The following is a 72,089-nucleotide window of genomic DNA, read 5'->3' as shown; positions in this document are numbered from 1 at the left end:
GGTGGCATCAAAAAAAAAATCACAGACAGATGACAGTTTCGTGTTGGAATATTAATTCATCACCATGACGACAGGAGTAGTTCTGTGTCCATAAATTCATGGTTCTGCAGTTCTGTCAGGTGTGATCATGAACCTCATTATTCCAGATTAACCCTCGTGGAGATAAACAGACCTGGAACAAGTCAAGAACCAGAACCTCCTTCAGAGCCTCAGAGACCAGGATTTATTTTATTCTGTCAAAAAGCTCTAAATTAATTTCTCCTCTCTGCTGCAGCTCAGCGCTGAACCCGTTCACCAATCACCATCGTTTAAGAATGGGCGGGGCATTTTCCAAGAGCTCTGATTGGTCAGGAGGCGGAGCTTTACACTCACTGTGATCTTACCCAGAACATATCCTGCTCTGGAGCAGGTCAGACATTCAGAGTCAGTTACCACGGTGATTTATCCTGGTGAGAAGTGAGCGAGCTTTGTAGTACGGAAAACCAGAGTTATTCATGAAGTTACCTGGATAAGAGAAAACCAGAGTTCATTCTGAAGTTACCTGGATAAGAGAAAATCCTGAAGTTACCTGGATACGAGAAAACCAGAGTTAATCCTGAAGTTACCTAGATAAGAGAAAACCAGAGTTAATCCTGAAGTTACTTAGATAAGAGAAAATCCTGAAGTTACCTGGATAAGAGAAAACCAGAGTTAATCCTGAAGTTACCTAGATAGGAGAAAATCCTGAAGTTACCTGGATACGAGAAAGCCAGAGTTAATCCTGAAGTTACCTAGATAGAGAAAACCAGAGTTCATCCTGAAGTTACCTGGATTAAAACAAAGTCTCCCCAAAGCTCAGACATGAAATGACTCAGATTGGTTTAATTACATGTCAGTCACTCTGGTGTTCATCAGTCATTGGTCAGATCACTGCTAAGCCCCGCCTCCTCGGGGCAGCTTTCTGCAGCGCCCCTGTGTTGGCCAGCCGCCACTGCTACATCCATCCATCCATCCATCCATCTATCTTCTCCCGCTTATCCGTTTCTGGGTGACGATTGAGAGTCTCATGCTCTACCAGCTGAGCTTGCCGGGGTATATATACAAGCATACAAACCAATAGATAAATAAATACACGCAGACAAAATCATACTTTTCCACCCAAACTCTTTCATGTTTTTAACAGCCAAAGTAAAAACTTGTAGTCTTCGTTCATTGACAAACTTCTTAAAGGAGGAATCGAACTCCCAACTCTCAGCAGCAAATCAAAACACTGGAGGAGATTTACAAACGGTTGAGACCAAAGAAACAGCAAAAAATGTAACTGAGGGATTAATAACATGAAATCACTTGATTAATGCAAATCAATGTCATGTTAAAGCTTAATAAGAACTGCAGTGATTCACCAGGTACTGTCACCCTTGAAAATTCAACAATTTTACCCCATATGTTTTGGTTTTTTTTGCTTTTAATCCTCTGATATGCTTCAGGACGAGTTAGCAACAGTCAGAAAACCACTGGAACCATCAAAGGAAGGGCTGCGTTAGACAAGTTAAGGTCAAATAAATGTTAAATGTTCATGAAATATAATAAAAGATTTACAAAAGGACTTAGCATTGATAAGAAATTACCTCTTGTCCTTGCTGAGCGGCTGAAAATGCAGATATAGATGTCTTAAAATGTAGTTAAGTTAAAAGTAGAAGGTTGTAATACACCCCAGTGAACACACGATGGCAGCAGATATCTGTAGCAGACTTTTACTTCAGTTTACACCTTTTACTGTAATCTCACTTATTTTAAGTGGTGGCTTCTTTAAAAAATGATGGAGTTCGACTCTTTGATTTATACATCCACCAATATTTATTTTAAGTTTTCATCATTATCATCATTAACATTATTGTGTGTTTTAATTTTTTATTCTCGTAATCTGATCATTAGAAATTGTTGTTTCTTTTTTTTTTTTTTTTTTTTTTTTTTTTTTTTCCCTTGTCCTGTTCGGCAGCTTGGGCCAACAATATGATGTGATTGAGAGCCTTCGGAGTCAGAACAGATTTTGGTCTTGCAACAGGGAGAGACCTGGAGTCTCCTCCTGTTGCCTTCTCCGTCAGAAGTTGGCATGGCTGCCGTACACAACCGGGGGGGAACGCTCAAAGAGAGAGAGAAGAGAAAAGAGAGAAAAAGGTTGAGGGAGGAGGGGGGAGGGGGGAGGGGGGAGGGGGATAACATACAATATCCTTGTTGTGCTACATATATTATTTGCAGTTATCACACTGATCCAAATATTTTCCAACTGTTTTTGGATTAAACCAGCCTGAGCTGCTCTATCTAGACAGTAAAATGATTTCTTAGATTAACCAGCCTGAGCAGCTCTATCTAGACAGTAACGTGAATCAGGAACATGAATTAACAAAGAGGTGACAACAAAAGAGGAACATGATTTTTAAAGTTTGAGCAAATGATGATAGAGAACAAGCAACTTCAGAAGCACCTTTCGTGAGGAGTGGAAGTGTGTGTGCGTGTGTGTGTGTGTGTGTGTGTGTGTGTGTGTGTGTGTGTGTGTGTGTGTGTGTGTGTGTGTGTGTGTGTGTGTGTGTGTGTGTGTGTATGTGGTTTGTCCACTGGGTGTGACCGGAACTGCTGTGGGGGGACCCGTGGCGACACCCCGGGGTCCGAGGCCATCGGGCCCGGCCACGGCCACCCCGGCAGACGGAAGCCCCCCAGGCCCGGGGAGACCCCAGCGAACCACCCCAGAGAGCCACGTCCCCGCCCAAAAAGCACCCGACGGAGAATGCAGAGAGGAATCCCCCCCAGGCAACAGGGGCCCACAAGAGAAGGATAATTGAAATAGAAAATAGAAATAGAAATTGTTGTTTCGATGCAAAACAAGCACCCAAAACACATTAAACTGTGTAGAATTGTTTGTCTGTGACAAGCAAAGGACTGGAGTTACATTATATACTGAAGCTAAATGCTATTTAAACACGCTAATGCTAGTTCCAGCTACTGTGGCGACAGGATAAAATTATTTTTTTATTTTTGTTGTGTTGCCCGTCGTTATCGGAGTCATCTCCTGGAAATCCTGTTTCCTTGTTAAAACTTGCTTCATGACGTTGGACCTCAGTGGAAACTGAAAATCTGGACTTTGAAAGTGGCTCAGTGTTTTTGTTTGAGCTTTTTGGTCAAACCAGAATCGTCCACCAGGGGGCGCACTGCGGGCCAGGAGGTTTTGATTGTCTTCAAAGCAGAAGGCTAATATCATAAATCCAGCTGCTAGCATTAGCAGCTAACGGGACTAGTATAACCTTTGACCCCCGTGTGATTTACAAACGAGCCTTTATGTCATCTTAAATCTGCGGGTGCTTTGCTCTGCGGCTGGATGTTTGTAGAAGCTCCACCATCATTTTTATTTTTACTTTTCATGTGAGCGAAGGACTGATATGCTATCGCTACGCTGTCGCTACGCTGTCGCTACGCTGTCGCTATGGTTGACAGTTCTTGCGGCCAATCAGCGAGGCTAACATCCGTACCAGTTGCAGGATGAAACAGGGTCAGACTGAACTCCATCTTTGATTTGATTTAAGGGAGGCTGGAGATGGATTCACACCTCCATGAAGCTGCGTCCCACTCCACGCTAAACTCCTTGAAAATAGTCATTTGTGTTGCGTTGGAGCTGGAAACACTGCTGTTGGTGCTGCGTTGCTAAAGAATTTCTCCAGGGATTAACAAAGTGATTCTGAGGTTCTAAAGATGGAACTAGTTTATTATGAGATGATGACATCACGTAGACCCACACATTGACCTAATTGAACAAAAATAGTTTCTACTTCTTCCTTTTCTGACCTGATACTAACCTCAAGTTGCATTTTGAGAGAATACATGCATACGTGTGTACATTTCATACTTGCTTGTAGAGAGAAGTTTATTACAGCCTCATAAAATCAACAATAATGATGATAATATTAAAGCAAACAGAGCTCTGGTATCGGGATCGAATCAGAAGTGAAAAATCATGCTTACATACATGTAAGCATGTCACTGATGAGGTGATTTTACTGTGTATTCTTAGTTTGTTGACACCAAACGAGCTCCGGGTCGGCCTTGGAGCCTTTGTGTTCAACATGTTCTCCCTGTGTGTAAGAGTTTCCTCTCATTCTGCAAACATGCAGGTTGGATCCAATAACATTTGGATTCAATAATTGATTACTTTCAAGTGCCTGGAGATGTGAATGGGAGTGTGTGCCACTCTTCAATAGTCGGCATGTATTTGTCACTCAAATTCTGGTACCGTTGAGACATGTGGAGTGAGCACAGATGAAAACTATAAAATTCAACAATCTCACAAGCACGACATCTTACTGATGCTGAGAGTCACCAAACATCACTGGGAACATATCTGTGGCGTGTCACTGAGTTCAGAAGACTATGAAGTCTGTACATATTGTCATTGTTCCAGGCAGGAGGCGTCGCCAAGCTCATTTAATCAGGTTAACTGGACATGGTCATTGGTTCTGGAAGATGTTTTCCCTTTTATTCAGGTGGCTTCATCAGTTCATACTGTTCTCTTGTCCAGACTGTTTCTCATTTGTCATTCAACAAGTCTCTTTGGACGCACACAAAAGCTTTCTGAAATGTATGTGCGCTCTTGCTGTTTTCTTTTGAAACCGTAGAAATGATATAATTCATAACATGCGATGCTCAGAAAGGCGCCTCTTGGTTGGAAAATGATCTGTTTTTGTTGTGTGACTATGAAACAAAAGTAAAACTGTTCTACAATGTGTAGAGGGTCATATACTTTGCATTTTCCACCTGCATTGAATTGTAACAAAACATTTGTTTGAATTGATTTGCAGTTAAACTTTTATTGTTTTTAAATAAGTATGAACACATCTCATTAGTATCTAATCACAGGTTTGAATAAGTTCAAATTGTAGAGTGACTGGAATGTCAAACTATCAATTACATCCTTGATGAAGTTCTTTGTTAAGCTTTGAGCTTCCCAGCTCTTTAAATTCTAACTTTCAATGAAACTTACTGATCTTAAATTGGTGCCACAACTAGATAAAACACATTTTATTTTATTGTGTGTTGGACCTTCGGCCCTTTAGCCTCCCAGAGATTCTTCATCTTCCTGGTCAGTTCAGGGAGCCCAGAGGGTTACATGGCGTTTCTCTGATGCTCTGCAGTGACCTTCCCATAAGGCCTTCCTGTAAATACCTCAAACCAGATGTTCAGTTGTGTTTTTAGAAAGAGGATGTGTATTCACACACAGTAATACAGTTGTTTTATCACCAACATGAGAGAGTGATGGGTGAATATCTGACAGCAGATGATATTGTGTTTTGCTTGTCATTTAAGGGTCCAATGGTTCAATAGAGGCTGTGATCCATCCTGAGCTGTTATTTCCATCACAACCTTTTCTTTCGCAACACCGAGGTCCATTGGCACCATGTTGTACAAAGAAATAGGACATGGATTTTGTTTCATGCTATGGTCAACATGCACACTCAATCCAACTATCTGGAGAAGTTTGGGGTATAATGTCTTGCTCAAGGGCACATTGACATATAAAGAGGGGGAGATGGGAGTGAACCTGCAACCTTGCAATTGTAAGACAAATTGTTCTTCTACCTTGTCAGTCCTCCATAAATACTCATGGTACATACTATATGATCTGTACTTGGTCTGTTAAAGAGGAATGTGTGATGTTCTGTGTTTCCTGTGTGGTGCACCTCTCCTCTCTCTCTCCCCTTCTCTTAGTGCTGCACACACACCTGAGGCTGATCATGATCAGCGTGGTACTTACGCCGGCAGCTGATCGAAGGGCGCTGCCGGATTATTGTTGATCGTCCTGAGTGGTCCTGGTGTCGCCTCCCGTCTCGTCTCCGACGCTTGCTGCTTGCGCTCCTGTTTTTGGTTTTTCAGCCGTTCTCTGGCTCGCTTTGTGTTTTGCGGAGAGAATAAAACTGTTCCCTTTTACCCCCGATTACCCACCTCTGCTTTTAGCTGCTTCGCCATCACAGAATAATCCGGCCAAAGAAAGGAATGGATCCTGCGGAGGTTGAGCAGATGCGATCTGCGCTACAGATCCAGGGCGCACGGGTTGGGCAACACGAGCAAGCACTACAGGGCGTCGCCGATGTGGTTCGTGAGTTGGCGTCCTCAGTCGACCGGCTCACGACGCGGGTGGAACAAGTCTGTCCCCACCGCCTGGACACCTACGCCATTGGCTCTGATGATGTCACCGCCGCACCTGCCACTGCACCTCTTGCTGCTGCTGAGAGCGCCGCTGGAGCGGCGCCACCTGCTGCGCAGTCCCGTCAGTCCCGCGAGCCATTCATCCCTACTCCTGCCAGGTACTCAGGTGATCTAGGGGCATGCAGCCAGTTTATTCACCAGTGTTACTTAGTTTTTCAGCAGCAGCCGCTCACTTATTGTTCTGATGGATCCAGGTTCGCCTTTTTGATGAGCTTATTGGAGGGGAAAGCTTCGGCTTGGGCAGCAGCCCTGGTTAACTCCGGTTCCACTGTCTGTAATACACTGGACTCTTTTGTAGCTGAGATGAGGAGAGTTTTTGATCATCCCGTTCATGGTACAGAGGCTGGTAAGCGACTCCTCTCTCTGCAGCAGGGCGCCTCCTCAGTCGCTGAATTTGCTATAGAGTTTCGCATTCTTGCAGCAGAGTGCAGTTGGGGTTCTCAAGCCCTGCAAACAGTTTTTATGCAGGGGCTAAATGAGGACCTTAAGGATGAGCTAGCAGCCCGTGATGAAACAGCTAGTCTGGAGGAGTTAATTTCCCTCACCATCAGGTTAGACAATAGGCTTAGGGAGAGACGCAGGGAGAGGTTAGCCAGGAGAGCTCCCCCTCACGCAGCACCTTGGTCCCGACCTTCTCCTCCGCCTCCAGTCCCGTCTCAGCAGACGTTTCCCTCGGTGGGTTCTACTGACCCTCCACGTGGAACTGTTTCTTCTCTTCCTCCTGAGGAACCCATTCAACTGGGAAGAGCAGGGCTTGACCCAGCTGAACGTCGTCGCCGAATGGACCAACGTCTGTGTGTGTATTGTGGCCAGGCTGGCCACTTCATTGCCAAGTGTTCTGAGGTGCCAAAAGAGCGGGCTCATCAGCCCACAGGGGGGCGCTGATGAGCCAGACATCCGTATCGGACCCCCCCTGTGAGCGTCTCACCCTAAGAGGTACTGTGAACCACTCCGGAGCCTGTCACCCTGTCCTGGCGTTAGTAGACTCTGGTGCTGATGAAAGTTTTATTGACTTTGATTTTGTGAACCGTAACAAGATTCCCGTTGAGCCTCTTCCTGTTCCCAAGAGGATTTCTGCTCTGGATGGCAGATTACTAGCCCAGGTAACCCATCGCACTACCCCCATGTCCTTAATACTTTCGGGCAACCATTGGGAACTCCTTTCTCTCTACGTTATCCCCTCCCCCTCGTTGCCGTTAGTTTTGGGCCTCCCTTGGTTAAAATTACATAATCCTCAAATTGACTGGTCCACCTTTTCCATCACGAACTGGAGTCTTTTCTGTCACACTCACTGTCTTCACTCTGCGAACCCCTGTGCCACTTCGAGTCCTCCTACCCCTGAGCCTGTTGATCTCTCCGCCGTCCCTCCTGAGTATCATGGGTTGGCGGAGGTCTTTAGTAAGGACCGAGCCCTTTCCCTCCCGCCTCACAGACCTTATGACTGTGCCATTGATTTGCTTCCCGAGGCAAAGTTACCCACCAGCAAGCTGTACAAGTTATCCAAGCCTGAGAGGGAGGCCATGGAATCCTACCTCTCCGAGTCCCTGGCAGCAGGTATTATTCGCCCGTCATCCTCCCCGGTGGGAGCTGGGTTTTTCTTCGTGGACAAGAAGGACAAGTCCCTGCGGCCGTGCATAGACTATCGGGGTCTGAATGAGATAACTGTTCGTAATAGTTACCCCCTGCCTCTCATTGACTCTGCTTTGGGCCCTCTCCACAAGGCAACCATCTTCTCCAAGCTGGACCTACGCAATGCATATCACCTGGTGTGTTTCAAGGAGAACGATGAGTGGAAGACTGCGTTCAACACCCCCACAGGACACTTCGAGTATTTGGTGATGCCGTTCGGACTCATGAATGCCCCAGCGGTTTTTCAAGCACTAATGAACGATGTACTCAGAGACATGTTAAATCAATTTGTTTTTGTTTATCTGGACGATATTTTAATTGTTTCTCAGACTCTCCAGGAACATGTGCAGCATGTGAAGCTTGTTCTCCAGAGGCTATTAGAGAACCGGTTATTCGTGAAAGCAGAGAAGTGCCAGTTCCATACCACCTCAGTGTCGTTCCTGGGCTTTGTGATTGAGAGGGGGCAACTGCGTGCTGACCCGGCCAAGATTCAGGCTGTGGCGGAGTGGCCTGTCCCCTCTACTAGAAGGCAGTTACAACAGTTTTTGGGGTTTGCAAACTTTTACAGGAGGTTTATTAGGGACTACAGCAAGGTAGCCAGCCCTTTACTAATGCTGACATCCGTGAAAGTACCCTTTTCCTGGACTGTGGATGCACAAGGTGCCTTTGACCGGTTAAAGACTCTCTTTTGCACTTCCCCGGTACTGTCGCATCCTGACCCAGACCGTCCGTTCGTCCTGGAGGTGGACGCTTCAGACACTGGGGTGGGGGCGGTTCTCTCCCAACGCACTGCTCCAGATGAAAAACTCCACCCATGTGCCTTCTTCTCCCGGCGACTATCACCGGCAGAGAGGAACTATGATGTGGGCAACCGAGAGCTGTTGGCGGTGGTTTTGGCACTCCAGGAGTGGAGGCACTGGTTGGAGGGCTCCACACACCCATTTGTAGTATGGACAGACCATAAGAACCTTGCTTCCCTTCACTCTGCCCACAGACTCGACTCCCGTCAGGCCCGCTGGGCGCTCTTCCTGGGAAGATTTCGGTTCACCATCACCTATCGCCCTGGCTCCAGGAATATTAAGGCGGATGCACTATCTCGACAGTTTGCCCCTTCGGAGGAGTCGTCCGCCCCCCAGGCCATTCTTCCCCCCTCCTGTGTTGTGGCCGTTGCCCAGTTGGAGATTGAGAAGCTGGTCCAGGAGGCTCAACCCATCACAGGTACCCCTGAAGGTTGTCCTGTGGAATGCCAATTTGTTTCCCCGGCTCTTAGGACACAAGTTCTACAGTGGGGGCATGATTCCAAGCTGGCCTGCCACCCTGGGTTCCACCGGACCCTGGCCCTCCTGCGTCAGTGATTCTGGTGGCCCTCCATCTCCCCTGATACCAGAGCCTACGTCGCTGCCTGCTCGGTTTGCGCCCGAAGTAAGGCCAGCCACAAAGCTCCTACCAGTCCCGCATCGCCCCTGGTCCCACATCGCAGTGGATTTTGTGACCGGCCTCCCTCCATCAGACGGTAACACAGTGATCCTCACGATTGTGGACAGATTCTCCAAGTCTGCACACTTTGTCCCCTTGCCTAAGCTACCCTCGGCTCTGGAAACTGCTTCTCTCCTGACTCACCATGTTTTTCGCCTCCATGGAATCCCACAGGATATACGTAGTTTCGGATCGTGGTCCCCAATTTTCCTCCCGTGTCTGGAAGGCGTTTTGTCTGACTCTGGGTGTCTCTGCTAGTTTGTCCTCAGGTTACCATCCACAAACTAATGGCCAGACGGAGCGAACAAATTAGGACTTGGAATCGCCCCTCCACTGTGTCACCGCTCAGCATCCTGCCTCCTGGTCCTCAAATCTGCCCTGGGTTGAATATGCCCACAACTCTTTAGTTTGCTCAGCCACAGGTATGTCCCCTTTCATGGTGGATCATGGTTTCCAACCTCCCCTCTTCCCCGAACAAGACGTACACAGTGCTGTCCCCTCTGTCCAAGACCACCTGGGTTGTGCTCGTTGAGTGTGGCGTGAAGCTCGCGCAGCACTTCTTCGCTCCTCAGCCCGAAATCAGAGGTTGGCAGACAGACACAGATCCGACGCACCAAATTACCAACCGGGTCAAAGGGTGTGGCTCTCCACCAAGGACCTTCCCCTTCAGGTCGAGTCACGAAAACTCGCCCCAAGGTTCATAGGGCCCTATGTAATTGAGAGGACTATCAACCCCTGTGCTATAAGATTGAAGATCCCTGCCTTTCTCAAAGTACACCCTTCCTTTTTAATGTGTCTCTACTCAAGCCTGTCTCTACGAGCCCTCTGAGCCCTCATTCCGACCCCCCTCCTCCCCCCCGTGTTGTGGGTGGCCACCCCGCATTCACAGTCAGTCGCCTCCTGGATGTTCGCCGTTGTGGACGTGGTTTCCAGTTCTTGGTGGACTGGGAGGGATATGGACCTGAGGACCAGTCCTGGATCTCACGATCCCTGATCTTGGATGACACATTGCTCACAGACTTTTACACAAAGTACCCAGACAAGCCTGGTAGAACGCCAGGTGGCGTTCATTGAGGGGGGTGGGGGTACTGTGATGTTCTGTGTTTCCTGTGTGGTGCACCTCTCCTCTCTCTCTCCCCTTCTCTTAGTGCTGCACACACACCTGAGGCTGATCATGATCAGCGTGGTACTTAAGCCGGCAGCTGATCGAAGGGCGCTGCCGGATTATTGTTGATCGTCCTGAGTGGTCCTGGTGTCGCTTCCCGTCTCGTCTCCGACGCTTGCTGCTTGCGCTCCTGTTTTTGGTTTTTCAGCCGTTCTCCGGCTCGCTTTGTGTTTTGCGGAGAGAATAAAACTGTTCCCTTTTACCTCCGATTACCCGTCTCTGCTTTTGGGTGCTTCGCCATCACAATTTACCCAGTGCTGAGCTGGTTGTTGGTTAGAGTCTTGATGCTGTGGTGCCCAGTAGTGGGTGCCCCAGTCCGGAGCAGGTTGGGGTGCCCATTAGTGGGTGCCCCAGTCCGGAGCAGGGTGGGGTGCCCAGTAGTGGGTGCCCCAGTCCGGAGTAGGGTGGGGTGCTCAGTAGTAGTGTGGGACACATACTTGAGGACCCCAATACTCATTCCCCCAGTGGTGAAGCTGCTGGACAAAGTCCTGCGAGTTCAAGCCTGACTGTGGGTAGTAGAAAGTCATGGTGGTTTTACTTGGGTTCAATGCACTAAACAGAACGAAGAAAAACACCAGGAGTGACTAATGTGAGAAAAGGCTGAGGACATACAATTTTCCATCAAAGTCAAAGTTCTCTTTGTGATGTCATCAGCCTTTCAACTAAGGATTTCAGCCTTTGGTATGTCATATAAAATTGGGCACCTTTGTGATGCCGTATGCAAATTACACCACGCCCCCAATTCAACTTTATTTATATGGCACCAAATACAACACAGTCATTTCTAGGTGCTTTTAACAGAAAAAAGAGAAAAACCCAACAAATCCACATGAGCAAGCAGATTTATTTGCGACTGGAAAGGGAAAACTCCCTCGAACAGGAAAAAACCTTAGCAAGAACATCATATTATTGTCGCCTCCTTTTCAGGCTCTTTACAGACATTTTACACAGAATTGTTTGAATGCTGAAATAAATCGCATAATTACTTTCCAGTTTTCTGTGTGTGTCTTTGGCTCACTTCTCCTCATAGTTTTAAACAGCGAGCCGTCCAGCCGTCATTTGGACGGTCGTTTTTCGGAAAAGACAACTGAAAATATAGTGGACGGGTTGCTCAAAGCCGTCTAAAACATGTCTATAATGTCCATCACTACTATCGCCAAATTATAGCGAATTATCAGCTCGAATAGACAACTTGCAAATGAGTTCCGGTTTGTGTTACACTCAGTAACGAGCAACCTGAATGGTCGACGGCATGCATTTACTTGAATGAGCAGTGGCCCCGACAGCTGGTGACCCCAGTCTGAGAGTTAAAGTGCCGTCATGTTAATTAGACAGTGGCTGCTTATGGGGTCTTGCATAATCTCCCTTCAGAAAGGGAAAAAAAGAAAGTGCCAGCTTCTCTCAAAAGCATCTTCATGTATGTGCATTAACACACCAAGAGTAACTGTTAGACATACCCCAAAACCACAAACTCAACCAATTTATCATTCAGCCTGACTGTCGACACAAGAGAGCATGTCCTTTTTTTTTTCCATCAATAGCAATTTACTGCAGTCCTCACTTCTGGTTCAAACAGAGCAAGGTGAAAGACAGTGGAGGTTTATGGAGAAGAGGCTAAAACAGAGCCGCAGCACCATCTACCTGCTGGAAAAGGCTTTTCTCAGTTCAGCATATCAGTGGTAAGAAACTAGACCTTCACAGAAAATCTCACAACAGTGTCAGAGAGAGGCCAAGCATTGCACATGATTTGGAACTTAAAGAATGTATCCTGACTTCTATTAAAAACTAAATCAAGAAATGTCTGAACTGTGGCCCCAAGTTCATCTTAAAACGGCCCGACTGAAGTTTTAAAAATATCATGAAATGTATGAAAACTTGCTGTTGACTCAACTATAGCACTGAGTTTTAACAAGTTTCAGCAAGGTCGCTCTGTTGTCATCAATCTTTAAATAAAGGGAGAAAAAAAAAAGTGCCAGCTTCCCGACTTGTTTTGTGACTTGTAATAACAAAAAGGTGCATGTGTCTCTGTGCCTGTAGATGAGATTATAAAGTGAGGAAGGACGCTGTAACAGATCTAAGGTCAACCCCTCTCAAACAACAGTGCTTTCCTTTGCTGCCGTTACCTTTTACGCCGTGCTCTCAGTTCACAACTCACAGAAAATATTCCACCCGCATAAGAAATCACCGTGTTTGTACCATCGTTTCATAGAATCAGTGTTACTTTTCTTACATTCAGGCAGTGAAAAAACAGAAATCCAGCCATAGGGGGGGATCATTTGCCAGTATTAGCACAAGTTATTCACATGGATGCACAAGCACAAGTCCATCAAAAGAAGCCCCTTCCCCAGAGCTGGCAGGCCAGGCACCTTCCACAGAGATAACTGCCCTGATCGACCCCGCGCCCCCACACAGTGGGGCCTTTCTACTTTTTTCTACTGTAAAAATTTTTTTCCATAAGACGGGTGCAGCCCTCCTTTATAGCAACATGTGTTGTTTGCTTGTTGTGATTCTGTGTTGAACTGTCAGAGGTATTTTTAAGAGTTAATGTGGAGAAGAAAAAGGGGCAGATTGTTCTGTCTGTAAGCAGCATGTTAAATCAGTCATTTCACAATAGCAGTAAATAACTGTAATTTAACTGCATGAAAGAGTATTTTCTCTCAACCACCCACTGAGCAGAAAGAGGTCCAAAGCACATCTGGAAGACATCGTCTCTATACATCCAGAAGACGTCTTCAGAGGGGTCTGAATGAAAGTTTTTTAGACGTCTTTCTTGGACGTTGTCTGGACGTCTTGTCTGGACGTCTTGTCTGGACGTCATTGAAAATACATTTCAAAAGAAAAAGGACAGGTCATCAGTCTCACACAGGACAAACACAGACAGCCATTTGTTTTGGACTGTGGGAGGAAACCAGAGAACCCATGTAACACAAGGAGCAATGCACGTAAGATCAGCTGGAAGTTTATGTTGCTCTTTCTATCTTTGTTCCATGTGTTGGTTTATTAAAAACCTGTAATTTATTGCCACAAGAAAACTTGCTAAAGTAAATGCGGGTTGAAAAGCTGTTTGTTGAAATTAAAAGAAATGACAAAAGGACCTTCTCACTCCTTCAACCGCATCACTCAGGCCTCCAGCATGGAGCCAGACTCTGCTCAGCCTTGTTGGCTTTTAGTTTGAAGTAACAACATGTAACACCTGAACCATCACTCCTCCACCTACATATCCTCTGATAAAGAGATCACACCTAATCCATCTGATTCCTCAGCCTCTGCCTCCTGAAATGATGTTAGAGTATTACTTTGTCTCCAGCCATTGGTTCATTGTGTGTGTGTGTGTGTGTGTGTGTGTGTGTGTGTGTGTGTGTGTGTGTGTGTGTGTGTGTGTGTGTGTGTGTGTGTGTGTGTGTGTGTGTGTGTGATTCAGATAAAATTGTTCTTCTCTCCTTTTCATCCATTCATATTAAGGTTTTTCTTGTCTGTTTCTTTATCTATAAGACATAAAGAAAAATACATATTTTTTTAAATTACGTGAACACGTCTTTTGTTTTGCAGGATTTTATATCTACATGTTGACATTCTGGAATGGGTGGAGAATGGGTGGAGAATGGGTGGAGGTCACAGTTTGCAGAGGCTTCATGTCCATTGTGCTGGAAAATCCACCAATGTTCCCAAAGCATCATTCAGCTGTGGATCAACCCCCAAACAGAGTACAGGTACTACAGTAGTTGGTTCAGTACTTCAATAGATGCAGGAGGTACGGCAGAATGAGAGAAACACCTGGTGACATATTGAGCTGCTCTCCTTTATGTTGACTAGAACAGTTTGATGATCACCTTGTGAAAACAACATGTCAGCTGATTCCTGTTGTTAAATGACAGGAACAAATAAACTCCAGTAGTTTTGACTTTAATCAAAGTGTAAATGTCACAGTTGGAGCTGCTTTTTATCTCATTTTATCTCATTTTAATCTGCAGGATGATTGAGGTGTAGAAGGGTGGAGATCCTGACTGGATTCTCCAGAGAGCAGATCAAGGTGAGTGAAACTAACTGTGCTGTTAGTGGTTCTATTCTCTAGAGCTGCTCTATGTTCTCTCTTTGCTCTTTGTCTTCAGATCTTCCATGATGATGTCATGGAGTCGAGGGTCTGTTCAGACAGAATGAACCTCTGGAAGATGTCGTCAGCATCACTTTCCCTGAAGCAGCAGCTCAAACTGAGGAGGTTTCCTTTCAGTGAGCAGCAGGTAAGAAAACTTCTCATCAGTCAAGTTTGAGAGTTTTTACATAACATAAGTTTGATTTGTTTACTTCTCTTCCTCTGTATTGCAGCAGATGTTGGAGATGCTGAAGGAGATGGAGGAAGTCCCAGGAATCCAGAAGGAGGACCAGAGACTCGTCCGTTACGTTTTGATGTTTTGCTCCCAGAAGTAAGATGATAAATGGAATGGAGGACATCACAGAAGTAGAGTACTCAATACTGTGAGTCCTTGTAAACCTCTCTACCTGCACCTTGTCAAGGTTTTTCAGATCCTCATCATCATCCTGATGAAGGTCCTACAAGGCCTGAGGCAGAGGTCATCATAGCCAGAAGGAGGCCTCCGGGGATGTAATAGTAATCCTATATCTTCCTACTACATCCGGTGATGTAGTAGTAATCCTATATCTTCCTGTGTTCACCTGATAGTAGAGTGAAGCTGCACTGCTGTCGCTCATTACCATCTTATCTATTGGAATCTGTACATTTATATTTACATAATGTCTCTAAAATCCAGAATGTATTGATAGAGTGACACTGAGAAGTTAATCCATGTATTTACTTCCAGAGTAACTATTGTACCTCCCTATTATCAGGGGGTCCAAGTCACTGCTTAAAAAGTCTTCAACTAAATCTAAAGATCTTAAAGACCTGCTGGTCCCAGATCTCCCCAGAAGAACTCTTGGTTCTCAGAGTGCTGGCTTACTGGAGGTTCCTAGCTTTTCTAAAAGTAGAATGGAGGCAGAGCTTTCAGCTTTCAGGTTCCTCTGATGTGGAACCAGATCCAGTTTCAGTTAAAGAGTCTGACACAGCCTCTCATGTTCAGGTTAGGATGAAGACTTTTCTATTAAAGTTTCCAGTGAGAGCTGCTTCAGGACACCTGAGACCATTTTCTAGTGAAGCTGCCAGAGGTTCAGACTGCTGGAGGACCGGAACTGAGCTTCTTTCATTTTTATTCACCTCTATTACATCTCACTATTACATGTCACTATTACATGTCACTATTACATGTCATTATTACACGTCACTATTACATGTCACTATTACATGTCACTATTACATGTCACTATTACATGTCATTATTACATGTCATTATTACATGTCACTATTACATGTCACTATTACATGTCACTATTACACGTCACTATTACATGTCACTATTACATGTCACTATTACACGTCACTATTACATGTCACTATTACATGTTACTATTACATGTCACTATTACATGTCATTATTACATGTCACTATTACATGTCACTATTACATGTCACTATTACATGTCACTATTACATGTCACTATTACATGTCATTATTACATGTCACTATTACATGTCACTAACATTTACCTTTCTCTCCTGTAGTCTGTCTCTCAACCTCCCTGCCGGATGTCTGACAGGAGCTGAAGGTGGATTGAAGCCTCCTGTCCTGATCAGTCTTCATAGAGTGGATCTCTCTCTTATCTGTCTGTCTGTCCTCTCCTCTGTCCTCTCCTCTGTCCTCTCTTCTGTCATCTGTCCTCTCCTCTGTCCTCTCTTCTGTCCTCTGTCCTCTCCTCTGTCCTCTCTTCTGTCATCTGTCCTCTCCTCTGTCCTCTCTTCTGTCCTCTGTCCTCTCCTCTGTCCTCTGTCCTCTCCTCTGTCCTCTCCTCTGTCCTCTCCCCCCACCCGGCCAGCAGGAAGCCTCCACCTCTGAGTCTGCTTTCTGCAGGTCTCTTCCTGTTAGAGGGACTTCTTCCTTTCCACCGTCGCTCATGTGGATTAGTTGGGTTTTCTCTATTAAAGTACCCTGTGCTTGTTTATATAATAAAGAACTATGACATGATTTATGATGGTTTGATTCTTTTAAAGTTGTCATAGGTAGGTCATGTTGAAGGTTTGTCGTGGACATTTCCTCCTTCCTGCTGAAGAAACTACAGTTATTCTCCATCCTGGTCCTTTGTTTTGCTTCATGCAGCCACATTGTCACTGGATGAATGAAGGAGGCAGATCAGTTTGGTAGCTGAACTCTGACCTCTGACCTCTGACCCTGAGCGTCACTGTGGTTACAGCTGACCTCTGACCCTGAGCTTCACTGTGGTTACAGCTGACCTCTGACCTCTGACCCTGAGCTTCACTGAGGTTCCAGCTGCAGCAGAGTTAGACAACTTAGTCAATCATGTACACAGGAAGTATAAAACAGAATAAACTTCTGTTAGTGGCTCACCAACATTTTGGGATATAAAATGACACAGGGTCAGTGAAGTGAAATGTAAATGTAAAGCAGAATTTAGAATCGAGCAGAGTGGAGTTAGATGAGACACTTTTCTTATTTTGTCCTGAAGGTAATGAAATATGACAAATAGACATCCTGAAATAATTCTACCTTATTTCTTTATCAATAATTCATTTCTATTAAAACATTATTGCCTCAAATAGCAACGTTTTCATTTCTTTTCAGAAGGTTTGTAGTGATTCTATCTGAGCCTGGAGATCAGTCAGAGGCTGTTTTTATGATGATTCTTCAATTTTAAATCCTCACAAACATTTCTAAAGGTTTCATCATTTACTGTAATAAATGATTTAAAGTAATTCAGTATTTTGTTTAGAATAAGAAGAATCATACAGTATCTTAAGAAATTCAAGCTCTCCTTCACTGTACTTTTTGGTTCTAAGTATTCTTCCCTCTTCATCATGAGAGTGAATCTTTTCTTTCTAGGATGTTTTTATAAACTGAATGTGGAATATGATGCTTGTTTCTCCTTCCTCACTCCACTTGGCTCTGGACCTTAGAAATACTCTCTGAGCTTTATTCAGATACAATCTACCTGGATGTACCTTCCAGTGTACTTGTGTTTCCCAGAACTGAAAATGACCCATGAAGCCATGACGTAACTTTAGCCACTGACGTCATTCTGCCTTTTAAATATGGTGGCGACCACTTACAAGTATGGCGGTGACCGTAAACAAACATGTCGGCAACCACAAACAAGTATGACGGCGCCCTTACGCCGCCATTATTTGATACCGCACTGGCGGGGTTTCAATTTTGAGAGTAGTATGGCGCTGACCGTGAGCAATTATGGCGGCGACCGCTAACAAGTATGTCAGCGCCTGTAAGCCACCATCTTGATACCGCACTGGCGGGGTTTCAATTCTGGAGAAGCAAGGTCGCACTGTGGATCATGTACTCTTGCCTCCCACCGACAGTGGCGCTGTGGTGGTGATTCGGAACAAAAATGGCGGAACAATGTGGCGGCGATCAGTGGGAGGCAGTAGTACATGAAATACTGGTTCTCAGTGCTGCCCCCTGGTGGTTGATAGCTTTTCTACAGCACCACTGGTTCTCGGTGCTGCCCCGTGGAGGCTCCGAGGTTTTCTGCAGCACAACTGTTTCTCAGTACTGCCCCCTGGAGGTCGATGGGTTTTCTACAGCACCACTGGTTCTCAGTGCTGCCCCCTGGAGGTCGATAGCTTTTGTACAGCACTTCTGGTTTTCTGTGCTGCCCCCTGGTGGTTGGTAGGTTTTCTACAGCACAACTGGTTCTCAGTGCTGCCCCCTGGAGGTCGATAGCTTTTCTACAGCACAACTGTAATTACTACAGTATAAATGGCTTATTAGACAGTAATTGAGTGTGTATTAACTAGGGAGCCAGCCACTGACCACTCCTGCAAATCACTTCTCAACTGTTAAAATATTCTATAATTGATCTCCAAGCCCATAAAATATTTCGAGAATTCTTTACTATATAACTTGCTCATAAACAAGTGCAAAGTTACCCGTCTCTTGGACTGAAGATTATTTTAAATACTGTAGTATTGTGTAGTTAGCCTGAAGCTTCCATGTTAGTTTCATTATGTCTTGGCAAAATATTGGTTATCTTCAGCTTAGAGCAACTTTGACCTTTACAAGGATAATAAATTGGTGTCATTTCAGGAACTTAGCACACTCCCAAAAAGCACTTTTTCAGACACTTTCGCTGCACCATCATCAGCCCAGAATTAAAATCTGGGGTCTGCCCTGCCTGGCTGGAAGTCATCATTACCAAAAAGTGGTGTCTGTCCAAGCATAGGAGAGCGTTTTCACAGCTTGATGCGATTCACCCAACCAGTCAGTTCAACCAACTTCTCTCTGGTCTAATAAGTGATATCAGTGCCTGATAAAGTGAGGTGGTATTTGTGATTGATCAGTGGAGAAGAGGTTTGAAAGGCACTTTTCCCTTCTCTTGATCCCAAAAGAAAGAATCATAAGAATTGTGGCTTTTTTTGTCTTCAATCTTTAATCCAAAGATGAAATGATGGATTTCAAACTAAAGAAGAAGAAAATTCAGCAGAACCAACTTTCTAAATGGAAGCGTGAGCAGGACAACATGGTTACTGCTGGAGAGGATGCAGTCCAACTGAGACACGTCTGCCGGGAGTCTCTCTCACTAATTGTCCTCCGACTCCTCCTCGGCCTTCTGGGTTCGTCACAGGGAGGAAGTAGACCTGTGCTTTTCCCCCCCCATGCCCTGCAGCCATTCCTGTATGTGGTGTTATCCTGAGGGTGCAGCTGGATCTCCTTCTCTTTGCTCTCGCTGCACTCCAGGATCAAAGAGGAGACCTGGAACACACCACCACACAATGAGAAATGGACTTTTAAAGGTCAAATGTTGTTGGTCCTGAATTTCAGCCATGAGAACATCTTGGACTTCTGTTGTTGAAAAATGGTACAAGGCTGGGTTTGGGGAAATACACCTTGAATACCATGTTTCTGGGTCTACTTCCGGCCAATGCCGGGGAGAAGATCAGTGTTGCCAGATTGGGCGGCTTTCTGCCCAATTGACCTTTCCATGTATTGAAGCTGCAGCTCAGGAGGAGATCTTACCTGAGTCACCGGCTTCCCCCCCCCCCCCCCCCCCCTGCAGCCATTGGACCAGGTGATGTGAGCCGGCAGACGCAGCTGGAGCTCCTCATCTCCTGGCGTCTGTGTTAAAGCAGCAGGAAGAAAAGTTTAGTGTCCTCACCAGCAGCTGGATGGAAACTCTGAGAGGTGAAGCTCAGCCCTGACTGGAGTGAGTCTCACCTTCAAGAGCTTTAGAATCCTGCTAATGTCAATGGCATCCCTGTTCTTTGTCTCAGGCACAGTGTCTTCTGGCTGATAGTCCAGCTCTCTCTGGTTGCGAGGATCTAGGAGGGACACACTTGGTCCCATGTTATACAAAGTGTATTTCCCAAAATCCAGCCTTGGTCCTGAATTTCAGTCAGTCTAAAAGTCTCTGGTTTAAAATACTGTGCGTCTGAATGTGTTACTTAGCAGGAGCTGGAGCTACTTTGGTTGAATGTCTTGTTCCAGTTCCTTTGTGGTGGATGTTCATCCAGTCCGACAACCTGCCTGCTTCTCCGCCTCCGCATAGAGAGTTTGATCTCCTTGGACCACCTTGGTCGAGAACACCAGCAGCAGGATGAGGACAGGACAGCCCACCCCACTCCTGTCCTTGAACTTTCCCGTCTGTCTCCGGACCGGGTTGGTCCGAACCAGCCTGGGGTGACCGACGACACCTTGTCACATGGATCCATTCTGCTTTTCCTTTCACCTGCAGGGCTGTTCTCGTCCCCACCAGCATCTGGTCTGGACCTTTCTGTCTGGGAAACAAAGACTCAGACAGACACTTGATTAATACATAATCATAATCATCCCGGCTTCGGCAGTCTCCTGGACACCTGTAGATGAAACTCACATATGTAGTCACATAGTCCCCAGTCTGTTGTAGAGTCGTCTGTATTTTCTTGATTTACCATTTCTTAAAACTGCCACATGGTTGACTTTGGACTGCTGTGTGAGTTCAGAGCTTTCAGTCACGTCCACAGAGACTCTAACCTTCCTTCATATGTTAGTTGCCATTCTTACATCAGTTTTTATATTTTGATAAGTGCAGTTGGGGTTGGTGGTGTGTGCGCGTTGGTGTTGGAGTGTTTATATTTTATTTCACTGTATTTTTATTGTATGCGAAGCACTTTATATAGCACCTTTTCATACAAAAAAATTGCAGCGCAAATAAAGTTTGATTTGATTTGTGTTTATCTGGGTATTGGGTCATTTCCTTCTTTGTCTGAATTATTTTGTGGTGAGAAGCCCAGACAATCAGGATTGTGATAACCAACAGGGTGATCAGGCCTGTTCAGTTACCCCAACCCCGACGCTGAAATGCTTTCTTATAGCATCTACGTTGTTGACTCTACATAAACAAACACACAAACTAATAATATTTAGCATTGACAAGTAATTATCTCAAATTGTCAATCCCTGGACGATTTGGATATTAATTGGCATTGTTCATGTTCTGTCCTCCATGTGTGGCTCAAGGACGGACACATGGAGGAAAAGATCATTTTCCAAACAGGACGACCACCAGGCCACCGGCCAGCCCTGGAGTCTGGTGCACACCCCTTTATGTGTCAACACTGACCTCTCTCAATCATCATGAAGAGAGAAAATGTCATTTCTTTCCGCACTCCCTGTATCTCAGTAGCAGCAGTATTCAATATGTGCAAGAGTGCATGTGGCACGTAAACTACACAATCGTGTGCAAGTACAATTGGTGAGGATTTATCAATCATAGTGGAAACAGCAGCCACTGATCTTAAACATGGAGGCATGCCGAGGACCACTGGGGAGAGACGAAGAGTAATAAGTGACAGGATGGCATGTGCTCCATGTTTCTGCACCACTATCCCTGTTGCTACACCCTCCTTTTCATGCAGGTGTAGATGGAACAGCTGATGATGCTTTCAGCTCCAGCTTGGGTTGCCGGACTGACGCTTGGTTAAGTTTCTGAAAGGCTTCCTGCATTTCAGCCGTCCACTCTGGATGCAGCTCTGAGGACAGAAGCCCTCCAGCTGCAGATTCCTCAGGAACACGTTAGCGCCATCACTGGTACTGAGACGTCTTTAGATTATGTTAACTCTCAGATTACTTGTTATTAAACAAAGTGGTAATATAGTAACACGTTACTATTTCTAAACCAGTAATCAGATTAAAGTTACTTGTCCAAGTCACTGTGCGTTACTATGGTAGCGTCCAGCAGGACTCCACTCTCAGCCAATCACACTTCAAGTCACTCCAACGAGTCATTAAGGTTTATTGATGACGATGGTTGGTTCCAATTCTTTTGTTACCTGAACATTGCAATAAGCCCCCACCCTTTTCTAAATCAATCAAAGACTTTATTTGCCCCCAGAAGGGGGGCAATTAAAAGGTTGCATAGAGCAGGCAGTGCAAATAAATAGACAAAAATAGCCTCGTTTCCACCGCACAAAAGTGCAGGGAAGGAACGGAGCGGTTCGGAGCGCTACGGCAAAGCAGACCTCCGTTAAAAAGTAGGCGGAGTTTAGAGCTCCGCAGATATGCGACGTTGCAACAGTAATCTCAACCGGGCCACAGATCTGGACCTTATGAATCCTCTCTTGTTGATTACATACTCCACTTTGCACCAGGAATTTATACATGTTTTTGCAGCCACAGAGCTGCAGCGGCAACTTCCATGTTGGTTCCTAGAGAGCGAACGTCGCCCCGGCTTTGTGACACCGGAGCCACTCCGGTGTCACGAAGCCGGTTGGTGCCGGTATCGCACCGCTTGTTGTGACGGCTGCAACTTCCGCATGGAGGCAGAGATGGCGACGCCAGGACAGCTGGCAGGTTCCAGCGTCGGGGAACCGAAGCTCCGGGGCGACGCGATGGAGCACCGACCAGCGACGTGACGAGTGGACTCGTTAGTGCATCGGTTACGGCTGTCGCGTCTGCTCCCGAGTCCCGGTCTCCGTCCTGCCTCGGGTCAGCTCTTTGGGGACCAACATGAAAGTTGCTCAGCAAAAAACAAAACAAAACAAAAAAACAACCAGTGCAAAGCTGAATACGTTCACAACAGAGGATTCGTACAGCAGACATATTAAAATATTGAGGGCGTGAAGTAAATCACTCACCAATCAGCAAACAGCTCTTCAAAACCAGACCTGTTCCATGGTCCGTAGTACCCCGACAGAGGGGGGAGCGGAAAAGCCTCCACCTCTGGAGCGGGATTCTATGGAAAATCCCAAATTTCTGCGGTGGAAACCGGAACGAACTATACCAGTACATTCCCGCACTTTTTGTGCGGTGAAAAGACGCCTTTAGTGCAACAGACTACAAATACATCTCCGGGCAAATAAAACCAGTAATAGTAAAAAATCAAACAATAAAACCAAGAGTCAGATATAAATACAAAGAATGAAGGTCAAAGGTTAAATATGTTTCAGCAGGAGGCCGGGCGGTGGTCAAACTGAGTTTCTGACCAAACCAGTTGTAATTTTTATGTTGAGACGATGGGGGGTGTCGTCGGCAGGTGCTGAAAGTAACTAAAAAGTTACTTGCAATCTAACTTAGTTACTCCTTTAAAAGTAACTTGGTTACTTCACCGATTGCTTCTTTTTAAAAGTAACTAGTAATCAGTAATCAGATTACTTTTAGGTAATAAGGTGACTGTGGCAACACTGCTCAGTACAAAGGTCTTAAGATTTTCCACAACATCGGTCCCACCCAGACCCAGCCGGAGCCCGAGGCAATGTCAGCTTGAGATGCGTCCCCACCACATTAGGTCCCCCAGAGGACACAGGACACTCAACCCCCGCGCACCCTGAGTCCAACACAAGACTGGCTCACCCCAAGCCTCCCCTGGCGCCGCAATCCATCCCAAAGTCCCCTAAACAGGGAAAATATCCCTCTCACCAGTCCACCCAGAAGCCAACGGTTCAGCCACCACCAATGGTGGGGGACAAGAGGACCACACCGTACTTCCACAAATCTCGTTTCCCAAAACCATGTGTATGCTCTCCAACGGCAGCGCAGAAGACACACCAGATGCCAGATCACACTCCAGTGCCACATGATGTCGGGGGACAGAGACATAACCCAGTTCTATTCCACGCATTACAATGAAGTCACCAGCCTGTGACTCGCTGTAAAAAGGCTAGACTCTCCATGGGCACCGCCACGCAGGACCCCTATCCTTCAAGAGGGGACACTTATCTCTCTAATGGCCCACACTATGGCAATGATGACATATGTTTGAATCCCCAGAGTGAGTCTCGGATGCGTCCGGTTAATGGTGACTCTGGTAATGTGCGCTCTGCAAGAGGAAAGGTTGGTCCATGGCGTGGAAAAGTGGGATGATCAGGGCAAACATCCGATGTGTCAGCACAAAATCATCCACCAACTCTGTGGCCTTAAGACTGCTCCGCAAGAATCAAATCTGTCAACTGCTCAAACGTAGTTACCCCCATTGCTGTACACTATCTCTTAAAATGGGTTGATAACTTGTTAACGAACTCCACATGGGTCTGTCTATCTGCCTAAACCCACTGGCGAAGCCTCTGCCTGGAAGCTTCTGCCGTCAGCTGGTCGGCCTTTAACACGGCAGCTTTCACCACCTGGTAGGTCAGGCGCTCCTGTGCACACAGCTGAGTAAGCCTCCTGTCCTTCCCCGTAAACACACACTGCAGAAACTACATCATTCCTGCTGTCTTCGCTGCAGCCACACGCTCAAACAGATTGTCTCTAAATTCAATGAGCGGGACCCAAAGTGCAAATGAAACACTTGGAGCTTTCACGCGCACGCACGGGACCTATCACCCGCCGCCGTCGCATTAGCCTCTCTGTCCAATATACAGAGTTTTGCCTGCTCGACCTCCAGCTTGAACAACAACAACCGCTCCTGTTGATGAAACCAGAGCGGCTCCTCATGCTTCCTGGCTGAATGTGAACGCTCCACCAATGGCTCTGCACCGGTCCACTCATTCCACAACACACCCTGATCATACAAAGTTAACAGTGTGCCGGCTCTCACCTCATCTCTCAGCTGCTTTCCTCCACAGGAATTCTGGAATGCCTTGGGATTTATAACAGCTGGCCCTTCGTACAGGAAAACAGACGCTTTTTTTGAGGCACCGAGTGCAAAAGTTTTAAGTCCATTGTAATCCCACAGATCACCGAGTGAGTGTGGCACTGCCCAGGCACACACACACAGAGCAAACTCCGCTCTCTGGAGTGTTCCCTCTAACTTAATAGTGTTACTAACTCAGCCTAGTCTTCGTGCACTTCGGCAGCGGGAATTATGCTCTTGTTCACGCAGGACGCAAGCTCTCTGCGATTGAGCAGACTGCCAGCGCTACCCCGCTGAACGCACCCGAGATGACTGAGTGAACAGCCAACACCAGCCGCAGCCCGTCCCACACTGCAAACAAATCAACACAGTTTCCCTCGAGGAAAAAGTGCCTCTGCCTAACAGGGAACCCCCAGCTGATGCACGCTGAACTGTGCTAATCTCACTCTGTAACCCAAACAACCAGACTTCACAAGTTCAACAGGTCACCCCATTGCTTGCAGTGAAGGTGGTGAGTGAACACCGTTTATTTATAATATATCCAGTACTTAAAGGACAAAGAAAGGCTTCGGTGGTCAGCAGCAGCTCTCAGTAGTTGTCAATGGCCTTCAGCTTCCACACAGCTGATTCCACTTGGCCTTTAATCAGCCAGCCTGAGAGGCAGGGGACGGGTCCAAACCATGGGCGTGACCTGCACATCCAAACCCCACCATCCCAGCCAGGCACACAGGACAGTGGCCTGGACTACGAACCCCACCCTCCCAGCCAGACACACAGGACAGTGGCCTGGACTACGAACCCCACCCTCCCAGCCAGACACACAGGACAGTGGCCTGGACTACGAACCCCACCCTCCCAGCCAGGCACACAGGACAGTGGCCTGGACTACGAACCCTGATCAACATATCCAGGATCTCTCTCTGTTTCCTGGGTTGACTTTTCTAGATGTGTGCGATCCTGATCACCGTTACTACAAAGCAGTTTATCAACTCTCTGGTTCAACCCAGACCTACGTGTGTGTTCACGTGAAAGGGGCGGAGTTTGCAGTGTCTGACCAATCACACACAGAGAAATCCTGCAGCGCAGTTTACAGATTACTGAAGGATCGATTATTCTCAGAGATTATGAAGAATTAAAACACATCCACCAGGTTTAAAGCAACACTGCTGCTGCAGCCAAAGCCAGAACATTCCTGACTTGTTAATGCTGACTTGGTGAGATTATACCAGATTAATTTATCAGCGATATAAACAGACGGCACCTTTGCTGATCTATCAATTTCACTTTATTACAGCAGAAACGTGTCGGGAAACTCCTAAACTAAAAGGAGATCAGTGAGGATTTGCCATCCAGTTGTTTTGAGGCAGAATTTCTCTTGTTTGTTTTGGAATATTAATTCATCACCGCGACTCCTGTCGTGTTTCCCAACTGCTCCAGAGGGGGCGCTGTAGTGGAATGTTGGAGCTGCAGTGGCTGGTGCTTTACGTATGAACCGAGTCCTTTACGTACGACCTGAGTCTGTTATGCTCGACTCTTCTATACAGTAAATGTGGAATACACAGTCCAGAAAAGGTCTGATACTGCACAGAGTACTCGTACTCGTAACGATTTCCGATACAACACAGCAAATACTACGTCACGTCATGTGTCAACGACGACGAGTGATGTCGGCGGTTTGAAGATTCTTTAATATTAATGAGAACAACAAAATAACACTGACTCTCAATTATTTTCTGACAAAAAGGAATAAGATAGTTCCAACAACACCAGCAACTTCATCACCAGCAACTTCACCACCAGAAACTTCATCACCCGCAACTTCATCATCCGCAACTTCATCACCCGCAACTTCATCATCCGCAACTTTATCACCCGCAACTTCATCATCCGCAACTTCATCACCCGCAACTTCATCATCCGCAACTTCATCACCAGCAACTTCATCACCCGCAACTTCATCATCCGCAACTTCATCACCAGCAACTTCATCATCCGCAACTTCATCACCAGCAACTTAATCACCAGCAACTTCACCACTGGCAACTTCATCACCGGCAACTTCATCACCAGAGACATTTGAACTGGCAGAGTTAGCCCGATGTCACTTGTTAGCTTAACTGCTAAGCACATAACTCTGAGCCGTGCTACAAGCTACATGCTACATGCTGAAGAGTTTCAGGCTCACATACCAGTGATGCTAAATGCTACATGCTAAACTACAACACACTGCGCTGTGTGTTGTAGTTTACTGAGCCCTTCCAGGCCGTTGGAGGTGATTCAACTCAGAGCGCTCCCTTGTTGTTTGTGAGCGTGAATTAGGCTTTATGGTATTTAATAGGTACTCATATCAGTACTCGGTAGCTGGTAACTAAAGGTTAGTTCTCGTCCTTTAGACAGTGGTATTGTGCGTCTCTGGTCATTGGTAAAGTAAAAGCTTGCGGAAGCTGCCGCCGTCCCGCTGCACTCTGTGACCTTTGGTGAAGCTGGACGATATTGAATCAGAGGATCAAGAGTTTCATATCCGCTGACATTTGGCGAGCTGGTGGCTGCGCACCGGCCCTCATGGAGCGAGCAATCGATGGCCTCAGCATTTCTCTGGGGGCTTTTCCACCGGAAAGAACCAGGTCCAAGTTCTGGTCAGGGACAGATTTAGCACCGGTTCTTTGTCTTTCCACCACCAAAGCTCTGGACTCCCAGGGGCTAAACTGGTGCTACACTGGCCCCACTTCTTTGCTGGGCCAGAGCGGAGCGGAGTTATCGCTGGAGTTATTGCTGGAGTTATTGCTGGAGTTATTGCTGGAGTTATTGCTGGAGTTATTGCTACCTACAAGACGGAAGAGATGTTTTGTGTATCACGTTCTGACCGCAGGCTGAGGTCTGCATGAGGCAGCAGGGGGCGCTCCGCTATGAGACGCTCCACAGAACTTCTTTATAATGAAGCCAGACTTCTGGTTCCTCAGGAACTACTAAACAAACTACAAACTACTGGAAATGAAAGCTTGGAGTTTTTAGAGCTAAAATGAGCCTTTTAATGGCTTCATGTGAAAGAGAACTTTAATCAGAGTGTTTACCTAGGTTACCATGGAAACGGCTGTAGAGCAGCGTTCTATCATTCTACACCTCCATTCTATCATTCTATCATTCTACACCTCCGTTCCTCCATGTTGAAGCTTTTGATTCAGACACGTCCAGAAATAAAGTGAAAGGAGCAGAAAGTCACTATGGAATGTTGGAATGGTGAAAAATAAGCATATATAGCACATAATAATCAGTCACGTTATTATTTTTATTATTATTATTATTATTATTTCTCTCTATGGCCACTCCGGGGCTCCGGACTAAAACAAGACGGATGTGAATAAACACCAATAGAGACAGGAGGCGGCCATGCTCCCACCGTTAAAGATCCTCAACAAGGTGAAAAGATGGTCAAGATGCTGCTTATATTCTGCTCACGTGAGGAGGGAGGAGGAGGAGGGAGGAGGAAGATGATGAGGAGCGCCTCCTTCACAGATGAAGCCCAGATGTCATGGTGGGGCAGCGCCTCATCGCCATGGAAACACAGCCTCAGTAATATTTGATTGTCATCTGAGGACCTCCACTCGCCAGATGACCTGCAGCAGATCGTCATCGTCGACTGCCGAGCCGCCGGGACTCGTTTTAACTCGGCTGATAATTGGACTGGGAGGAGCAGGACCACACACTCTACACACACACACTTCATCTCCAGCAGGAAGGAAAGACCACACACACACACACACACACACACACACACACACACACACGCACACACACACACACACACACACACACACACACACACACACACACACACACACACACACACACACACACACACTATTTGTGGACTAACATTGTAGATTAATAACTAACCGAGGCGCCGCTCATACGACAATGTGGTTTCATGTAACCATGGCTTCTGTTCGATCTTCCACATGACGCCGCGTTTAAGGAGCCACATCAGCTGAAAACGATGATGTCATGGCCCCGCCTCTCGACCTATAACCCCGCCTCCCTCTCCGTGACGTCATTAACACCACCAACATGGCGGACTACCTGCTCCAGGTGGAGCTGCAGGAGCTGCTGATGCTCGTCACTTTAATAAGGACACATGCTGGATTTGTCCTTTTCTACGTTTTTTCATGCTCCGTGTCTTCTTCTCTGTTTCTGCTGTGTTTCTGTGACAGCGTTACAGCGCCACCTACAGGCCTGGCAGGTGGACTACACCGTGTTGAGGAGCAACGGGGAGAAAAATTATCATTCTGGCTCGGGGGAGGTGGAGGTGAAGGAGGCTTCAGCTCCTCCACAAAACACAGAATCCAGTTCTTCTAGCATTGAAGATTGACTTCCGTCTGAGCGTCCCCCCGGTCGTGTACAGCAGCCATGCAACGACAGCAGCAGGAGGAGACTCCAGGTCTCTTCCTGTTCAAGAGCAAAAACTGTTCTGACTCCAGAAGGTTCTAGATCGCATCATATTGTTTGCCCAAGCTGCCGAACAGGACCAGGGGGGAAAGGCCACACGAGTGTGTGTGCGTGTGCGTGTGTGTGTGTGTGTGTGTGTGTGTGTGTGTGTGTGTGTGTGTGTGTGTGTGTGTGTGTGTGTGTGTGTGTGTGTGTGTGTGTGTGTGTGTGTGTGTGTGTGTGTGTGTGTGTGTGTGTGTGTGTGCGTGTGTGTGTGTCACTGCTGTGACATTTTCGAGCAGAAGGTGAGCGAGCGGCTGGATTGTGTTTTTCGAGCAGCACTGAGACCAAAACAGTCCAAACAGCTTCTGGTTCGACTGAATGTCACAAAAATACCACGAATAAACAGATGAAGCAAAGTAAAACCAGGTTTCATGTCCAGAGGAACTAAAATGGAGAATTCACAAAGAAAGCCAAAATTGTGACCGGAGTTTAACAGGGTATTGTGTTAGTAACTGATTACTTGATAAAATTAGCAAGTGTTAGCACCATTGTCGTGTAAACGAGGCCGTCCTGTCGACAGGTCGGTCCTTGAGTTCAGTCGTTTTCAGGAAGTGAACATACGACATGTAGAACTTCTAAGGTTAGTGAAGATCCAGCAAAGTTTTGTTTGTAGCTGGTGAACTCTGTTGGAGAGACGCTGTCTCTCCCTGTTCATGCTTCAGTGTTTACATCATTACCTTACAGTTACTTTGTAACTAAACTCCTGTTTGCTGGAGGAGGAGCGCCTCATTCATCCTGAACTGAGTCTTCCATCCACAGGAGCCAAAAATGATCTGTTTTCTCCGCGTCGTTCTTAAAAAGTTCCCCGTCCATGACACCATGAAAACTCCTCAACACAATGTAGTACACCTGGCCGGCCTATAGGTGGCGCTGTAACGCTGTCACAGAAATACAGCAGAAACAGAGAAGAAGACACGGAGCATGATAAAACATAGAAAAGGACAAATCCAGCATGTGTCCTTATTTAGGGTACGTTTACACTTTGTTCCGAGGAGCCCCGGCAGCCCTGTTTGTCGAAACGTAGTGCGCCGTGGGATTTTGAGGAATTCTGAGGAAGGTGTGACACGTTTTTCACGTTCTGTCAAGGCTTTCTACGGATGAAATGTGGACGCTGGACCATTTTGAAACACGTTTATGCCCCAAAGAGCCACCAAAAGTGAAGCAATCATTGTCTCCTGAGACTTTTGCTGGGTGCAGACATACAGTACCTCTGGATTTCTTGTTCAGTAGCAGAGCTTGTAGTAGCTGTTCTGTCGTTCATCGCTCAGACTCCAATGAAACTCCCCTCCGAGCCGGCTTCCTCCCAGACCGTGTTGCGCCGTGGCGGACTGGAGGAGAACGCAATGCGTCGGGTCCACAAACTGTCACACGCCGGGATAAGACGCGATTGAACGTGATGAAACGGCTACAAAACACCATAACTACGCCCTGAGAACCGTGACGAAGCACGGCGCCATGTGATAAAATCCGAAGCAACCGTGAAACAGCCGTGATAGAATGCGCACTGAACGTCACTTCCTGTAAGGCTCCCGTCCCTCTACGGACCGCCTCCAAGTTCTATTGCGGCCAATTACTGCCATGTTTTGTGATGTTACTAAGTTTCTCATCTGCGCCCTGGCCGCCGTTTTTGACAGTTTAAAAATCTGGCACGGTGCCCACGGCAATCGCAACCTGTTACGTTTGCCCATCCCGTCCCCCTGCGTTGTCTCACGTCCATCCCGTTTTGTCCACGGTGGCCTGAAACGGGGCTGCTGGGAACATAGTGGAAACCTAGCTCAAAGCGACGAGCTTGGTGGTGTTAATGACGTCACGGAGAGGGAGGCGCGGTTATAGGTCGAGAGGCGGGGCCATGACATCATCGTTTTCAGCTGATGTGCGTCTTGTCCGTCCACACGTCAGATGTGCACCAACTGGAAAAGATGTCCCATTTGAGTTTTCTGTACTCTTTGTTACAGCTGGTCATGATGCAAACATTCGGAGGGTTAAGGGTTGGTCGAGATCTCAGCTGGAAGCAGCAACGGGAAGCAGCAACGGGAAGCAGCAACGGGAAGCAGCAACGGGAAGCAGCAACGGGAAGCAGCAACGGGAAGCAGCAGGAAGCAATGAGAAGCAGCAGGAAGCAGCAGGAAGCAACGGGAAGCAGTAGGAAGCAGCAGGAAGCAGCAGGAAGCAGCAGGAAGCAATGAGAAGCAGCAGGAAGCAGCAGGAAGCAGCAGGAAGCAGCAGGAAGCAATGAGAAGCAGCAGGAAGCAGCAGGAAGCAACGGGAAGCAGTAGGAAGCAATGAGAAGCAGCAGGAAGCAACGGGAAGCAACGGGAAGCAACGGGAAGCAGCAGGAAGCAATGAGAAGCAGCAGGAAGCAGCAGGAAGCAACGGGAAGCAGCAGGAAGCAATGAGAAGCAGCAGGAAGCAGCAAGAAGAAGCAGGAAGCAATGAGAAGCAGCAGGAAGCAGCAGGAAGCAATGAGAAGCAGCAGGAAGCAGCAAGAAGAAGCAGGAAGCAACGGGAAGCAGCAGGAAGCAATGAGAAGCAGCAGGAAGCAGCAGGAAGCAGCAGGAAGCAGCAGGAAGCAGCAACCAGAAGCAGCAACGTGAAGCGGCAGCGGGAAGCAGCAGCGGGCAATGGAAAGCGGTGGCGGCAAGCGGCGGGGGGAGGCGGCGGCGGGAGCGAGAGGCGACGGCGGGAAGCGGCGGCGGGAAGCGGCAGCAGCAACCAGTGACAAAAGCTTGGAGCTCCCTGCAGCTTGTCCACAAGTCAAACTTAAAGTCTGTAGTTTCAGGACATGAGTCAGTCGAGTGTCTTCCATCGCCTTCCTCGGTCTGACGCTGGGAATCTGAAACAGATTCCATGAAAGGACTCGATGTTTCAGTCCCTTGTGTTGCACCACTACTGATTCCATGGGGATTGTTGAAATAGGCCGTTCTAGGCTTAACCAGAGGACACAAAACTCTGGTTTCCTTCCTACAGATTCAGGTTCTAGCTGGACGTTTGGTTCCGTGTGGTTTTAAAGCTGCGATCCGATTGGATATCTGCAGCGTGACGACCGTCGCCCTCGCCGCCTCATTAGCTTCTGCAACTGATCATCAAATCATGTATTCTAGGGACACGTGTCTGGAGTAGTGGAGCGTCTTCGTCCACCACATCGTCTTTCTTCCTCCGACACTGATCCAGGGTCGGCAACACCATCAGCAACACCGTCAACAACACCATCAGCAACACCGTCAGCAACAGTCAGGAACACCATCAGCAACACCATCAGCTCAGTCACAAGCTACACAGGAAGTACGCGTTATTTACTGAAAGTTTTATTTTTAGTGAAAAACAATAAGAAAGTCGATGTGATTGTCTCAAAAAAGTAATTTAATCAAAACAAGGTTTCATAAACAAGTTTATAAAACAGTGATTCAGTTACATAAATAAATCCGAGTATCAAATGTTCATGATGTTCATACAATCGTCATTCAGCTAATAAATAAAAAGACAAAACGAGCGACGGGGGAAACAGACGAGGAGCTTTAAAAGCACAAGAACAGCAGCTCGTTCTGGTTCTTGTAAAGAGTTAAAAATGGAGAGAGTGTGAGAGAGAGAGTTAAAGTCTGGACAGTGGACTTAAACTTTCTCACTCCGATTATGTAACATTTCCAAGTGAAAAGTGAAAATTTTAGTTGTGATTCTTCGATTCGTTTCCACGGCGACGGCGTTCACAGTCACTGAGAAGAGAAATGTTAAAATAATGGCTTCCAGAGTGCAAAGTTTTCTTCATCTCTGTGTAAACACAATCAAATGAGCGTTTCTGAAACATTCAGGAAGGATTCAGCGTTTGTTAGACTTTAACAATGTGAACGTTTCTCACATTTAATATGGTGTCGTTTGCATACGAGGACAATATTTCTTCATTCTGACACTGGAGGGACCATGAGGAAGAACGAGGTTCACTTCCTGCTCGTCTCTGAGGGGTGATACCACTAAAACACAGCATCAACTAGTGGCCGGACATGAAAACTGCAGCATTATCAAAAAGTTGATGTCTGCATGTGGAACTTTTCTGTAATTGTGAAAACACAATGATGCAGTTTCCAGTTGATCGATGTCGTGTGAACGGGGTCTGGGTCCTTCACAAAGGGGGCGTCCTAATAGTTCCTCCTATCTCCTAACAGTCCCTCCTGTCTCCTTTCCTCTTCACTTCTCCTGAACTCTAAGAAGTGTTTAGAGGCGGCCATGATAAGGAGTGTTGGAATTCTTCCTAAGCTAAGGAAAGGAGGCTCAATGCATCCTTTAGAACCTCCTTTAGCCTCGGAACCACTGATGCTTCCTTTAGAACCTCCTTTAGCCTAGGAACCACTGATGCTTCTTTTAGAACCTCCTTTAGCCTAGGAACCACTGATGCTTCCTTTAGAACCTCCTTTAGCCTAGGAACCACTGATGCTTCATTTAGAACCTCCTTTAGCCTAGGAACCACTGATGCTTCATTTAGAACCTCCTTTAGCCTAGGAACCACTGATGCTTCCTTTAGAACCTCCTTTAGCCTAGGAACCACTGATGCTTCCTTTAGAACCTCCTTTAGCCTAGGAACCACTGATGCTTCTTTTAGAACCTCCTTTAGCCTAGGAACCACTGATGCTTCCTTTAGAACCTCATTTAGCCTAGGAACCACTGATGCATCCTTTAGAACCTCCTTTAGCCTAGGAACCACTGATGCTTCCTTTACCAAAGGAGACCAGCTCATGTTCCCCCACAATTCCTTGCGGCGACAACATTTAAAGGAACCCGCTCATCGGAGCGTTCAGGGAAACTCAGGATGACTGAAAAAGGAGCAGATCATGTAAGTTACCAAAGTAATAATCTGCCTAGAACAACTTGAAACCATCTAGAACCCAGATCCCAAGGAGGAATGTTCTGGATGTTGAAGAACCAACACAGTAAAGTCCAGTTTTAGTGCAGCCTCTTCTCACTCTGATTGGTTCTTTATTCACCTGCCAGCCGTTTCCCTTTAGTTCCTCTTTTCCTTTGATTTACATTCAAACCTGAGATATTTGACTTTATATCAGAGGTTAGAACCTCAGAGGAACGTGAGAGGAACCACCTTTATACTAATTTTATCATATTTCTACTTGTTTTACCACGACAGACGTCACTAACCTTCACCGCCGTCAGATTATTATTACGCCACCTAGTGGAAGTGTGGTCCGATTACCACAACATGATCGCCTTTCCTAACTCCTTTAGGAAGCCTCCTAACACCTTTCCTAACTCCTTTAGGAAGCCTCCTAACACCTTTCCTAACTCCTTTAGGAAACCTCCTAACACCTTTACTATCGCCTTTAGGAAGCCTCCTAACACCTTTCACTAACCCCGTGACGTCCCCCACGGGGTTAAGGAAAGGTTGATAGGAAAGAAGATAGGAGGGACTAGTAGGAAGCATCCGATATCTCGAGGAGGAAGAGGAGAAGTGAAGGTATGGACGCGAAACAGCTTAATTCTGTGAGCTGCATGAAGGCGACAGTCGTCTCTTTCTCCAACTCCAACCTACGGTGGCCCAGAAAGATCAACACTACATGCATGTCTTCATCGTTGTTGTGGCTTGTTTTGTTTTGTGGCTTTTGAATGATGTTGCAGCTTGTGTTGGTGATGCGCCTTTTAGACTGTGACCTTTGTGTCGTGACTCTTTGCATTTCTTTCAATTCATGTTGTGACTTTTGTATTTGCGTCAATGTTTTTGTTGCATTTGTTGTATCGTGTTATGAGCTTTGCTTTTGTGCTGTATGTTTGATGACTTGTTAGACTTTATGTTGCAACATTATTTCTGTTCCGACTACAAACTGTGTTGTGACTTTTATGTCGCACGTTTTTGTGTAGTGAGAGTTTTGCATTACATCTGTGTTGTGCCGTTTGTGCTCCGGCCTCTGCAGTTGTGTCTGCAGCTTCTGTATTTGTGTTGCGACTTCTGGCCTGGCGTTGTACCTTTGGTGTGGCGTTGTGGCGATGCGGCGTTGTGGTGTTGTGGCGTTGCGGCGTTGTGGCGTTGTGGCATTGTGGCGTTGCGGCGTTGCGGCGTGCCTCCGGACTCTGGAACAGCCTCCAGCGACATTTGAAATCCATGATATGTTTGTGTCCTGCAGCTTCAAGTATTTGTGCCTTTCGTAGATTTTTCTGTTATAAATTAGTTCACATAAAGATTTTGTTTCATATTTACACAATAAAACACTTTTATGTTCTCACTGTTTTCTGTTGTTTTTCTTGGAGAGAATCCCTGAGAAGGTCGACACGTTTCCAGAAAGAGCGAGCGGCCGGTTGCCGCCGCCGTGTGACGGACCGGACCGGGAGAGGAGCGTTAACGCGACTCGGCCTGGCCAAAGGTCAAAGGTCAAAGGTCAGACGGTAGAATGGAGGGAAGGTTTGGAGTCAGTTGTCCAGCTGATGGGAGGAGGAAGAAGAGGAGGAGGAAGAAAAGGAGGAGGAAGGAGGAGGAGGAGGAGTAAAGCTGGATCCTTTGAGGTACGTGTCACTGCTCCTTTTGGTTTGAAGCCATTTTCTGGTTTGGTCTTTGAGGCGAAAAGGAGAGGAGAAGGAGAGGAGAGGGAGAGGAGAAGGAGGAGAGGAGAGGAGAGGAGAGGAGAGGAGAGGAGAAGGAGAGGAGAGGAGAGGAGAGGAGAGGAGAAGGAGAGGAGAGGAGAGGAGAGGAGAAGGAGAGGAGAGGAGAGGAGAGGAGAAGGAGGAGAGGAGAGGAGAGGAGCTTCTGCCACCAGGAATAAGAGAAGCTTGGCTGGTCAGCAGGCCGAGCCAGAAGCACAGACACGCTTTCCTCCGTCAGTCCGACTCAAACTCCACTTCTACTCGGCTCATACGACAGGAAGTCGCCGGTTCGGAGGCGATCGCAGATCAATAACGCTCTACGAACGCATTTTATCCCTTTACGATGTAATAAAGCCGATAAGTTTTTATATTTTCAAAGGATTCCTTCGACGCTACTTTAACAAAAGTAATGATTTATTAAATTATTGGCTCATTTCTACTATTTTATGTTATCGGCTTTATTACATTTAAAACAGACAAATTGATTGGATACTGAGTGTGGAACCGTAAAGCTGCATCAACATGCATCAAAATGTTTGTGAATGAATCCACCAGAGGGCGCCATTCGGAGGCATACTGAATACTGCCTCTTCATGACTCCCGCCGGTACTGCAGTGTTTGTTCCATGATTGATCTGTACGTAAATAAATACACAAAAAATATTAAACAAAGACATATTCGTAAGAAGTTTGACTCAGATTGTTCCTGCTGCTGCCACTGGGGGGTGATAGAGAGCTTCAGGTTAATACATTTAACTCAGAGTTTAGAAGATGAAATTAATTTTGTTTGACTTGTTTCTGTTACGTTTAGGTCTGAAACGTCTCTCTTTTAGGAGAAAATTCACCATTTATTTTTCCTGGTGGAAGCTCTCTGGCGCCCCCCAGAGGAATGGAGGTTAACTTGAACCTGGTTGGTTCACGAGCCGGGGATTTCTACGTCTCCAAAATGAGCTTGATGTCAGTTCAAGAACTCTCAATAATCCGAAGACAAGAAACTCATCTCTGGCTCTCGGCGTTGCTCTGATGTTTTTCTTAAAGTTTAAATTTTCAGATGTAAACTTGCTGTAAATCTGGCCTCCCGTCAGAACTGCGATGTTTCAGTCTTTGTCCTCGAAGTCTGAGTCCAGAAGAGTTTCACTTCAAGTAAAAAGGATAAACAAGAAGAGGAGTCGGGAGTTTCAGCCGAATCGTTCTCGTACGAGCATCATGAGTTTCTTCTTGCCCTTGTAGATCTGCTTCAGGTTGTCGATGAACTGCGTGAACTGCGCATGTCCGTCGTGCGCCATCAGGAATGTCTCGCGGGCCTTGCTGAGGAACTCGATGAACTCGCCGTAGTGCCGCGGGCTGATGTGCGTCAGCCGCGAGTGCGTGGTGTTGATGAAGGCGCCGACGGTGGCGTCCAGCAGCTGCCTGAGCGGCGCCTTGTCCAAAGACATCAGCTTCCCGGCGCTTCGGCGGCCCGCCAGTGCCACCATGCCTGGCGTGGTCAGCGTGCAGCGCCGCAGGATGTCCGACAGCACGGTGGCGCACTTCACGCTCTTCACCACCAGGGGAATGACGGCGGCCAGCTCGCTCTTGCCCAGCGAGTGGCTGAGCGCGCAGGCCCAGAGCACGTCGTTGATGGCGGGGTGTGTGTCCTGGTTGTAGCTCAGGTTCAGGTGCGTCATGGCCGACGTGGCCAGCTTGTACGCTCGCGTGGGGTAGCCGCGGTGCTCCATGTAGCGCGCGATGGTGAACAGCTGCGTGTAGTTCATCCCCGTGGTGCCGGCGGCGTCCAGTGCGATCTGGTAGGCTGTCTCGAAGGCGATGCGGTCCTTCTCGCAGAGCGTGAGCGCAGACAGCGCGCAGTTCTGAGGGTCCTTCATGGCGCACTGCAGCGCCAGCGTGCGCGCCGAGCAGGACAGCTTCTCCTGCTGGGCGGAGTCCAGGTGCAGCCGCAGCACGGTGGCGTTGGACATGACGGCGCTCGCCACCACGCTGGTGGCCTCGGTGGGCGTGAAGAGGGAGAACCAGCTCTGCATGATGCTGTCCAGTGCAAACACTCCTGCGGGGGGAGAAGACGGGAGGCTGGTTAACCTGGCGGCCTCGTTGGCGCCCCCGCCTGGTCTCGTACCGGGAAACCTTCACTTTGGACCCGGAGCCAAAACTACAAACTAACCAACTAACTCACCGACTTCGGTGGCGCAGGTGACGAGCCATCGTACCATTTCTCTCCGCCTCCAGTTCAACGTAGACAGAGTCATTCTCATCACCTGACACACACACACACACACACACACACACACACACACACACACACACACACACACACACACACACACACACACACACACATGATCAGAGAGAGCAAGAGAATGTGTGTGTGTGTGTGTGTGTGTGTGTGTGTGTGTGTGTGTGTGTGTGTGTGTGTGTGTGTGTGTGTGTGTGTGTGTGTGTGTGTGTGTGTGTGTGTGTGTGTGTGTACCTGCAGTCCCAGCTCCAGAGACACCTTGAGCAGCGTCAGGTCCGGCAGACTGTCCATCAGTGTGGCGATCTTGAAGGCGTCTTGTGCCAGTTTGAAGATGTGAGAGGACGAGTGGACGTTCTTCTGGACGGACTCCAACACAGCGTCCAGCTTATGAGCATCACCTGGAACAAACAACAAGCAAACAAGGTCACATCCATCCTGTAAACTCACTGTGTTTGGTTGTAGTCCAGCTGCCTTGCGCCTCTCACTCCGTCCTCCCAGACGGAGGTGTGGCGTCAGAGGGCAGAACCTAGATCCCTCCAGCGCGCGCTCTCCGGAGGAGGATCAAACAAAGCACATGTGAGATCGGAAGCAGAGCGCCACACGGGAGGCTCAAGCAACGCGGGCAGCGCGAGCCAAAACAGCCACAAGTATCGTGCAGGCGATCTCCCCAAAGCCACGTCAAAAGACGTGTGAAGAACAGCCGGCGAGCGCCGCCATGACGGTTCACATTGCGGGAGTAGGGGGCTCTGTGGTGCGTTCAAGTGCGCTGGGAATCAAAAGGCACGGACATGTGAACAGGACTCATCTGATTTACAATGATCGATCGTTCATTGTGAGAAAACAGTGAAGAAAATACTGCTATAATTTTGAAATTAGAGTTTCTGAAGTATTTATTTGTATTTTAAATCTGGATTGATTATTTGATTTACTAAAAGTAAACGTTTGATTTACTGAAAACTTAGTAGAATAAAAAGTGTTAAGAATTAAGGATGAAAAGTATAAATACTTAGCAGGCATGTGGAAATTATTATTTTGTGATTTCATTTTCTTATCTTGTGATGGTAAAACCATAAGACTGCTAAAAATGTACACTAACTTAAAATACAATTTAAATTCTTAAAGAGTAAAAACACAGAATGGTATAAAATGTTCTTGTTAAGAAATGTGTGGAAAATCTGTGAAGCTAAAAACAAAGCATATTTACATGTGCTTCTACTGCATTCCCGTTGTTCTTTTGAGGTTTTTCCACAAGTGTGTGTGTGTGTGTGTGTGTGTGTGTGTGTGTGTGTGTGTGTGTGTGTGTGTGTGTGTGTGTGTGTGTACCTTTAGCAGCGGTCAGCATGGTGGAGGCCAGCTCACACTGCTGCGTCTCGATGTGGCTCAGGGTGAACCAGCGGGGGTACCGGTTGGGCACCACCGACACCAGGTGGTGAGGCCGTGACAGGTCACCAGAGGGCGCCGTGGACTCCAGCACTGGCAGCCTGAGACACAGCGGGGGTGGGGGTGGCGGTGGGGGGTAAGCATGTTTATCTCAATGGATACAAGCTAATGCTAATGCTACGTAGCGTGAAGCCTCTTTCATATTGCTGGGAGTCGGGCTCCTCCTATGGTGAACAGGAGTTCAGTGAGACAGGACCAGAACTTCAGCGCTTCGGGCAACGCTAACGCTAATGTGGAAACACTGGCGCTGATGCCTTGTTTCCACGGCAACGTTTTCAAGTGAAAAAGCTAAACTTTCGTTGTGTTTTTTAGGTGTCTGTTTACATAACAACGCTGCTCGTGGCCTCTGAAAGGTGCTTCGTCTCCATCTCCGTGGAAACGGGGACAATGCAACTTTTCTGACCACCAACGCCGTAGCAACGAGTTGTTGTGCACATGCTCAGTAGATTGACAACAAGCGTTTGATGCTTTAGTGATTTGTAAATGATCTCTGCGTGGAACCCGACTCACACGGTCCAGTAAAGACGCCATACGTTTGACGCCTGCTGCTCCAAAGAGTCACATCTTTTTAAAACTCTGAGATCAAATCCAGAGTTTCCTGCGGTGGTCAGAGGAGGAAACTGGCAGTGGGCATTTATTATTCACACACTTTATAAAAGAGCTTCTCAGCTCTGATCAATTATTCAGTGAATATTCCAGAAGAGGAGAGTTTGTCATTAAACTGTGTCCCAGTCAGCTCCTAAATCTAAAATTGCTCCTCCTCCTCCTCCTTCTCCTCCTTCTCCTCCTCTTGCTCCTCTTCCTCCTCCTCTTGCTCCTCTTCCTCCTCCTGCTCCTCTAAACAAATCTGAAGTAGCTGTCAGCCAAAAATAAAAGTTAGCTTCCATTTGTTGTTTTCAAACTGCCTCGTTATTTATTGCTGACTTAGACCTATGAGAGCATTTGCACAACGCTGTCTTAACTAAATTATTTCACTAAACTCTTGTTTATTGGATTACGATTACTAATCCAGTTTCTTCCTGACAGAAACATGAAACACGTTCTGCTGTAAGTAGCATTAGTATTAGCCTGTATCAACAGTAGCTGTGGTTAGCATTAGTCTGTATAGTTTTAGTTAGCATTAGCCTGTATGCCTCGTAGCTGTGGTTAGCATGAGCCTGTATCCAAAGTAGTTGTGGTTAGCATTATCCTGTAGTCAGAAGTTGTGTTTAGCATTAGCCTGCAGCCTCAGTAGCTGTGGCTAGCATTAGCCTGTAATCAGTAGCTGTCCTTAGCATTAGCCTGTGTCCTCAGTAGCTGTGGCTAGCATTAGCATTATCCTGTATCCACAGTAGCTGTGATTGGCATTAGAAAAACGATTAGTTACCATTTTCAAGGAACAGTTACAATCTGTGCTTGTTGATATTTCAGCTGTTAGCCATTACCCTGTTAGCTTTAGGATTAGCGTCCGTCCGTCCCTCCCTGACCCTCATGCTCTGCTTGGACGAAGCAACTCACCTCATGGCCCGCAGTCCGATCCGGTACGCCAACTCTGCGTCGTGAGGTAGCAGCGACATGAACATGTACTTGGCGAAGGTGTGCATGGGGACGCTCTCTCTGTACAGAACCTCGCCCAGACCGCTGTAGGGACCAGCTGCAGGACACGGTGAGGACACAACGACACGGTGAGGACACAGTGAAGACACAGTGAAGACACAGTGAGGACACGACGACACAGTGAGGACACAACTACATAGTGAGGATACAACGACACAGTGAGGACACAACGACACAGTGAGGACACAATGACACAGTGAGGACACAACGACACAGTGAGGACACAATGACACAGTGAGGACACAACGACACAGTGAGGACACAGTGAAGACACAGTGAAGACACAGTGAGGACACAACGACAAAGTGAGGACACAATGACACAGTGAGGACACAACGACACAGTGAGGACACAGTGAGGACACAATGACACAGTGAAGACACAGTGAGGACACAACGACAAAGTGAGGACACAATGACACGGTGAGGAAACAGTGAGGACACAACGACACAGTGAGGACACAATGAGGACACGACAAAAACACAGTGAGGTCACAACAAAGACAGGACAAGTAGTAGTAGTAGTAGTAGTAGCAGTAATAGTGGTAGGAGTAATAGTAGTAGTAGCAGTACTAGCACTAGCAGTAGTACAAGAAGTAGTAGTCATAGTAGCAGTAACAGTAGTAGTAGCAGTACCAGTAGTAGCAGTACTAGTACTAGTAGTAGTAGTAGTAGTAGTAGTAGTAGTAGTACTACAGTAGCAGTGGTACTAGCAGTAGTACTAGCAGTAGGAGTACAAGTAGTAGTAGTACTAACAGTAGCAGTAGCACCAGTAGCACTAGTACTAGCAGTAGTAGTTGTACCCGTAGCAGTAGTACTAGCAGTAGTAGTAGCAGTAGTAGCACTAGTACTAGCAGTAGGAGTTGTACCCGAAGCAGTAGTAGTAGCAGTAGTAGCACTAGTACTAGCAGTAGTAGTTGTACCCGAAGCAGTAGTACTAGCAGAAATAGCAGTAGTAGTACTAACAGAAGTAGTGGTAGCAGCAGTAGTACTAGCAGAAATAGTAGTACCAGTATTACTAGTGGTAGTAGTTGTACCAATAGCAGTAGTACTAGCAATAGCAGTAGTATTAGTAGCAGTAATAGTTGTACCAGTAGCAGTAAAACTGGCTGTAGTAGTTGTACTATCAGTAGTAGTAGTACCAGTAGCAGTAGTACTAACAGTAATAGTAGCAGTAGTAGTAGAAGTACCAGTAGCAGTCGCACTTGTGCCAGTAGCAGTAGAACTAGCAGTAGTAGTACTAGTAGCAGTAGTTGTACCAGTAGCAGTAGAACTTGTAGTGGCAGTACTATCAGTAGTACTTGCAGTAGTAGTAGTAGTAGTACTAGCAGTAGCAGTAGTAGCCACTCACCCTCTAGCAGTTGCTCCGCCTGCTTCCTGAGGATCCAGACCAGCCGCTGGTTAGGCTCCGCCTCCTGCAGCCGGACCAGCAGCTGCTCCTCGTGACGACACAGTTTCTCCTGAGCGTACAGGCCGTCCGGCATGACGCGCTGCTGGCCCAGGCCCAGCAGGGCCGCCTCCACCGCCAGGGACATCGGGCAGTCCTCCGGGGGGGCGGGGGGACCGTCAGAGGCTGGGGGGTATTGATGAAAAGGCTCTATTGATCTGTTTGTTCAATCTGTGTGTGTGTGTGTGTGTGTGTGTGTGTGTGTGTGTGTGTGTGTGTGTGTGTGTGTGTGTGTGTGTGTGTGTGTGTGTGCAGGCGCTGCAAACCCAGTAAAACAAACTCAAACATCAGATTGTAGAGCATCTTCCTTCTCTAACATCCAGATTATTGAGCATCTTCCTCCACTAACATCCCGATTATAGAGCATCTTCCTCCTCTAACACCAGATTATAGAGCATCTTCCTTCTCTAACACCAGATTATAGAACATTGTCCTCTAAATTCCAGATTATAGACCATCTCCCTTCTCTAACACCAGATTATAGAGCATCTTTCTCCTCTAACACCAGATTATAGACCATCTCCCTTCTCTAACACCAGATCATAGAGCATCTTCCTCCTCTAACACCAGATTATAGAGCATCTTTCTCCTCTAACCCCAGATTATAGACCATCTTACTTCTCTAACACCAGATCATAGAGCATCTTCCTCCTCTAACACCAGATCATAGAGCATCTCCCTCCTCTAACACCAGATCATAGAGCATCTTCCTCCTCTAACACCAGATTATAGAGCATCTTCCTTCTCTAACACCAGATTATAGAACATTGTCCTCTAAATTCCAGATTATAGACCATCTCCCTTCTCTAACACCAGATTATAGAGCATCTTTCTCCTCTAACACCAGATTATAGACCATCTCCCTCCTCTAACACCAGATCATAGAGCATCTCCCTCCTCTAACACCAGATCATAGAGCATCTTCCTCCTCTAACACCAGATCATAGAGCATCTCCCTCCTCTAACACCAGATAATAGAGCGTCTTCCTCATGTTGGTACCTGGACAGTCCGGTCCATCGTCTTGTCTCGTCTCCATCAGTGTACTGAACAGAGTCCCGATGGGGTCCAGAGGGTGGCCGACCCAACCCTCCAGGTTGGTGATTGAGGTCGATCCCCTGAGTAGGAGCTCTGAAACAGCAGACAGGCTCAGATTAAATTAACAGCAACCACCTCCAACCAGAACCAGAACCAGAACCACAATCAGACCCAGAGAAAATACAGGAAGTGCAGCTTCACTGTCTGACCCTGTTTGACCTGGTCGGACCCTGTGACCTCTGACCTTTCTTCTGCGCCCTGTAGAGCTCCAGCTGTTTCTGCTGCAGACCCCTCATGCTGTTGACGATGGCGATGGCGAGCCGCAGTGCCTCCCTCGGGTGTCCATGCGAGCGCAGAGCGTCCACACGGGCGCAGGCAGTGGGGACGTGTTCTGTGGGGCGACACGGAGGGATGTCAGTCCCTCTGGTTATCAGTGACCCCGCCCCACCCCGCCCTCGCCCGCCTGCCCTACCTCTCCACAGCGGCCACCCGCGGGCGTCGAACGGGGCGCTGTCTAGGCCGCGGTGGCAGCAGAAGGCGTGGGGCGGGTCCTGGCTGATGATGCGGTGCAGGTGGGGGTCCCTCCAGTGCAGGTCGCACGCTTCGATGGCCCGGGTGAAGACGGTCCGGTGAGGCTGCATCAGCAGGGCTGCAATGGGAGGGGGCGGAGCCATAGCACGGGCCAATCAGAACACAGCAACTCACAGAGGCACAAGTAGCTTCCCAAGTAACTAAGTGGCTAACCAAGTAACTAAATGAGGTTACCGAGTCTAGCTGGTGATGTAAATAAGTAACGAAGCAAGTAACTAAATAAATGTACTTAGTTACTGTGCCAAAGTAGATTTTTCAGGTATCAGACGAGTATTTTTTTTACTTGTTTTAACCTCTGTGAGGATGAACCAAACAGCTGTCCAAACAGAAGTAATCAGATTACATGGAGAATGATACATCTTCTCAAGACTAAATTCATTGAAAAAGTTCAAAGAGTTACAGACAGTTTTAGTTCCGAGAAAAGTATTTTATGTCTTCACTTCATGAGACGCAGGTCAAATCCCGATTTCTGTAACCATAGTAACCAATAAACAACAATAGTTCCCACAATAAAAGAAACTAAACAAACTCGCCACTGCCATCAGAAAAGCATATCAAGGCCTTAAAAGTAATCTAGTACAGAGTTAAGAGTATTTTTCAGGAGGCCATGTTTGTTTGGGGCGCGGTGGCCTCACCGGGGGGGGCGTGGGGCAGCACGTTGGTCATGTGGGTCAGCTCGTTGCCGTGGTTACCCTCCTCCAGCGGGCAGACGTCCACACTGCTCCAGCGGCGGAGCTGCAGCAGCCACAGGTTCCTCTGCTCCGCTCTGCAGTGAGGATTCAACACGACGCACATCCACAGAGCTCCTGCAGCCAAACCGCAGAGACGCAGGAAATCACGCAGCGCTCCCGTGTGGCCACTAGTGGGTGCTGTTGGTTTGTAATCAAACCGGCACTAGAACAGTGCGGCTTATTTAAACTGATTGTCCACTCTGTGTCTGCATGGAAAACTTTTAATGTTACGTCGATATTTTTCGTATCGTATTGTGCAGTACTATATTGTACCATAGCATATCATGCAGTACTATTTGATGATTAATCTGATAAAAACTTATGATGAAATCGTTGAGGAAAAACCAGGCGAAGCATCAGGTTTGATTATTGTAACGTTACAGATGAACGGATGGAACGAGGCCGAGCGGCTGGAATGAACCTGATGAAGGGATGAATGAAGACGACAACATGTTGCTCCTTTCTTCTTTCCTGGAGTCGAAAAACGAGCAGATCAGCTCCTACAGAGCTGTGTGTGTGTGTGTGTGTGTGTGTGTGTGTGTGTGTGTGTGTGTGTGTGTGTGTGTGTGTGTGTGTGTGTGTGTGTGTGTGTGTGTGTGCGTCTGTGTGTGTGTGTGTGTGTGTGTGTGTGTGTGTGTGTGTGTGTGTGTGTGTGTGTGTGTGTGTGTGTGTGTGTGTGTGTGTGCGTCTGTGTGTGTGTGTGTGTGTGTGTGTGTGTGCGTCTGTGTGTGTGTGTGTGCGTCTGTGTGTGTGTGTGTGTGTGTGTGTGTGTGTGTGTGTGTGTGTGTGTGTGGGCGTCTGTGTGTGCGTCTGTGCGTCTGTGTGTGTGTGTGTGTGTGTGTGTGTGTGTGTGTGTGTGCGTCTGTGTGTGTGTGTGTGTGTGTGTGTGTGTGTGTGTGTGTGTGTGTGTGTGTGTGTGTGTGTGTGTGTGTGTGTGTGTGTCCTGTACCCAGCTCATCCCACAGCTGACGATACTTGTCGGTCATGGTCGTCCCTTGTTGCCTCCACAGCGCCAGCCGGGGGTCGCCCATGAACTGCTCTGTGATCAGGGTCAGCATGCGAGCGCCGTTCGAGTCCCTCATCTTCAGCATCTCTCTCACCTGCGCACACACACACACACACACACACACACACACACACACACACACACACACACACACACACACACACTACTGTCAACCATCAAGAGTCAATAAAGTTTAAAAGGAAAACGGTATTTTACTTCTTGTAGCAACATTTAGAGTCCAACTTACAAAAAACGTTTTGAACAATTTTATGAGTTGAAGAGATGAAAATGTTTCTACGGCGGCCCAGAAGGGCCAACGGCACAACGCAACAGCAAAAGTCCCATTTGACTTTTTGCTGTTGTGTTGTGTTGTTCTGTGCTGCTGTTACCTTGCTGAACAACAGGTGGAGCTGTTTCCCCGAGCCGTGGTAGCCGCCCTGCGACAGGAAGAGCTTCACCTGCTCCTGGACCTGCTCCTCGTCCAGGTGCCAGCAGTTCTCGTCGTCCACGCTCGCTCCCGCCGTGGGATCTGGAGCTCCTTCAGGAAAAACAAAAAACAAAACATAATGTACTGCAGACTACAGAGAAACTCCTTATATTCTAGCACTTCATGATATTTAGATTTGCTTGTAACTATACTTCAGTCACCAAAAGGAAAAAGACTCATGAAGCTGGAATGAGTTACACTTCCTTCTATACAAATAATGAGACATGAAAATCACAAGATTTAACTGTGATGAGATATCAATACTTCAGCTGCGATAAGAAAAACTGGAGTTTTAATATAAATATGTGTTTTGTGGAGAAGTGAAAGACGAGCAGCGAATGCTTCATCCTCAGCATTAATGCATTAACTCTGGCCAGGATTAAACAAAACAATACATCCAACACCTTTAACACTCGCGTCTCCGGGGAGGATTAGGATCCAGATAGAGCAGCATAGAGCAGCATAATCTAGAGCGTCGAGCGATTCAGATCCACACCGACGTCACAACAACAAACCTGTGGAAATCCGCTCAGTGCTGCGCGTGTCAGCGTGAAGCTTCACGCAGGAGTTCAGGGTGACAGAAAACACAAAGAACACAACTTCTACCCAGAAAAACCATAAGAAGTAGATAGTACACTGATCAAAGTAATCTTCTGTTGGTCCAGATGACCAATTTTAACATTTTTAAACTTATTTAAACAAAACATTTTAGGATTTTCAAACTAAAACAACACTGCACATTGCACACTTCCTGTTTTACTTTACTGCATACGAATGATTTGAAGTAGTTCAAGTAGTTTAAGAGCTTACAGCCAAATACCTCATTCAAAATGATAATAAAAGGAATAGATTTTAACAATAGATGAAGGATTTTTAAAGTTTAAATGTCAGACCACAAGGCTCGACCTCAGCTCATCTCCTTTTTTCAACATTTCTGTGAATATTTAAGTGAGTTACTTAAATACCGTGCCTCTGCAGCAGAATAACTGCAGCAAGACTCAGCGTACCACCTGGTGGCACAACGCGGTATTACAGGACAGACCAGGCTGTGGCTCGCTGCTTCGCTTGTTGAGTTTTTCTGCAACAATTCTGTGATTAACTGGTTACAAGCTGCTGGTGAGCAGAAGGTTCTGCTCACCATGGACCTGGTTGATCTCGGAGTTCTGCGACAGGATCTCGTCGGCCAGCTTCTGGGCGGTGGGCAGCACCTCGGTGTGGTGCACGGCGATCAGGTACTGGACGAACTTCTGCAGCTGGTCGCGGTTCATCTGGAGCAACGTCTCCGAGATGGGCAGCCGCAGCTTCACCTGCTCGGGCATACGCACCCGGTACAGCGACAGCGCCACCACGTGGGCGCAGTAGAAAATGTCCTTGCTGCCGCAGCTGCAGGTCACCGCGGTGATCTTGCAGCGGTCGAAGCTGACGCTCACGTTGCAGAGCAGCTCCGGCTCCGAGGACGAGGGGGGTTCACGAACTGTACCAGAGAGGTGGAATCCTGCACACACAAGTGGGAATATATCAACACACACACACATGAACACCTACACACTCCACACCAAAGGTTCCCATCCTGGAATCGAACCAGGATTTTGGGGTTTTCCAGATGTTATGTTTCCTGACTGACGCCATCTTGGAAAACCTGCCGCAAGGGATTCTGGGATATCAAAGACGGTGTTTTGCTTATTGTACATTTCTTTACCTTCACCAACGACAGTTAGACAACCAACGAATTTGGCCGTTATTTATTTATTTTACTTTGTATGCAGGTTTTTTACCAACTTTTCGCAAAAACTACTCACCTGAGTTCCATGAACTCTTCAGCGAGGATTTGTCATCATCAAGGACAAATTGAAACGATTTTGGGACAAACGACGAACCGTTTCTGAAGAAGTCCCAACAAACTACAAAATAAATTCCCATAGAAAGCGGATGAGAGAGGCACCTCATGGAGGAGATCAGCATCTGTTGCCATGGAGACGCTCCCGCTTTAGTGTTCCACACAGTGATGTAGCTACCTGACAGGCTACATCAGGTAGCCTGTCAGCTAACATGCTAGCGATGCTAACTCAGTTCTGCAAACAAATTTGCTTTGGTGAAATCCTGGAGTCTCCGGAGTGTCGCTCCAGTTTCTTATTTCCTCCCACGTACTGCCCCTTTAAACGTTTTGAAACGTCTCCAGTAGTTGTTCCAGGGAGCGAAGCGCCAACATGCTGGACAGTCTCATTTCCTCTTCATTTCCCTTTGACAGCAGCTCAGGTGGCAACCTCCACCCCCTCTCTCCTCCCTCCACCCTCCTCGGCACTGACCTCCTCTCTCCTCCCTCCACCCTCCTCGGCACTGACCTCCTCTCTCCTCCCTCCACCCTCCTCGGCACTGACCTCCTCTCTCCTCCCTCCACCCTCCTCGGCACTGACCTCCTCTCTCCTGCCTCCCCCCTCCTAGGCACTGACCTCCTCTCTCCTCCCTCCACCCTCCTCGGCACTGACCTCCTCTCTCCTCCCTCCACCCTCCTCGGCACTGACCTCCTCTCTCCTCCCTCCACCCTCCTCGGCACTGACCTCCTCTCTCCTCCCTCCACCCTCCTCGGCACTGACCTCCTCTCTCCTGCCTCCCCCCTCCTAGGCACTGACCTCCTCCCTCCTCAGAGCTGACCTCCTCCCTCCTCAGAGCTGATCTCCTCCCTCCTCCCTCGTCCCTCCTCCCTCCTTCCAGGTCAGCGCTGACCTCCTCCCTCCTCCCTCCTCGGAGCTGACCTCCTCCCTCCTTCCAGGTCAGCGCTGACCTCCACCCTACACGATCCTCCCTCCTCCCTCCACCCTCCTCCCTCCTCCCCCCTCCCTCCTCGGAGCTGACCTCCTTCCAGGTCAGCGCTGACCTCCACCCTCCTCCCTCCTCCGCTGACCTCCACCCTCCACCCTCCTCCCTCCTCCGCTGACCTCCACCCTCCTCCCTCCTCCCTCCTCCGCTGACCTCCTCCCTCCACTCTCCACCCTCCTCCCTCCTCCGCTGACCTCCACCCTCCACCCTCCTCCCTCCTCCGCTGACCTCCTCCCTCCACCCTCCACCCTCCTCCCTCCTCCCTCCTCCGCTGACCTCCTCCCTCCACCCTCCACCCTCCTCCCTCCTCCCTCCCTCCCTCCTCCGCTGACCTCCTCCCTGTCGCTGTTGGTTGCTCCAGGTTCACTCAGGAGAAAGTCACAACTTCTGTCTGGAAAAATGAAGGGAAATGTTTTGTGACATGAAGAGACGGACTCTGGACACACGAGCAGCCCGCCGTCCTCCGTTCAGTCCAGAGGACAGAGCAGAAACCAGGAGACTGGAGACACAGCAGCACCATGTGGGAGTGAGCCTTAAATATTGAGAGCAGTTTGGAGAAACGCAGCAGATGGACATGTTCTGGCAGTAGAAGACGATCACAGTCGGAACTGGAGGAGCAGGAATGAGAAGACGGAGAAGATCTGAGCGAGTTTGTGGGTTAAATCTGACAACAGACGGTTTCTGGAGCAGAACTGACACAAACAGGAAGAGTCTCATCCACACTTTAGTCTGTTCTGTGAGGGCAACGACAAGTCCCCTCTGGGAGGGAGCGGCAACAGCAACACAGCTACAGAGCTACAGACTACAGCTACACAGCTACAGACCACAGTTACACAGCTACAGACCACAGCTACAGAGCTACAGACTACAGCTACACAGCTACAGACCACAGCTACAGAGCTACAGACCACAGTTACACAGCTACAGACCACAGCTACACAGCTACAGACCACAGCTACAGAGCTACAGACTACAGCTACACAGCTACAGACCACAGCTACACAGCTACAGACCACAGTTACACAGCTACAGACCACAGCTACAGAGCTACAGACCACAGCTACACAGCTACAGACAGCAGCTACACAGCTACAGACCACAGCTACAGAGCTAAAGACAGCAGCTACACAGCTACAGACCACAGCTACACAGCTACAGACAGCAGCTACACAGCTACAGACCACAGCTACAGAGCTACAGACAGCAGCTACACAGCTACAGACCAAAGCTACACAGCTACACAGCTACAGACCACAGCTACACAGCTACAGACAGCAGCTACACAGCTACAGACCACAGCTACACAGCTACAGACTACAGACAACAGCAACACAGCTACAGACAACAAACAACCACAATAAAATACAAAAAATACCTAGAGCTACACTCGGTAGAGCGCATACATTCGGCAACGACAAAATGTTTTGCAGAACCGAGTTAGCATCACTAGCATGATAGCCATTCGCTCATATCAATGCTAACTGGCCTGTCAGGTAGCAGCATCACTGTGAAACACTGAGCAGGAAGTGTCTCCATGGCAACAGACGCTGATCTCCTTTGATCTCATCCATGAGGTGCCTCTCTCATCCACTTTGAACTGGATTTTTACTTTATTTTTTTATTTTCGCGCTATATCAATCCCCAGAGGGGAAACTCCATCCTGAATTGACCCATCGGTAGCAGCCGCAGAGCAGCGCTCAGGGGGTGCATGTTGTTTTGGGAATGTGGGAGTAAACCAGAGTACCCGGAGGAAACCCAAGCACACACAGGAAGAACATGCAATAATGGATTGGTTCTTGGATGATGACAAATCATCCCTGAAAATTGCAATTTGGTTTAATAGTTGTTGCAAAAAGTTGATAAAATACATACAAACCAATTAAAACTAAATAAATACATGCAGCCAGAACATAACCTTCTCACCCAACTTTCATGATGATAGGTAATATTAGGTAATATGTAATAGGTGACTAGGTAATAAACACTAGGTGATAATATAAAAGAGACAGGCAAACCATTGTTTCCGGTGAAAACAAGTCAAGCGAAAGTAATAAACACATAAAGACAATTACAAAAACACAAAAAAGCTCCAAAGACACAAAACTGCCACAGAGATGAAAAATAAGAACAAACACACAAATGAACAAAAATACTTTGAATACAGAGAATCCAAACAGGAACAAAGAGATGACGCAATGACACAAAACACGGGACAAAAAAAAAGATAAAATGAGACAGGGAAGGAATTTACTGTGGAAATACAGGAAATGAGAGAAATGATCACAAACCAGCCACAGAAAACATCGGGACTGACGCAAAAAAACAACTATGAGACATGAAACGACCACAAAGAGACAAAAAGAGACAAAACTGCTGCAATAAGATGCAGAAATAACCCCCCACCCCTCCCGGCACTCTGAGTCCTGCTCCTGAATCAAACGCCACCTGACGCTCGTCTTGCATCACGTCGCTGAGCAGAGAAAGAAACGGAGGCAGACGAGCGGCGATGTCAGACAGCAGCAGACGACACGCCGCATTAGTAGACGGCAGTGGCGGCTGGTGAGACATTTCCTCGGTGGGGCTTTTCATTATAATTCAATTTCAGTCAATGTTAACTTCAGTTATCTACAGTACATTTATAAAGCACATGACAACAATCGTGTCTATTCTAGCTTGAGAGAGGCTCCAGTGGTGAAACATTCTAGTTCAGTACACCAAGTACCACCCAGAAAATACTTGGCTCTCCAAGTACCACCATAATGACCAACAGTATACAGTAGCCCAGTAAGCCTAAGTATTCATCAAAAACAAGGCAGAGGTTTTACTCCTAAAGACGTATATTTAATATTGTCAGCCATTGTAACATTGTACACAGTTAGATTAGTAACACTACGCTTAAATATAGGAAAATAAAAGACTGTACTTAAATAATGATTCATTTAAAATATATTGCACTGAAAAGTTAAATAAACATTGTACTTAAATAAATGAAAAACAAACAAACAAAAAACTGTTAAGTAAAGAATGTACTGTACTGGATTAAAAAAAAATCAAAACAGGCTGTCTGAACTTCACACACTGCTGTATGGCTGCTTTCTGAAACACACACACACACACACACACACACACACACACACACACACACACACACACACACACACACACACACACACACACACGCACACACACACAAAGGAAGAACAATGAGATTAAGAATAAAACTATGATAAAAAAGATGGTCGATGGATTCTAGCGAATGTCTCTCTATCATTCTACTATAGATCTGGGATCCCCCCTCCCTTCTCGTGTCACATGGCCCCGCTTGAGCCAATCGAAAATGAAACATGGCTGGCATTTCAGGAAATGACGTTTTCTTCACGGACTGAGTATTTCAGACGATGAATATTATGAAGTAGATAACGGCTTTAGAAGCGATCGAAGTAACTCCTCTTCCACCGTCCAGTTCATCCATATTAGTAAACAGCGGGCAGCGTTACGGCAGCGTTACGGCAGCGTTACGGCAGCGTTACGGCAGCGTTACGGCAGCGTTACGGCAGCGTTACGGCAGCGTTACGGCAGCGTTACGGCAACGTTACGGCAGCGTTACGGCAGCGTTACGGCAGCGTTACGGCAACGTTACGGCAGCGTTACGGCAACGTTACGGCAGCGTTACGGCAGCGTTACGGCAGCGTTACGGCAGCGTTACGGCAACGTTACGGCAGCGTTACGGCAGCGTTACGGCAACGTTACGGCAGCGTTACGGCAACGTTACGGCAGCGTTACGGCAGCGTTACGGCAGCGTTACGGCAACGTTACGACAGTTGCGGCACTTTAAGTTTCTCCAGTTCTGAATGTCTGAGAACTGTCGACTGTACTCGAGTACTAATACAAAGTGGCTAGGAAAGTAAGGGCTTACTTTGACAAGTAATTGATTACTTTTTATTTTCAGTAACAAGTAAAAGGTATTGCAGTACTTTGTGAAGAGTGATGCTATAATGGAGGAGTTCAGTCAGTGGGCCTTCAGTCCACTTCCTGTGTGGAGACGGACGTGTGGCATCACACCATCCTGCCTCCGTCACTCCCGGCCTGCAGATGAACCTCTGACGTAGCAGAGAGTCGGTGGGGGGGGGGGGGGGGGGGGGGGGTATGCCCTCAGCTGACAGTGTGAGTGTGCACATGCAGGAGTGTTGTTCGCTTGGCAGCCGTCCAAATCCCTGAGCTCAGCAAACTGTAATGCACTTCCTCTGTGTGTGTGTGTGTGTGTGTGTGGGTGTGTGTGTGTGTGTGTGTGTGTGTGTGTGTGTGTGTGTGTGTGTGTGTGTGTGTGTGTGTGTGTGTGTGCGCTTGCATAATAAGGCTCTGTGCACCGCAGAGCAACCAAACTTAACCCCTTCCCTCCCAGCCTGCACTGATCACGCCGTGCTGCCGAGGCGAGGGAGGGTCATTAAAATGTCAATCAATCCACATCTCAACATGATTTTAAGGTCTTTTAAATAAAATATGAGTGAAGATCAAAGAAGTTGGTCATCTGATGAGGAGATTTCAGAGTTTGAACTTTTGAACTGTTGGAAAAGTTTTAAAACTTAAAATTTAAAAAAAAAAAAAGCCCCGATAACATTGAGTCGGAGGGACTGAAAGTTCAAGAACCTTCGAGGAAACTCCAGTTTTCCTGTAATCTGTGCAAATATTAGGCAAGTTGTTCAGAAAATGTGACTTTTATAAAGATTGACTGTCTTTTCTATTAAAGCCTAATTTCCATTGGGAAGTCTCAAATTCAGGGTCTTTATAGATCTTATTGACTATGATTCAAAAAGCTAAAACTCCTCAACACGGTGTAGTTCACCTGCCAGGCCTATAGGTGGCGCTGTGACGCTGCCACAGAAATACAGCAGAAACAGAGAAGAAGACGTAGAAAAGGCCAAATCCAGCATGTGTCCTTATTAAAGCGACGAGCATCAGCAGCTCCTGCAGCTCCACCTGGAGCAGGTAGTCCGCCATGTTGGTGGTGTTAATGACGTCACGGAGAGGGAGGCGGGGTTATAGGTCGAGAGGCGGGGCCATGACATCATCGTTTTCAGCTAATGTGCGTCTTGTCCGTCCACACGTCAAAGCCGAGGCGGCGTTTTCTAATTCCTCCTCTCTGGAACACGTTTTTTTTCCTAAAACGCCGCGTCACGTGGCTGATCGGACAGAAACCATGGTTACGTCAGGTGGCGTTGTCGTGTGGGCGGGGCCTTGGAAGGGTGGGAGGTCGTTTGTGATACGGAGGCTGCAGGAGGTCGTCCAGGCCTCCTCAGCCTTTCCTTAAAATCTTCACACTCGGCGAAGGTGTGCGGCTTTGTGTTGACGAGTTGTGTGTCCTTCCTTTGGTGACGAGGAGCGAAGCTAATCTGTCGCCCGCAGAGACGCAGCCGAGCCTCTGGGGCCACAGGAAGTGAGTGGTAAACAACCAATCAATGGCCACGGAGAGCTAATGGCCATCTGGCTCCAACGGCGGGATTCAGACGCTTTCATAACATAGCTGCTGATGCTAACTGACGCAGAATAAACACTGATGGGAGGACGTGTCGCCATTGGACCTGATAAAATGCAGCTGATATTTAGACACACGTTTCTATTTCCTCTGGTGTGTGTGTGTGTGTGTGTGTGTGTGTGTGTGTGTGTGTGTGTGTGTGTGTGTGTGTGTGTGTGTGTGTGTGTGTGTGTGTGTGTGTGTGTGTGAGGAGCTAGAGGAGACACCTCCACGTCAGCTCAGAATGAGGTCGATGAGGTTTTGAGTAAAGGGGGAGGAGTTGTGTCGCTCTGAAGCGACCGATTAGCTTAGGCAGCGCCGAGCTAATCGACGCTAAACGCCCGCCGTCCCGCTAGAAATCGCAAAGTCACCTGAAATACTGCACCAGTCCTCCTCGGCCCAGCGCACACATTCCTCAGCGCCGTCACAAAACCGCCTCCGGAGGAGTTTGTGTCTGAAGACCGGAGTGCTGGCCGCGGCCGGCGGCACCCGGAGAACGATGTCCGACAGCAGAGAGGTGGCGGAGCGCCGATCAATGACAGAAACAATCAAAGCTCCAAGTCGATACCGCGCACACGTAAAGTCAGCGAGGGGTTGAAGGGGCGGAGTCACGAGAGGCCAGGAGCCAAAAGGTGTCGGCATCAGGTCAGTTCAGGGAGAAATGGATCAATGTGGTCAATGAGAGCAAGGCAGCCTCCAATCACAATCCCAGAACTCTTCATGTTCAGTTCAACAAATCCAAGAGTTACTGTACATACTGAGACTTTCCACAGAAACTAAGTGTTTGCTGAAGTTGGTGACCGAGTTGGAAAAATAGTCCCGTAATGACCTTGAGATTTAACCTTTAACCCCTCGGACTCGGGGGTCAATTTGACATTTTTGACTATTTGTGATTTTGCTTCAATAGTTCACCTTTAAAAATGTTGAACTTGAAGGTTTGGTGTGTTTTGTTCCCAGCACAACCTCACCGTCGTGATTCTACCATTAATTATTCATTTTGACAAACTGGATTGACACACTGGGTCTATAACGGCAAAAACAAACAAACAAACAAACAAACAAACCAAAAATCTTAGAGGGAAAATTTTAGATTAATTTTTTATATTGAGCACAAACATGTGTAATGAAAAGATTTCAGAACTTAGAAAGTATATACAATTAATGCTTATCTCTCGCTCTCTCTCTCTCTCTCTCTCTAAGTGGTGGACCTGCACTTTAACAAAAAATGTTTCTATTATTTTTCTGATCTTGGAGGGAAACAGTTTCACCCAAAGCTAAAAGGACGTTATAAAAATAGTCTTTGAATTTAAATCGAGTCTCTGTGTGTTGAGTCGACAATAATTCCGTGGTTTTCCTTGAATAAATATCCATTACAAGCTTCAGTCTTCAGTAGGAACACAATTAATCACAATTAATTACAGAAAATGGTGTAATTAATTAGTAAAAAAATTTTAATCAATTGACAGCACTAATATATATCTATATTATATTATAGATTTTTTTGCACTTGTCTGTGTTCATCATAGATTGGAACATATCCTAAACACAGATATTCCCGACAATATCCCTGGAAGGTCCTTAATGTTTGATATCAATGGTTTATGTTTCCAGCAGTAAATCAGCGACTCGTTTCATGATGTTTTCCGTTAATAATGAATCTTTAGATTCAGATGCTGAAGTTTTAAATAAATCAAAAAAACAACAGAGTTTGTGTTCTGCTCCAGAGAGACTCGCAAACAGACAAAGAAGCAATCTCGCCAACGTTTTTACGTCACCCCGTCTCTGCTAAGACGAAAAAGAGCGGCCATGGGAGGTTTGTCTGGAAGCTTCTGCGGGGCCCGAGCAGGATCTCCGCCGCCCGTCTCTCCACAGTTAAAAGCATTTGTTTGAGTGCTGCGCTCCCGGCCAGCTCGGGGAAAGTCATTTGTTTGGCCTCCGAGGACCATCAGCGAGCCGGCCGCAGCCAAATGCATCTGTTCCACTCCCGAGACGGCGGCCGGCCTCCCCGCAGAGCCCTGCCGCTGCCGCTAATGAGCTGGGGAATCCCAGAAAGACACCGACCGAATAAAATCAAATAAAAAGCTTTTAGCGTTTGCTTACATGTTTGATCGGATTGGAGTTTACTCCAGCTCGTTTTCCAAGACGAGAGCTTCCAGTCGTCTGCACACCACGAGAGGACTCGCTCCAAGTTCTGGACGAGAAGATCGATAGCACTCCGGCGGTTTTATCCTCCGCACGAGGTTCAAACCAGGACGCGGTCGGTTAGCTTAGCATCGACACTGACCAGCTGAAAAGCAAGTCTGCGTCCATTCCAAGGAAAATAAAGTTCATTTTCAAACTCGTTGATCTCGTTATGTTTATTCAACCAATGTGTTCCAGCCTCAATGCTAAGCTAGCTGGCTGACCTGTAACTCCAGCGTCACACCCAGGTAATCGTGAAAACCATGAGAGCAAATATGTTCTGAAACATTCCTTTATGAGTCTACAGGACACAGATAAATCCCCGTCCTTCAACTAAAGTTTTCCGATCATCATCATCGTCTGCCGGCATGGATTTGTGTGTGAAATAAACTAAAACCTTGTCAGTTCTTCCAGAAATGTGAATGTCATCATGAAGTTAGCTTCCAAAACTAAAGCCCCGTTTACATGGCAACACTTTTCAAGTAAAAATGCAAAACTTTGACTGTGTTTTAGACAACGGTGCTCAGAACCACTGAAAATATGAATTTTTGAAAAGAGGCCTCAAGTTGGAAGCTTTAGGGTCTGTCAACACGACAGACCCTAAAGCTTTCTGTCAACACGAGCCCAAACCATCTTTTATCGCCCTGTCGCGCTTCTTTTTTTTACCCAATCCACATGGCATCATAAAAACGATGCCAGGCCTATAGGTGGCGCTGTGACGCTGCCACAGAAACACAGCAGAAACAGAGAAGAAGACACATGAAAAGACGTAGAAAAGGACAAATCCAGCATGTGTCCTTATTAAAGCGACGAGCATCAGCAGCTCCTGCAGCTCCACCTGGAGCAGGTAGTCCGCCATGTTGGTGGTGTTAATGACGTCACGGGGAGGGAGGCGGGGTTATAGGTCGAGAGGCGGGGCCATGACATCATCGTTTTCAGCTGATGTGCGTCTTGTCCGTCCACACGTCAAAGTCGAGACGGCGTTTTCTAATTCCTCTCTGGATTTTAAATAAAACGTTTTCAGGCTCCTAAAACGTCATGAGGACGATCAGACAGTAACCATGGCGACGTGAAACGGCGCTGTTTAAATTGACCTCAGCGATCATCTGAGGAGGTTCGGGAAACAGAAGCACTGATCCGAGACTCTGTGAGACAAAGACAGAATCTGTGTCAAGGTAAAATAAAGTTCCTTGAATTATCTCCAGCTTCAGATTTACCAAACAGACAGAGCAACATGAAGCAAGTATTTCCCCAAACGAGGTCTCGATGCTTTAAATAGCTCCGAGATAAGTGATGAGATGGGAGATTAGAGGGTCTTCAGTGCCCGTGGCGCTTGCAGCAGCCGAGTACAGAAAAAGAAACAAAGCTGAAGGTACGCTGGAGCCTCTCAATTATTTACATCCCATCTTTGATCACATCGGCTCAACGCTGACCAATATAACCCGGAGGACGCCTCCTGGTGGCCGTGGAGAGCGTCACGTCGGCGAGGAGTAACCCCAACCATCCTGCAGCTCCGCCCACTTCGGTCATTAACGAGCACAGGAACTCAGTGGAGCTGCTCCATTTCCTCTAATCACCCAGCCTTAAAGGTACAGAACATAAAATCCAAGTAATACCACTCAGGCAAGCTAGGTGGCAGTAGTGAGTCGGTGTAATTTGTTTTCAATTCAGATCTTTTTTCTATCAAAAAATAATCACTAAATCTGTCGTGTCTGAAAGTAAACCTGTTGGACAGACATGCTAGCTGGTTAGCATGCTAACATCAGTATCCATAGTTACCGACTTACAAGAAGTGAGAAACATTGTTGATTTACACTACAAACAAACAACAACAATGGGAAAATCATCAGGTAATCGCATCCTGAGGATGGGTGAGTATTGTTAAAACTTCTGTGTAAGTTTACAGGAAGTGAATGGAAAACGTGTGTGTGTGTGTGTGTGTGTGTGTGTGTGTGTGTGTGTGTGTGTGTGTGTGTGTGTGTGTGTGTGTGTGTGTGTGTGTGTGTGTGTGTGTGTGTGTGTCAGCCTGCCCTCAGGCTCGTCTTTGTCTGTTTAAGTGACTGTTAAACTGTCAGTGTGATGTCACAACAGCGAGCCTCCAGGAGGCGGAGTCACGAAGGAGGAGGAGAGAACAGGATGCAGGTCACACCTCAAAACACACACACACACACACACACACACACTGATGTCACTTCCTGTGTTTCCTGTTTAACAGACTGACTTCAGGCAGCAGCTGAACTTTTCACTCCGTGTTTCCACGCAGACGGCGAATCTTCTACTTTTCCATTCGATGTATTAGTTTGATAGTTTTTATTAAAACGAGACGTTTGTGGTCTAAAACACAGATTCAAGAGGGAATCTGATGCTTTTCATTCACGTCATATTGAATATATGTTTGTAGACTACAGTGGTGGGAAGATTTAACTGAACTGGTTCGACTGTTTTATTGATCAGTTTTCTTTAGACGCGAGATGTGATGAACTGGAAAGTATTGTCTGTTTTTTAAACTACTTTACCAAAATCGGTTCAAATAACATCCACCTCTCTCAGCTGAGAGCAGTTTGGAGACTCAAACCAGTTTTAGAAGTTCAATGAATCAGATTTGGTTTGATCTGAGGGCGAAATTGAGATAATTACCATCAACACCTATTGAATTGTCAAATAAACTGATAAAATCATCTGAAACTTTCTGAATAGTACTTCAGAGTACTGTGGACACAGTAGTATATATTACTTCTATATAGTATATATTAGACACGGGTGTAAGGATTATTTATTATTTATCTATATTCCTATTTGCTGGTTTGTTTTTGTTTTGTTTTTTTCTTGTAAAGAAAATACATATACACGTGTTGGTGTATGTAATACATATATATATATACACAAAGGTACAAATGACTGTTTGAGAATAAGGAGTAGGATTAAATAAGCTCTGCTTCTTCCTCCTTTGTGGATTTTTTGGGCCATTATTTATTAGTTATCGGTTCCTTTTCTTTGTTGCCTTGTTTGCTTTGCTTTGCTCCGTCATGTTTGTTGTTTGTTTGTGTTAGTTTATCTTTGTTTTGTTACGTACCCACATGTCCGAAATAAACTAAACTGAACGTGAACATAGTAAACAGACCCAGTTCCTGGTGGGACTGGTCTGGACCTGCGTCGCCGGTTCCGCCGTGACTCATATTATGGGATGTCCTGGGGGTTGAGGGCCTGCAGCTTCAGCTGGAAGCGGGAGAAGCAGCTGGTTTCCAGGTAGGAGAGCCAGCTGACCGGACCGGTTCCAGACCTGCCGGGTCACTGGGTGACTCGCTGAATGTACCTGAACAAACAGGGTCTGTGGGTCCGACGGGCCCCGACAGGACCTGGAACATTCTCCAGGACCAAGTCACCTCCAGGATTTGGTCTTGGCGTATCATTTGCCTTGAAGTATTCAGCATTGGTAAGCAGCTAAAGGCCAGTACTCATCCTTAAAAAATAGTATTGATCCTCACTTATAAAATCCTGAATAATAACTAGAGCTACACTCGGTAGAGCGCAAAACTTCACCAACGCCATTGAAGAACCGAGTTAGCATTGCTAGCATGTTAGCTCATATCCATGCTAACTAGCCTGTCAGGTAGCTACATCACTGTGTGAAACACTGAGCGTCTCCATGGCAACAGATGCTGCTCTCCTTTGATCTCCACCGCCTCTCTCAGCCACTTTCTATGGGACAGTTTCACAGTTTCTTGCGATTTATTCAGAAATGTTTTGTCGTTAACGTCCCAAAATCTAATGGATTGGTCCTTGATGACGACAAATCATCCCTGAAGATTTTTTGCAATTCGGGTGAGTCAGTTTTTGCAAAAAGTTGGTCAAATTCATAAATAAACTAAAATAAATAAATAAATAAATAAATACACGCAGGCAAAAACATAAGCTTCATCCAAGGTTTGTTGGTGAAGGGAATAATACAGTATCTGAAAAATATGAAAATATTTTTGTGACACCAGAATGAAAATGACTTCAGAGTTTGTGAGAGCAGATAAGCTGATCAGCTGATCTTAGAAACTCCAGGTGTGCTAAAAGGCAATGTACAGTGATGAGACTTCTACACCTGGCGGGTTTGGAGATAATGAAACGCCGGCGGCAGGAATAAAAGCGGGATTCATGGAGCCAATAGGAAAGCCCCTCCTCCAGGAGACGGCTGAAGGTCAGCGATGGAGGGATGAGCAGAGGAATACAGATCAGAGCACCGTGGCCACAGATTACCAGCTAATCTAACGACCAACACGCCGGCGTCAAGAAGTCCAACCAGCCGACCCCAGAATCAGCCGCTGGCCCTTTAAAGCCTTGTTTGTCTCACGACGCTGCTGCTCTGAAGAGCTGAACTATCATAAAACACATAACCCCTACCACACCTCTCCCGCCACAATAAAGCTCAACAGAGCAACAACTGGGTATTCATCCGCAACACAAAATAGTCCTGAAATGATTTATGGCTCCTCTTTCTTTTCCAAACCTTTTTGTATCGTTCCAGTTTTAAACCTTCTTCGTCCCTCAAGTCTCTCCAGAGTCTTTCTTTTTGAACTCGTCTGTGTCCTTGTCTTCATGTCGTCTCAGTTTGACTTCCTGTCTTCAATTTCTGCTTTTGTTTAGATTCTCACGCCTTCCTGATATTCTGTTGTCCTTTTTGTCTCTTCAGACCTTTTCTGTGTCTCTCGTCATCTTTTTAGACTCCTGCCATGTTTCTTTTTTCATTTTTGCTTCTTTGCTTGAATTTTTCTCGTTGAACAAATTACACTTTTATCAACCGTCAATGGTTAGCTTTAGCATTAGCCAGATTATAGAGCATCTTCCTCCACTAACATCCAGAGTATAGAGCATCGTCCTCCTCTAACATCAAATTATAGAGCATCTTCCTCCTCTAACATCCAGAGTATAGAGGATCTTCCTCCTCTAACATTCAGAGTATAGAGCAGCTTCCTCCTCTAACATCAGATTATAGAGCATCTTCCTCCTCTAACATCCAGAGTATAGAGCATCTTCCTCCACTAACATCCAGAGTATAGAGCATCGTCCTCCTCTAACATCAAATTATAGAGCATCTTCCTCCTCTAACATCCAGAGTATAGAGGATCTTCCTCCTCTAACATTCAGAGTATAGAGCAGCTTCCTCCTCTAACATCAGATTATAGAGCATCTTCCTCCTCTAACATCCAGAGTATAGAGCATCTTCCTCCACCAGTCTAAGTATAAAAACAGCTGAATCCACCCCGTCCTGCTGCAGGACTCCCGCCCCACCCCCTCCCCCGCCACTCTGTCTTAATATCACACGCGTACGCTCGCCGCACTGTAAAGTCATTTTTCAACATGGCAGCTTCTGCCAATAGCGGCGAGCTGAGCGAGCTCCAGCCGAGCGTTGGTTTTCCGCTGCGTGTGCCCGACGTTGCTCCAATAAAAATTGATCTAGCAGAGCAGAGGCATATTGAGGCGCGACGCGTCTGCCATTAATGCTGATCAACAGGCCAAGAGGCCTCTGCACACACAGAGCTTTGCATCATTCAGCAGGTGTGCAGCCGATTCATCGATTCCTCTTCACATTGCAGATGAGAGGCTGTAATCAGCAGATGCTCCCAGCAAAGTTAGCACCGTAGCATTGTTAGCACCGTAGCATTGGTTAGCACCATAGCATTGTTAGCACCATAGCATTGGTTAGCACCGTAGCATTGGTTAGCACCATAGCATTGGTTAGCACCATAGCATTGTTAGCACCATAGCATTGGTTAGCACCGTAGCATTGGTTAGCACCATAGCATTGTTAGCACCATAGCATTGGTTAGCACCGTAGCATTGGTTAGCACTATAGCATTGGTTAGCACCGCAGCATTGGTTAGCACCATAGCATTGTTAGCACCATAGCATTGGTTAGCACCGTAGCATTGGTTAGCACCATAGCATTGTTAGCACCATAGCATTGGTTAGCACCATAGCATTGTTAGCACCATAGCATTGGTTAGCACCGTAGCATTGGTTAGCACTATAGCATTGGTTAGCACCGCAGCATTGGTTAGCACCATAGCATTGTTAGCACCATAGCATTGGTTAGCACCGTAGCATTGGTTAGCACCATAGCATTGTTAGCACCATAGCATTGGTTAGCACCGTAGCATTGGCTAGCGCTCCCAGTCAAAACAAACCTTTCTGCAGTTAACCACGGAAATCTGCTCATGAGCAGCTTTCTTAATGCCGCCGAAGTCTCCAATTATCAGCTGCATAAATTAGGAAAACTGTTCGTGTCACAGATTTCTCGACGCCCACACAGACCGATGCTGCTCAGCCTCCAGAACCACAAAATGTTTAATTCCATCTGAAAACATGTTATATTAGATTTGTGAAGCATTATGCTGTAGTTACCTTAATTATCCTCATTAAGAGTAAAGTCAGCGAAAGAGAGAAACGTTTAACGAATCCGATTATTTCAGTCAAAGGTTGATGGTAAAACTTCACTTCAGCTAAACTGGATTTAATCCAGATGGACTCATGGCACAGATTCATGTCAACATTTTAATTCAACTGAAATCAAAGTTTGGGATTAACAGACAGATTATGTGATGTAGGTATCGTTTACACAGCAACATTTGAAAACGCTCAGTCTCCATGGAAACAGGTGAAAACGACTCTTTCGTTGCTTTCAGGCACCGTGTAGATGACGGACACTCTGCTGCTGGTCCTGGTAGGAACTAATTGTTCTGCACATGCTCAGTAGAGACAAGCAGAACACTGCTTCCTACATGGTGTCATGACTCCCAGTTCATATTATCCTGGACTTGGTACTTTTATTTTGACAGTCCCCGTAATGACAATCCAACTTGGTACTTTTATTTTGAAAGTCCCTGTAATGACAATCTAACATGGTACTTTTATTTTGACAGTCCTCGTAATGACAATCCAACTTGGAACTTTGATTTTGACAATCACCATAATAACAATAATGCTCCAAGGTTCCCTGGGTGTCCATTTTTTTCATAATTTTGCAAATTCATGAACATATCAAAATCATTGTTGTATAGGGGAAATTGTGGAAAATAAATAAATGAAATGAAACAAATCCAACTTGGTGGTTTGTCCACTAGAACGTCCGTGTTCTCCCAGTGTTTATGTTTAGAGCTCATTGTTCACTGCTGCTGCGTGTGTGTGTGTGTGTGTGTGTGTGTGTGTGTGTGTGTGTGTGTGTGTGTGTGTGTGTGTGTGTGTGTGTGTGTGTGTGTGTGTGTGTGTGTGTTTTCAGTACTAAAACTAACAACAGCACCAACTAATGGACCAATATGAAAATTACATGGTTTTCATTGTTTCTGCCGTTGCCATGGAAACTGAAATCCTTTTCTGGATGTTTGTTCCATCTGCTGCTCTGGAAGGTTTAGTTGGGTTCTGTTGTTCTCTATCATTGTAAGAGGCTTTGAGATGTTTGTTGATGTGATTTAGCGCTTTACAAACAAAATAAAATAAAATTGAATTGAATGTTGTAAACAGAGCCTGAATGCAGATTTTCTCCATCATGAATACTCAGGCCCCGCCCACACAATGCCGTTTCACGTAACCATGGTTACTGTCCGATCGTCCTCACGACGTTTTAGGAGCCGGAAAACATTTTTTATTTTTTTTAAAAAACGTGTTCCAGAGTGGAGGAATTAGAAAACGCCGCCTCGGCTTTGACGTGTGGACAGACAAGACGCTCATCAGCTGAAAACGATGATGTCACGGCCCCGCCTCTCGACCTATAACCCCGCCTCCCTCTCCGTGACGTCATTAACACCACCAACATGGCGGACTACCTGCTCCAGGTGGAGCTGCAGGAGCTGCTGATGCTCGTCGCTTTAATAAGGACACATGCTGGATTTGGCCTTTTCTACCTTTTTTCATGCTCCGTGTCTTCTTCTCTGTTTCTGCTGTATTTCTGTGGCAGCGTTACAGCGCCACCTATAGGCCTGGCAGAAGGACTACATTGTTCTGAGGACTTTTCATGGTGCCGTGGACGCTGATGGTTCCCGTGTGGACGGGGAACTTTTTCAGAACGACGAGGAGAGAGAAGATGTTTTTGGCTACTGAGACTGAGAAATCAGAGTGGACGAGGACGGGGCGTTCAGGTTGTGTCCTGGAGGTCGAACAGCAGGTGAAAAAGTGAAGAGGAGAACAAACCAAAGAAGCTAAACCCTAAAAATAAACATGGTTAAAACTGCAGCACACAGAGAGACAAACTTCAGGCTGTTTTTGTTTTTATATTGAAGTTTAAGTGGAAACGTTCCACCACAGAGTGAACAGCCTCCTGAGGACCAAGACGAGCGTCTCACTGAGCGGCTCAGTCCGGCTGCAGCAGCGCCTCACGTTAACGTCCAGACGGAGTTTCAGTCCGGCTGCAGCAGCGCCTCACGTTAACGTCCAGACGGAGTTTCAGTCCGGCTGCAGCAGCGCCTCACGTTAACGTCCAGACGGAGTTTCAGTCCGGCTGCAGCAGCGCCTCACGTTAACGTCCAGACGGAGTTTCAGTCCGGCTGCAGCAGCGCCTCACGTTAACGTCCAGACGGAGTTTCAGTCCGGCTGCAGCAGCGCCTCACGTTAACGTCCAGACGGAGTTTCAGTTCGGCAGCAACAAGCCGGTGACAGACTTCAGGCCCGAGTCCCACATTCTGCACCGGAGTGCTCCAAATGACAGAACTGTTGGAAACCTTGACCGGGCAGCCCAGTTCATCATTATGACTCCAACATGTCTGCAGGATTTAATAACAGGATTATTTATTAGATTGCATTTTTAAAAAGTGTTTGTTTGGATTGAAAAATATTCAGTTTCATAACACAAAAAGGCAAAATAACCCAGAAACTGTTTGCTTGAAAATCATTCAGATTACAAATAAATTAACATATTTATCATGAATAGATTGAATCTTGAAGAACTGCGGAGAAGTACAACACCTGGGGCCTCGTTTATAAAGGTTGCTGAAGCACAAAACAGGTCCTGAAAGATACGTACGCCACTTCCCACACAAAGTTTGTGATCTATAAAAATAAACTTTGCTGGAGAACGTTGGTACCGGTACGCAAACTTAGACCCTTGAGCAGGACATTCTGGAGACGGGAACCTGCAGCGCTGATGGTGAGGTGGAGAATTGAACCAGATTCACTTCATACATTTAATATCTTCAAAAGTCAGACTTTCAGATCGACGTAATCATAAAGAGCCAAGCTGCAGAGTTCTAGATGTTTCTTTAGTGGAACATTACTGCTGAATCAGCAGATCCATGTTCATCGGTCCTAGATTCATCTTCACATGATCCAGAGCTGATCGAAGTGATTGATTATCAATGGTGACAAAGTGAGTAACAATCACTCTCATTTCACAGTAAACACATAAATACACAGTCGTGAGTAAAGCTGCAGTGATACTCTGGTGTTGAGCCCAAAACTCTGAGGACGTTCCAGCTGCTTTTAGTAGGATTTACTGCTATAAGGTACAAATATACTAAACTGTATGTACACGGTAACAATATACTAAACTGTATGTACACGGTAATAATATACTAAACTGTATGTACACAGTAATAATATACTAAACTGTATATACACGGTAACAATATACTAAACTGTATGTACACGGTAACAATATACTAAGCTGTATATACACAGTAACAATATACTAAACTGTATGTACACGGTAACAATATACTAAACTGTATGTACACGGTAACAATATACTAAACTGTATATACACGGTAACAATACACTAAACTATGTACACGGTAACAATATACTAAACTGTATGTACACGGTAACAATATACTAAACTATGTACACAGTAACAATATACTAAACTGTATGTACACGGTAACAATATACTAAACTGTATGTACACAGTAACAATACACTAAACTGTATGTACACGGTAACAATATACTAAACTATGTACACGGTAACAATATACTAAACTGTATGTACACGGTAACAATACACTAAACTGTATGTACACAGTAACAATACACTAAACTGTATGTACACAGTAACAATATACTAAACTATGTACACAGTAACAATATACTAAACTGTATGTACACGGTAACAATATACTAAACTGTATATACACAGTAACAATATACTAAACTATGTACACAGTAACAACTAAAGTGAGTCTCAGGGAAAAGAAACTGCAGTTGAGAAGATTTACCAACGGTTCCATGTAAAATAAAGAACTTATAGATTTGTTATTGATATTTTATTATTATACATACCTGATACAGTATATTTAGTATATTTTTACGTTTTGGCTGTAAATCCTGATAAAAGCGGCTCGCGGTACGGTCATGAGCTGTGGACGCTCTGCTGCTGCAGACAGACGACCTCCTCCACCCTCCTCCTCCACCTCCAGTGACTGAGGATAAAACACAAAGTCCACTGAGTCTTTTCACCGTCCCTCTTCAAATATTTAATTTAGACATTAAATAAACAGAGAAAACTGAACTTTATCAGTCTGCTGTGTCTCCAACTAAATGTCTCCTTCCTCTACGACACTCTGACACACGGTGGCGTCACTCTCCTCCATGAGGTCACTCTCCTCTGATCACCATGATGTCACTCTCCTCCATGATGTCACTCTCCTCCATGATGTCACTCTCCTCTGACCACCATGATGTCACTCTCCTCTGACCACCATGATGTCACTCTCCTCTGACCACCATGATGTCACTCTCCTCCATGATGTCACTCTCCTCTGACAACCATGATGTCACTCTCCTCCATGATGTCACTCTCCTCTGACAGCTATGATGTCACTCTCCTCCATGATGTCACTCTCCTCTGACCACTATGATATCACTCTCCTCCATGATGTCACTCTCCTCTGACCACCATGATGTCACTCTCCTCCATGACGTCACTCTCCTCCATGTCACTCTCCTCTGACAACCATGATGTCACTCTCCTCTGACAGCTATGATGTCACTCTCCTCCATGATGTCACTCTCCTCTGACCACCATGATGTCACTCTCCTCCATGATGTCACTCTTCTCTGACCACTATGATGTCACTCTCCTCCATGATGTCACTCTCCTCTGACAACCATGATGTCACTCTCCTCCATGATGTCACTCTCCTCCATGATGTCACTCTCCTCTGACCACTATGATATCACTCTCCTCCATGATGTCACTCTCCTCTGACCACTATGATGTCACTCTCCTCCATGATGTCACTCTCCTCTGACCACCATAATGCCACTCTCCTCCGACCACCACGATGTCACTCTCCTTCATGATGTCACTCTCCTCTGACCACCATGATGTCACTCTCCTCCATGATGTCACTCTCCCCCATGATGTCACTGACCACCGTGATGTCACTCTCCTTCATGATGTCGCTCTCCTCCATGATGTCACTCTCCTCTGACCACCATGATGTCACTCTCCACCATGATGTCACTCATCTCGATGATGTCACTCTTCTCCATGATGTCACTCTCCCCATGATGTCACTCTCTCCCATGATGTCACTCATCTCGATGATGTCACTCTCCTCCATGATGTCACTGACCACCGTGATGTCACTCTCCTTCATGATGTCGCTCTCCTCCATGATGTCGCTCTCCTCCATGATGTCACTCTCCTCCATGATGTCACTCATCTCGATGATGTCACTCTCTCCTCCATGATGTCACTCTCTCCCATGATGTCACTCCCCCCATGATGTCACTCTCCTCCATGATGTCACTCTCCTCTGGCCTCCACCTTCAGATCAGACTCTTCTCCTCCACCTCTACAGTCACTGATCTCTCTCACTCTCTCACTATTCCCATCAGTGACGACGAGCTGCTGATGACTGTTTTTTTCTTTTATTAGTGATTCCACTAGTGTGACACCAGATGAGATCGTCTCCTGACCTCCACCTCCTCCATCACTATTTCTTTCTCAGTAAAATTATTTTTCTTCGTCTTTTCTTTCAGGATTTAGTGTCAAATGCCGGCGATCGACAGGCTGATTGAGATGTAAAAATATTGACGAGGCACTTTGCATCGACCATTTATGGTAGAAAGTGGGCGTGTTGAGGGCGGGGCCTGAACGGTCACCTTCCAGGTGCAGATGTGCGTCCGGTTTTATTCATCAAAAACAGTTTGCCGCACGCCATTTTCTGCTTTTGGGCGCACAAACATCTTTAGTAGGAAACCTAGACAAGGTTTTATAAATGAGGCCCTGCTCTCGTCATTATAACCTAAATGTGGTTTAATTGACGGAGGAGAGAATCCCTCCCTCCCTCCCTCCCTCCCTCCCCCGGATGGCCACCAACAGATTACATTTTTTATTTATCACTTTCTGGCCTCTATTATTCCAGCAAATTCCAGGCTGGGATGCAATCAGCCAAGAAACCTCCCCGTGTGTGTGTGTGTGTGTGTGTGTGTGTGTGTGTGTGTGTGTGTGTGTGTGTGTGTGTGTGTGTGTGTGTGTGTGTGTGTGTGTGTGTGTGTGTGTGTGTGTGTGTGTGTGTGTGAGACAGAATGCACATGAGCCCAGATTTGGCTTCTCTTCATGTTTTGCAGAAACATTTCCAAATACTTTTGGGAATACTTCCAGCTCTGATGAAGCTGGTGAGGAAGATGAAGATAACACCAGAGATTAAGCTAAAATTAGGCTCCAATGAAGGTGGAATGGCACTCACATAAAGCTCAGATTAAATTTAGATGAAGTGAAGATTAAACTCGGATTAATCTCACATGAAGCTCAGATAAAACTCAGATTAAACACAGATTAACCTTGATGAAGCTGAAATTAAACTCAGGTAAAGCTCAGACTAAACTCAGGTGAAGCTCAGATTGAACTTGGGTGAAACACAGATTAAACACGGGTGAAACTCAGATTAAACTCGGGTGAAGCTTAGATTAGATTTGGATGAAGCACAGATTAAACTCGGGTGAAGCTCAGATTAAACTCGGGTGAAGATCAGATTAAATTTGGATGAAGCACAGATTAAACTCGGGTGAAGCTCAGATTGAACTCGGGTGAAGCTCAGATTAAACTTGGGTGAAGCACAGATTAAACACGGGTGAAACTCAGATTAAACTCGGGTGAAACTCAGATTAAACTCGGGTGAAACTCAGATTAAATTGGGATGAAGCTCAGATTAAATTGGGATGAAGCTCAGATTAAACTCAGATTAAACAAAACCCCAAAACGATACAAAATTTTTGTTTTTTCACTTAAAGCAGCTTCAGGTTCTGTAGGAAAAGATGAGTGGAAAAATGTTGCGGTGCAGTGGAGGTTCGAATCCCAGCAGCTCCCCGTGTGTGTGTGTGTGTGTGTGTGTGTGTGTGTGTGTGTGTGTGTGTGTGTGTGTGTGTGTGTGTGTGTGTGTGTGTGTGTGTGTGTGTGTGTGTGTGTGTGTGCGTGTGATCAATTCAAACTCCAGCTGACTTTCCACACGTTCCATGAAAAAGAAGCTTTAATTCCTCGAGTTTTTCAAATATGAACTGTTTTGTTTTTATCACTTCTGTGTGAATTTCCTCTTTTACTTGAATTTTCACGTTATTTGTTTTGGAGCTTCTAAAACCGGATTTAAAGCCCGACTGTGGGGCATTCCGTCAGCCTGTCACTGCTACTCCCTGCCCCATGTGGGGCGATTAAAGTGCCTTGTTGCCCCAGCGGTACACCCGGTGGTCCCCTGGTCCCAGCCCCCGCTCCCCCTCTCATCACTCACCCACTTGCAGGACGTTGTCCACGCAGCCGCCCTCCAGGAGCGCGATGCCCCGGCGGAACGGCAGCCGCGGCTCGTCGCCGCTCTCCCCGCCGCCGCCCGGCTCCTCGTCGCCGGTGCTGAACGACGAGTACATGCAGATCTCCCGTTCGCTCCTCGGGAAGGACCAGTAGACGATCCTCCGCTGGACGGGCTCCGGGATCCGCTCGAAGCGCTCCTCCACCCGCTGGAACGGCCACTTCTCCGCGACCCTCCGCGCCGCGATGTCCAGGAGAGTCTCCGGGCTCCGGGAGCCGCTCGGTTCGCCCGGAGCGGAAGCTGAGCCTCCACCGCCGCACGGAGCCCCCGCGGCCCGCTGGCCCTGCCGGCACGAGGCGCTGAAGCCCGGCCTGCAGCAGAGCCGCTTGGCCGGGGGCTGCTGGACGCGCTCCGCCATGATCGCTCCGCTTTAACGGCGACGGAGGAAGTGAACGCGGCGCATGCAGGGGATGGAGACGGGAGACGGTTCCCCACGGCTCGGCTGTCGGTGTGTGAACAAACCATCCTTTTAAGGCGGCGTGGGGGCAGGGCTTCTCCCGGCCCGTCAGCCCCTTTGTTGACAAATTACTGGGAGGCGGGGCCAGCGCGAGCTGCCGAGGAATCCCGCATGGCGGGTAATCCTCCGTGAAGCCCCGCTCCGAGGCTGCGACAGGCGGCCGGACGCACCGAGGACGCGGCGGGGTTCGCCGCGGGGCGTCAGGGCGTGTTGAGGCCCGAGGCAGCCGGAGCAGCGTAGGACGCAGGGGGGGTCCGGGCCGGGGGCGGGTGACCCGGCCTGTCAACACCGGAGCCTCGTGGTTGGGGGGGAGGTCCGTGAACGCAGAACCGCCTTCTGTGACGTTCATGGTCCGTCGGAATGTTTCCAGGGTCTGGAAGTAAAACAAACCAAAAATACCATGAGAAACTACATAGAGACAATATCCTTGATAATAATACACACACACACACACACACACACACACACACACACTCACACACACACACACACACACACACACACACACACACACACACACACACACACACACACAGTGCTCTGTAGTGCTGGTGTTGTGGTGCTTCTAGATCAATGTTTCAGTTTTCTGTTCCACCTCAACGCCTCACCTCAGCACCTCTCCTCATCTCAGCACCTTCCCTCAGCACCTCCCCTCACCTCAGCACCTCACCTCACCACCTCACCTCAGCACCTCACCTCAGCGCCTCACCTCAGTACCTCACCTCAGAGCCTCACCTCAGAGCCTCACCTCACCACCTCCACTCACCTCAGTACCTCACCTCAGAGCCTCACCTCAGCACCTCACCTCAGCACCTCCCCTCACCTCAGTACCTCACCTCAGAGCCTCACCTCAGCGCCTCACCTCACCTCAGTACCTCACCTCAGAGCCTCACCTCAGCGCCTCACCTCAGCGTCCTCCCTGCCTGCAGAGGAAGTTTCCGACTCCATTTTAATCCGTTTCAGTCGTACATAAACACACAATTTGTGTAATGAGTTTGTGGTGTTTCCGGTGGTACGGTACCACCTGCTGCTGCGGCAGGACGCCGCCATCAGCCGCCTCTTTCCAGCTCCCCTGCTGCATGCTGGGTAAATCATTT

At 47.0% G+C, this 72,089-nt stretch overlaps 1 protein-coding gene across 2 annotated transcripts; it reads right to left on the bottom strand.

The window, feature by feature from the left end:
- Positions 1 to 36,030: 36,030 nt before the first annotated feature.
- On the bottom strand, positions 36,031 to 70,989 carry LOC308118182 (zinc finger SWIM domain-containing protein 6-like). 2 transcript variants are annotated; one of them, XM_080477472.1, is made up of 14 exons: positions 70,461 to 70,989; positions 47,384 to 47,740; positions 46,148 to 46,296; positions 45,702 to 45,852; positions 44,657 to 44,827; positions 43,903 to 44,079; positions 43,675 to 43,821; positions 43,363 to 43,523; positions 42,299 to 42,542; positions 40,850 to 40,985; positions 39,236 to 39,393; positions 38,147 to 38,310; positions 37,853 to 37,934; positions 36,031 to 37,726 (listed from the first exon to the last, which is right to left on the bottom strand). In XM_080477472.1, the coding sequence occupies exons 1-14, from the start codon at positions 70,891 to 70,893 to the stop codon at positions 36,861 to 36,863; spliced, it is 3,396 nt and encodes a 1,131-aa protein (XP_080333598.1). In that variant the 5' UTR covers positions 70,894 to 70,989; the 3' UTR covers positions 36,031 to 36,860. The 2 variants fall into 2 exon arrangements, with proteins under 2 accessions (XP_080333598.1, XP_080333599.1); XM_080477473.1 differs by having other exon boundaries at positions 42,299 to 42,520; positions 43,395 to 43,523.
- Positions 70,990 to 72,089: the final 1,100 nt, after the last annotated feature.

This window comes from Lipophrys pholis, assembly GCF_963383615.2.
Source record: "Lipophrys pholis genome assembly, chromosome: 12".
NCBI classification, from domain to species: domain Eukaryota; kingdom Metazoa; phylum Chordata; class Actinopteri; order Blenniiformes; family Blenniidae; genus Lipophrys; species Lipophrys pholis.
Note: the sequence above shows the minus strand (reverse complement) of the source record. Positions and strands in the feature narration are given on the sequence as shown.

Coding starts and splice junctions, on each gene's coding strand:
- LOC308118182 (XM_080477472.1), bottom strand. CDS start 70,893: ATGGCGGAGCGCGTCCAGCAGCCCCCGGCCAAGCGGCTCTGCTGCAGG. Junction 43,524..43,674: donor CTACAGGGCGCAGAAGAAAG/GTCAGAGGTCAC, acceptor CTGCTGTTTCAG/AGCTCCTACTCAGGGGATCG. Junction 38,311..39,235: donor CATGCTGACCGCTGCTAAAG/GTACACACACAC, acceptor TGTTTGTTCCAG/GTGATGCTCATAAGCTGGAC.